The following is a 60,948-nucleotide window of genomic DNA, read 5'->3' on the forward strand; positions in this document are numbered from 1 at the left end:
TCTGTTTTTGGAGCTGATTTGTTTGATTCATAAGCCAAGTTGTTATGATTCCATACAAAAAAAAAAAATTAATAGGGTGTTTGTATTAAATAATGATTTTCTTACCAAAATTTATTTCAAACAGCCAGTTTTGGACATCAATGTTAATGATCTTAAATATTTGTTTCTTTGTTGTTGTTTTTTTATAGAGAATAAATGGGCAAATGTTTGGTGAGAGCTTGATACATTGAATGAAGTTAAATGCCTAGAGCCTACTAGAGGCTAGATCTAGACCTACTAGATAGATCAAGATTTATATAGATCTATAGAAAGAATATAGAGGATTCAGCTATTTATTATTTAGGCAAGAATGGCCATCCTAGCCTGAACTATACTACAAAAGATCATCTGTATTAGAAATGTATTGAATGAATAAACATTCAACACACATCTAATCATGCAAACATAAAATAAGTCTAAAAGTCAGTGTTAGTGTAGAAGTCAATCCCAGTGACCTAATTTGGGTAGAATAAGTGTGTTCAAATTTTTATTTTTTGTGTTCGTATGTATGCATAATTTGAAAACATCTTAATGATTTCATGTGAGGGGCTGGGGATCTTAAAGTATAGTTAATAATAATATCAATATATAGAATTAAAATTCAAGTTTATTGATGCAAAAATATAGAGACTGTTTGAAATAAATTTTGGTGTTTGTAATCAAATTAGGTATGACAAAATTTGTTTGAATTAAATGAAAACACATGGCCTCTTTGACCTTAAATATAATAACAAATATAGGTTAGGGGTACAAATATAAGTAGTCATCCATATTCTCCTTTAACTTATGAAGATTTTGATGATACGTCATTTTCTTTTCTATGTCGAACCATTGTAAAATAATGCGCTGTCAAAGTCAAACTTTCAAATTTTGGCCTTTTTTTAATAGAGTAGTAATAGTATAGTGCCTACTAGTACTAGATCTAAGTACTATAGACACTGTGACTATAACTATAGTCTATAGGAGTATAGTTTCTATAGAGTCTATAATAGACAGTAATGAGTATACACTATAGTATACTGTATAGATTACTAACTATAGTTTACTAGATCTATAGAATAGATTATATAGTAGTTTATTTATTTCAGACATTACATGAATTCGGACATTCGCTGTTTTACTGGTCGTTAAATTATTATTTTAATATTTATTATAAAACTAGCGCGCTGCATAATGTGCTTTTCCATTTTCCAATGATTCTGACCGAATTTCCTTCCATTTAGCTGTCTTTTTATGTAATAAAAACGAATTTCAAATTTGTAAGTCAGTTTGTTGTTTTTTCCTATGTTACCCGAATGACTTTACCTCTTCCTAGGGTTAAGACTATATTTTTTGATTGGCTTAGTCTATACTAATGAGCCTGGCAATATTTATTCTGTTTTAAAGCTAATTTATTTGATTTATAAGCCAAGTTGTCTGATTCCATAAAAATAAAAAATTAATAGGGTGTCCGAATTAAATTACGATTTTCTTACCAAAATTTATTTCGGACAGCCAGTTTTGGATATATCAATAAAAAATGATCTTATATTATATTTGTTCGTTTGTTGTTGTTTTTTTAATAAAGAATAAATGGGTAAATGTTTGGAGTCAGCTTGGTACATTGAATGAAGATAAATGCTTAGATCTAGACCTACTAGATATATCTAGATTTATATAGAGAGAATATAGAGGATTCAGTTAGGCAAGAATGGCTATCCTAACATCCTATCCCAGTGACCTAATTTTGGTAGAATAAGTGTGTTCATATTTTTACTTTTTGTGTTCATATTTATGCATAATTCCAAAACATCTTAATGATTTAATGTGAGGCGTTATGCCTGGGGATCTTAAAATTTAGTTAATGTTAGTAAAGATTTAAAATCCGAGTTTATTGAGGCCTAAATATAGAGACTGTCCGAAATAAATAATATGGTGTCCGGAATCAAATAATGTGGGTCAAATTTGTCCGAATCAAATGAAAACACATGGCCTCTTTGACCTTAAATATAATAACAAATATAGGTTAGGGGTACAAATATAAGTAGTCATCCATTATATTCTCCTTTAACTTATGAAGATTTTGATACGTCATTTTCTTTTCTATGTCGAACCATTGTAAAATAATGCGCTGTCAAAGTCAAACTTTCAAATTTGGGCCTATAGCTAGGTGTCCGAATAGCATAAACTACTCTAGACCTAGAATCCTAGATCTATTCTAGATAGGTGTAGGTCCTATGTGATATGTGTTCGAAAAGCATTTAATTGTGATTTAAACTTGATAAACTACTCTAGATCTAAATGATCTCTGTGGCATTTTACGTCTCGAGAGATCTAGATAGTAAATTAATTCCACTTACTTCACCATTTGAAATATTTATGGCCAGATAGATATCTCCAAATGATCCACTGCCTATTTTGCGTACCAGACGATATTTTCCAGCGACGTTGAAGTCGCCCTTTGAAGCAGACGTGGTTGACATTTTATATCACTGAGAACCCTGTTCCACTCACACACACTCATACAAAGTATCGAGAAAAATCACGCTAACTACCCCCACCCATAACCTTTTTGTAGTTTGTATTTTTTATAAGATAAAATCCATATTCTTTAGATGTTTACGAGTTTTGTTTTGTTCTCTAAATAGCAGCCGAAGATGACACAATAACATGAAGCAGAGGATTTCGGGATATTGACAACCTACTACCTACACACAGGCACGAAAATGTTTAGGAAGGTCGGATTGTAAAAAGCTCTCGACTTAATCTTATAGTTTCTAGTCGATATTTCTCTAAAATAAAAATATATATAAATATTTAAGCGAGTAGTTTAAAATAAATTAGTTAGAATATGTTAATTTTTTGAATGTTTTTTAAATTTGTAAATTTATGAAAATTTTATTAAAATTAAAAACAATAGCTTCTCTCTCTTGTTTCCCAAGTGTGTGGATGGTAACTGCTGTTTGCTGTATAAAACATCCGCGCACTCTCAAAGAACTTGTCGGCAGAGGCCTAGATCTAGATCTACTGGGCGCGGCTAGAATCTAAATCTAGAATAGGCCTACATAGTTTAAATTTATTGGGAACGTTCGTATCTGCTCCCCTCCTTTATTGTTTTTCGTGTGTTAAGTAAGAAAAACAATGCCTAGATGTACACCAATGTCTAAACCTAAATTAACTTTTTATTTGAATTCAAATTGAAACAAATCAACCTAGATTCTAGATCTAGTTTACCTAGCCTAGCAAGAAAAATGTAACTATTTTTTGTAACTACTTAAACTAGGCCTAGATTTTCTGTAAGCTCTAGACTCACAGATCTATTAGTCTATTGAGAAAACTTAATTTTCAGTTGGAACAAATATAAAAATTGTGTAGCTACATTAACATGTTTGCCGTTGATCCTATTTTGTTTACTTTGATTTCACTCTCCAATCCCTCCCCCCCTCAAAATCTACCTACTTAACTAGATCTGGATCTAGACTTAGTTGAAGAACTACTCTGAATGAATGCCTACTAGACAGTCTAAGATTACTAAATTATATTTGCACAAATTGTAAGATAAATTTCCTCTTTGATATTAAAATCTAAACATTCTTATTGTTAGGCCTATTAGATCTGTATATGTTGATAAAAGGTTTTACATGTTTAGGATGTTCCTTAAGAGTTGAAGAGAGTTTACTTCCTAGTCCAAACCTCCCGCAAGACGACGGGGGATGGGAGCGGGCAGGGTTTGAACCCGGGACCATCGATAAATCTGAACGACAGTCCAGCACACAAACCGCACGACCAAGCAGCCATAGAAATTTTCTTCCCAATATTTTCTAAAAGGCTGGAAGATAAATCATTAAAGTCATGCTTTTCTTAACATAGGCCTGATATTGAAAGCATTGTTTCATCCTGATAATGATAGTTACATGGTTTTTACATAGAAGGGATTCGAGTGTTTTCTTGATATCGAAATATGAGCAGAACTACACAATTTGAAAACATCTTCCGTTAAGTTCATCAGAGTTTGGCACCTTATAGGAAGCCATTGACTTTTAAATTTGGCATTTACAATCTTTAACTTGGAAAATGTTCTGTATGTAACCATTCTAATTGGTCTAACACAGTGGCGTAGTTAGCAATGTGTGGGATGCACGGGGCATCAAGTGGTGGGGGGGCATCAAGAAAAAACAAATATGTGAACTGCAAATAAAGACTACATATCTATAGAACAAGTGAAGGCATATAAATATCTAGGCGTTATCATTAATAACAAGCTTTCATGGAACTCTGACAAAGAAAACAGTCCAGCGACTCTTTTCTATACAAACTCAATAGCTTTAAACTAAGAAGATCCTAAATACTTTTTACGGTGCGACTATACAAAATCTGCTAAAATACGTAATAACTTGGCAAGTCAATGCTTCATCTAAACTGTTGTGCCATCTAGAAACCATCATAAAAAGGGCATCAAAAATTACACTCACAACATTACCACATTTATAGGAATTTTTTGAACAAAAGTGCCTAAGAAAAATAAAAAAATATTGGAAGACAACAGCCACCCGCTCCATCAGAACTACGTCAGGTCGTCCCTAAGTGGGCGACTGCTGTCAATCAAAACAAGAACAGAGCGGTTCAAAAACTCGTTCGTACCTCACTCGGTCAGACTATATCAACGCCACTCGTTGATCCGGAAACATGAAAAGGACCAAGTTGCCTGTGTGTAGTGGCTGAATGATTTTTTTATGTTGTGTCTGTTGTATTTATGTGTATGTTTCTGTTGTGTTGTCTTTATATGAGAAAAGAGTCCCTGTAATCACAACAAATTTCCTTAATCAATAAAGTAGTCTTAGACAAACTTTCTCAGTAAAACTACACATTGTTATTACATAAATAAAAACAAACACATTTATTTGTTTTGGTAAAATGTTATGTCCAATATTATTTCTTAAATTAATTGTAAGCTGTAGACCAACTTGAATTAAATTTTAGCAGTTATTACACTTTAACATTTTTTTTTTGAAGCCTTAAATGATGTTACTTCATTGTTCAAAGCACTGGTTATGGACAAGTTTATAATGGTGTTTCTATTTTAAGTTACTAATTAGTAATGGTCCTATCTCTTTGTGGACCTGTGGGGGGATGGGTATCTGGGAGAAGGTTTTCCAACCGCTCAGCAAACAACCCTGCTAGAGTGGGAATTAGAACTCAAACCCTCTTGTAAGGTGGCCAAGCGATTTTAGCCTCTCAGCCACACATCACTTGCTTGGAAGGAACTTGAAGATTGTCTGTGACTAGGCAACAATAATGATAGCAAGGCTCAAGATTCAAATTTATTAATTTAATAGTCTTAATAATAATAATAATTTAATAGATTTTAATTTGCATTTAACGATTTTTGTCCTTTGGAAATAAAAAAAAAATCACATAGTTGGAAAAAGAATGCAAGTTTAGATAGCAAAATAAAAATGACAACCAGAAGTTATTAGGGTGATGAATTTTTTTAAAAAAATCTCTTAAATGTTTTGTTTAATTTTTTATTAGAGTTGTTTTTTTTTGTAATGTTTAGTGCAAAAGAGAAAAGCTAAGTATTTTTTAACTCAGAAACAACTGCAATGCTTAATGTAATGTGCCAAAACATTAAATCTGTTTATTATATTTGGATAAATTAGCACAAACTTTTAAGTGTTTAAGTATCTGACATATACATTGTCACATCAGAAATTCAAGATTGTCATCAAATTTTTACAGACTTCCTTGAATCTATCAAGAGCCATTATCTCAACTGTTAAATATCATTGTTAATCCTGAACAAAGATACACAAGTATCAGTTCTATATTTTATCTGTTATCAGGTTTTTAACATTTTTATGAATATAAAAAAAAAAAAAAAACTACTATGACATTCCAATGATGAGAGGTGCATATTATTTTGACAGCTCTAAAAAAAATTCTAATTGCGATGTAAAAGGGAAAAAAAAAAAAGTAAAAATCCTTGTTCCAAAATGTGTGACAAACCAAAGAAACTATTTACATTAAGATAGTAGTTTATTACTATAAAAGTAACACAGGATTAGAACTAAATTATGAAAGTTGTTAGAACATTTATTCAAACTGAAGTCATGTTTCTTGAAAAAATTCATTCCTTTTTTAACCATCTTATATATCAGCAATAGAAAATGGCCATTAAATGTTACTATTATAATTTTCCTTCCTAAAAATGAGCACCCTTTCCAGTGACTAGAAGACTGTTCAAGAGAAGGCAATATTTCTTATTAAACAAATTTGGAGGTGGGAAGGATATTTATAAAGGTATTCATTCAACTAAGTGCAGACCTGCCTACCAAAAAAAGTCCAAATGCGTAACGCTGATGGTCAAAATGCGTATTTTGGCACCAGAATGCGTAACACTTACGCGATCCACTATTTTGTCATATATATATATAAATATATATATATATTAGATCTAGATGTCATGATTAGATCTATAATCTAAATCAATACGACAATAGAGATGATATCTAGACTAGATCTATGTCTATATAATGAATATAATCTACTCTAGATCTGGGCTCAAGAGTGTTACCGATGCCGTTGATCCGCTACAAACGTAGGTCTACTCCAAACTTTCGTAGGCCTACCTTCATTCTTGATCTATCCTATACTAAGACTAAGAATCTAGTCTAGATCTAGACTAGATGGTAGTATAGTTATCGATCTAGATCTAGTCAATCTAAATCATACTACAACTAAATTGGATCTAGATTGTAGAGTAGAGTAATGTAGAGAATCATGACATAACGTAAGCACATGACTAGCTAGACTCTAGCTAGATCTATTCCTGTATAATATGTTAATAATGTTATCTACATTCTAGATCTAGACTAGATATCTACAATGTCACTCAATGACTCAATGTGTTTTGAATTGATAGCACTTCGATATTTGTTTTCTATAGAAATAAATACGGGAATCAGGGATTAAACATAATTAATTTCTACTAATGAACTTACAAAAAAAAAAGTCACGTTGGTGTATCAGCTAACTGACGGTACCAACCCGCCACTCCCTCACTCTCGCGTTCTTCATTTCTAGACTAAACCTAATTGCTTTTAAGAACCAATCAACGTATAGATCTGGACACAATGTGTTCCCCCACCTTTTTCTGTTCCCCCCCCCCCCCCAACAGGACGGCTTAGCGTGACCTCCGTGACCGCTCGTAAGCTAGTCAAGAGAGGGGAAAAAAAAAGGATACGAAATGCGTAACGTGACGGGTTCAATGCGTATTTGCGTACTGACGGTCATTTTTGGGAGATTTTGCGTAACGAATACGCATTTTGCGTAACGGTAGGCAGGTCTGTAAGTGTTTAACCATGAAACCATTTCATTTGTTTATTTGTTGGAATGAAAATAAATTAGAAATGAAGAATATACACACTCCTTTGCATATGTATAATCATATAGAAGGCCAAACAATGCATGTAGACAAAATTCATGTATCTAAATTTGGTATATGCTTTTAATCACAAAATAAAAATATGATTACTAAACAAAGAAAAATAAATTATTAAAAAAAAAACAAATCACAAAAAGTTGAATTAAAGGCAAGTTAATGAAATATACAGGAAAAAAAATACAATTTATAATTGAACAATGTCAAGAGCGCAACAAGAATGCAACATTGAAATGTTTGTTAAAATATTTTCCTACAAGTCATTTAATAAATAATTCTCTCTCTAAAAAAATAGCGATGAAAATCTATATTTCAACTAAACACAGTTCTGAACAAAACAATGGAATCCAGATGCGTGACCAAAGTTTTTCTTTAAAAATTTAGAAAAGATCCAACACTATTTTATATATATATATATATCACTAACTTGACCGCTCACAATGAATGCTTAATGATTAAAAAATATTAACAAACAGTGATCTAGATAAGAATGTGATAAACTCTATGTCTATGGTTGACTTCTCCTGTATCCTCCAGCTATGGCAGGCCCCATGGGAGGCAGCACTGGTCCTGATGACTGACTAGAAGGCAAGTTGTTAAAGTCTGGAGCCACATAGGGTGATTTTCTCATTCCAATGGAACCTGAAAGGGGTGGTCCTTGAGAAATAAACATGGGTGGTGGGGCTCCAACTGGGGGAGCCCCATATGACTGTGGGCTCTGGAAGCTAACAGCTGCTTGTGGTATGTTTGAAGAGCTCTGATAGGAGGCAGTGTTTGTCTGATAAGCAGCAGCAGAAGATATTGTGCCCATTCCAGAAGAAGGTGGTGGTAACTGTCGAGGCAGAGATGCCTCTTTTGAGATTTTCTTATTGTCTGTGCCTGGCATAACAGGCCTGATACCAAGGGGAGAATAGATTTCACTTAATAGAAGTAGAGCAGTGTCCTCTGACTCCCTGTGAATTAAAAAGCAAAATGTTAATTAATAGGAATGTTTAGGTTTAAAATGTTTTAATTATACCAAAAGTTATTATTGCTGAACAATAAGAATAGGGAATTGGAAAGGAGGGTGAATATGATTTCTTTCAAGAGGTTAAGACCGAATTCAGATCCTGAAATGCAGACAGCTTTAAAAAACAAAACAGAAAACATATTGGCCAATACTTAACTTTTATAACTAACTCCTATGCCACAGTACTAAAGTGTCAACCTACCAATAACAAGAATGTGAAGCAAGTGCAAACAAGTAATCATTAAAGCTCTCTAGAGGTCCTTCCTGTAGAATATAATCCACTCTATGCCCTTCATTTAACTGTCCCATGTGAATTTCCTCCTCAGCCATTGAGGAAACAGCTAATAATGGATAACACAAAATACAACTTGAGTCAAATGGAAATTAGAGAACAAACTGTAAGCAATTTTAAATCTTGGACAAGTCTGCCAACTTAGATTTGGAGTGAATTTATGAATTTTAAAGATGAATGAAATAAAAATGATAATTTAATTTAAATATGGTTGTTTATGATACTACGAAAAATCAAGATTGATAATTTCAATAAGCATCTATAGTAATTTTTTTTGTTTTTATATAAAAGATTTAAGATATATATTATTATTTTAAAATATTTTTTTGTGAATTGAGTCTGTTTTATTTAGCAAAAGAAATTGATTACTATTTAAAGGCTGCCAAACTTTTGTCAAGTGTTAAAGCTTTACGTGGATGACTTACATCCCCTGTCATCTTCTGCTTGTTGCTGGGCAATGTGGGACATCATCTGATTAATCTCAGACTGAACCTCAGTTTCCATTGTGCTACTTTTGGAGGCATCTGAGCGATGAGCCCGGGCAAAGTCATTGAGCGTGTTCCACGTGCTCTTGACTGAATCAATAATTTTTTGTTTGATGTCAGTGCCATATCTTGTTACAGCTTCTTTGAATTCTGAATGTGCAGACACAAAAATTGTTGAAGTAAAAGCTATAAAACAATCCAAATGTTTGAAACATCAAAATGTTAAAAACAAAGAATGACTCTCAAAGGAAGTACACATGGTAAGCAAGGGATAACAATGTTGACTTGAAAATCTAAGATAATGTTGACTATAAACTTAAAAATGTATCTAACCTCAGCCCTGGGGAGGAAAGATTGGCCAGAGAAATTTGTTAACAGAAAAAAAGAACTAAGCAGCCCAAAAACTACACACGCAAAAGAAATTATTTAAATTTGTTAAAATCAATCAGAACATTATGGTACTGATTTGTTAGATTGGCCTAATAAAATTATATATACCAAACAAAATATGCATTTATGTAATGCGAGTTAAAAAAAATATATTTTGTCATTGAATCAATAGGTGTCTAAATCAATGGAATCATACAGTTCAACAGTTGCATAAAGTATTTTGAAATTTACCTAAGTGCAAGCGTTTTCTTCCTTTGTAGTGGGGTATCAAGACTGGTTTTAAAGCTGCAGTATTAGATCTTATAAGAGGTTCCATCCTATAGGCCTGAAAGAAATGTTTGGGAGACATTCTATACAATTTTATACATGTTAAGTATCTCTTACAGTAAAAGTACACACATAATGTAATATGTTTGAAAATATTTTGGATACTTACCATTGGGTCAAACTGGATACATGTGGAAAGAAAACAAAAATACTTAAGGTTAAAACAAGCACATTTATATTTTGTCAAAGCTACCTAATTTTAAATAGATATTGTGCTAAGTTCAATGTGCTAAGTCCAACTCACAGGATGAAAGATATTATAAACCCTTGAACACGTAGGCAGCTGAAAAAACTCTCCAAGATCCTGGACCCCTCGAAGAGTTAAATATACTCCTATGGGTGAGCCAAGGGCAAATAAGGCACTGGGAGTGAAGTCTAGCTGAGGGTAGGATACTTTCAGTTGTCCAGCTCCTAGAGCACCACGCAGGTAGTGGGCACTGACATTCTTTTGGCTACATAAAAAATGCAAAGGATCACTGTTCAATCAATCAGTTAAATTTTTCTAGAGATAAAAATGGAACTAATGAAGTGATGTTAAAAAAGAAATTAAATAGAGAATTAAGTTTTTACCTTTGATCTGATTTTTCATAGGCAATTTGTTCTGCTGCTTGACGTTGTCTTTCAGCCTTTTCATTTTCCTCCTTTTTTTTCTGCTCCATTTTTTCTTTAATTGAGGCATCCTAGCAAAATACATATTTAAAAATATAAAAAAAATAGGCCTTGGAAAAACTATGTTTTCATGTATCATTAATAAACTCATAATGGCGAGAATGACCCCCCAAAAAAAGAAGATGCAAAGCTGATTCCTAGTTAGAAGCTAAACAATGTAAAAAAAAAATAGGGGTGACTGATTCACACTGGGAAATAATGTTAGTTTACATCTTGGAAATATACAATTAAAGTCTTATAAACTATTTAACAAATATAAAAGTAAAGTTCCCCTTTCAGACCTTGCGATTTATAGGGCAGATGATGTTACGGTCATCTGTTTCATTGACCAATAGTTAATGAGCAGGGTGTCACGTGGCGAGCACAACGACCACCGCTTTTACTTTTCCCAACTAAAGTCAGTTACCCATTGGGTAGACTCAGGGACACCCTTAAAATCCTGAATTTCAAAATCCCAGTCTTCACTGAGATATGACCCCAGGTTTAGAAGCCAAGTGCTTAACCACTTAGCTACCGCAACACCATTTGACAAATGTGTTCTTATATAACTAAGAATAAAAACTGTCATTTTATTTTGATTTTTCACGACTCCATTACTTGACTTCAAATAAGTATCTCCAACATAAAGGTTATTTAATTTGTTTAAAAAACACACACATTCACTAGAAAAGCTAAGTGCTAAAAGTTACAATTTTGTGAAATTAAAACTAATCACATTATCTAGAGTGAAAATATGTATTACACTTAATATCTACACCTATATAAAAATGTGTTTACTTATTCTTTAAATAAGTTTTGCAACTACAATACAATCTGAACACTTGGACTATATAGGTTCTTCCTCCGTCTAATGTATTAATTTCATGTGTGAGTGTCAACAAAATGAAAATTTCATTCCAAATATCAGGGAAAAAAATAAAAACCAAAGAGAATCATCAAAGATCAAATTCAAACATTTTTAAATGTAACAAAAATTTTAGTTTGCTTACAATCCTATACAATGGAATAAAGTGAAAAATCTATCAGAAAAAAAGAAAAGAATGCTTACAGTGAGTACAATGAGATTCAAGGTTGAAACTAAAAAAACAAACTAGCCTAATTGATGTCTTTAATAATGTCTAAAGAAGTCTATTAGTAGCTGGACATATGGTACAAACCTTCTTATCTTGTTCCTCTTTCAAATGTCCTAACAGTTTTTTCCTTGGACCTAAAGGCAATCCAATGTCTTTAAGATCCTGTTCTGTACACATTATCTTAAAAATAAAAAAAAAATTACTTCATTTAAAAAAAACTATAAAAGCCATCACTAAGCATTCATGCAACACTTATTTATCAAAAATCATACCAATGGACTTTAATTTGAGCAGCTTATAATATTATGGTCAACTGCTGCAAGCTTTTTTCAAGCGAGCAGCTTAAACTGCAGCTCATAACCTTTTAGAACCAAAAAGGACACTGTAGCTGTGGTCCTCACAACAGAGGGTGAAAACCACTAGGTTACCATTTATGCTCTCTTTCCTAATAATGTAACAGTGTCTTATAGAAAGAAAATTAAAGCTGTGCACTGTTTATGAGAAGTGCATTTTTACCAAAAATTTTAAGAATTAATTAATCTTAAATGAATAATAATAAAAAATAAATGAATCAATGAAAAGGGCTTACTAAAGACTCTACATCCATTTGCTCATTTTGAAACAAGCTTAATTTGTCTTGTAGACCAACTTTTGAGAGTAAAGTTTCCAGAGTCAATGCCTCAGAGTTTTCACTTTCAGTTTCTGACAGACCATGAACAGCCTCAAATGTATCTTCCAATGCAGCTGACGTTGATGACTGAAAGCAGCAGTATACATTTGGATGACAACTTAAAGGTACAAGTGAACAAGTTGAAACTAAAATACTTTTTCTATCTCGTAGGTGTTCATTACTAAATTTTTATGCTGTCAGCTATGCTCCAATATGTCCACCCAGGTTGTAGATAGTAGAATAATACAAAAGATATTACTGAGTACAAATAAGTGATAATATTGGATGTGGGTCAAAGTTAAGTTTCTATCAAATGTAGAAACAGAAATTGACATAAAGTTCAAAACTTTGCTAAATTATACTAGCTGAAACTCAAGCTAGTTGAACTAGTTGATAACTAGTTGATGGATGCATTTATGTATATTTTGACTGGAACACTTTTTTTTGTTCATCATTCAATCATGTGTGTTTAAGAGGAGCTGTTTTATTAGAGGATGCAGAAAATGTGTTTCAGAGTGAAGGGAGATGTGGAGTATGGTTAAACTAAGCAGAAGTGTTTCATTTTTATGGGCTCTTAGAATTCACAAGTCATTAGTTAATGCAGGACCTCTGCAGATGTAACTTCTCAAAGAGTAGTGTGATAGAAGCGGTTGTTATAATGTTGCTGTAAAAAAAAAAGGAATATGTTACTGTGGGGCAGGGAGCTTTATAACGCAGTGTTTCACATTGATAAATGCAAGCTTAGTGAAGTACTGGTGTCACACTTCAACATGTAAGAGAAAGAGTAGGCTAGTCACGCCTCAGTGCGCAAGTGGAAGAAGAGGGCTGACCAGTAGTACTTTAACAGTCAATACTATTCGTTCACATTGAGTATGCATGGGAAAATAATGCAGACCCTTCAGATAACCTTGATTTTCATAAACATGATGTATGGTCAAGGTAGGAGCTTGTAGAATCAACAATCAGTGATGTAATGGGTCTATACTATTTGATTGGGGATATTTAAGCAGCATAGGTTAACTATCGGGGTCGCTAGTCATTGCTCATGTTGGTTGGTCATTAGATTGTTCATAGTCGTTGTTTCAAGTAACCATTTTTACAAGTATTCTGTATTGGATTATTATATTTCTATAATGGATTATTGATTAGCTGTATCTTTACTGTTTTATATCAACTATTCTATTCAAGTCTTAAACTTTGGATTATTTTGTTGATCTGAGTTTGAAGGCATTAAAGAAAATTATATTCAGTGCTAAGTTACTTCATTGTACCCTAGTTGTGCACTGAACAGATTTAAAGGCACCTCAGAATCTGCATATCACATGATCTTGGATACAATACAACAACTATCTACACATTACATTAAAACTTTTACAAATATTTCAAGTTTTATAACTACCTAGTTGGTAAGCATAGTTCTATTGATAAAATCCAAATAAAAATGTGATCAAACCTCATTTAAAGAATTGTCTAACACATTTGATGCTGGTACAATATCCCCTGGTAACCTCTGATTCAATAGAATGTCGAATAAAATAACAGAACCTAAGCAGAAACAAGCATTTAAATAATTAATTTTTTTTAAATTACACTCCAACAGAAAATTTAATGTTCAAATTTTTTTTCTATCATACTCCTATTTGTGAGATTAATTTAATTAACTTTTTATTTTCAGGTACATATTTTTAATGTACAATGAAAAACTTAGAAATATTATTTTGAAATAATAATTAAATTTTTAAGGCTTAAAAAATCAAAACAATATTACGTCAAAAGTATTATTAAATAGTTTTGACTTTTTTTATGGATCTACCCATCCGACCAACACAGTACTCAAAAAAGCAATTACACATGACTAAATGTCACTAATTTAGTGAGTTCCTTGAGATAAATTTTTCTTATAAATATAAATTTTAGTAAAAATTGTGTAATTATGTTGTAGTATACAAATATACTAGTAGAATAGTGATGGGAAGACATCAAAGAATTGAAAAGTTTATCATTTTAAGAGATTCTGTTCAAAGTAAAAGACGGAGATGAATGGAGAAAGACCATTGATAGGTTATGTGTTGTGCCCCAACGGTCCAATAGACTAAGGGATAGGCGATGATGGTGATTTAAAACTGTCTACTTGCTGCTTGGCGAATTAAATTAGAGAAAAGATCGTGTTGAAATGTTTATATAATTTCTGTTTGTACATTTTTAATCATTTCAGCAAATTCTTTTATTAACTAATTAAGAAATATTAACAGATAGAAGGACACCATTGAGATGAAGCTGTAGATTAGTTCATAAGAAAAGTGACCTTGATCTAATCTAAACATTTTATTAAAATATATTTGGTCACTCCTATTTAATAGATAAACTATTAGACTTTTCAGAGTGGTTTCTTGTATAACAAACTTTAAAAACCAACCTAGACTGTGTCCTGCAACAGATACATCTCCACTAAAAGATTGATTCTTCTCTAAGAAAACATGGAACATTCTATTCATCTCTCTACCAACTGTTTCACAAATTTTCTGTTGAACAGGATGAAAACAATACTTAGTATTGAAATAAGAAATAAAGATCATCATAAAAAATAAACATACATAATGTTACATTACTTCATTCTAATTTCCTTAATGAATTTACCTGGCAATATAAAGGACTGGTATAGAACAGAGTGTCTATTAAATTGTTGTTTATAAAATGTCGCAGTTTTGAGGTGCTTGGTAAAGTAACACTAGTCACCTGTCTAGAGAGTAACAAGCACATCATACTCTTGAAATCAAAATAATTAGACAATAACATACTCTAAGCAAATTCAAAATACTTTGAAAAAAGAATTTCGTTAATACACTTTTAAAAGTAAAAGTTCATTTCTAAAAACAGGTAATTAAAATTATCACCTACTTTGCCCCCTTAACATGGTTTAACTATTTGTAGACCAAAAAATACAATTACTCTTTTAGCCCAGACACTCCATCTTCTAGAGCCTCTGACCAAATGATCGGCAGAAATTCAACCCTGTTTACAGACTTTGACTGATAAGCATTCGTAAAATGAGACTGGAGAAGACTTAAAGCATTGCTGCGGAAATTATCCACTGAAAAACAAAAGAAAGCATAATATTCAAGTCAAGATATCTTTGTTAACATTGAATTATAAAGAATTTTTTTTACATAACCTTTAACAATTTAAGTCTATAGAACTGGTAACAGCTTCTTCAATTTTATGACCAACAGCTTGAGAGCATTATGTAGCCAGCACAATGCTTAAACCCTATACTTAATCAACAGGTGTTGAGTAGTAAAGATGTTACTTATAACCATTACAACAAAACTTTTGTGAGTAATACAATTAAGATAAGAGCTAACTATATAGGTATTTCATACAGCTGTCACTGAAATGACTTATTCATTATGCTTTAGAGACAATGAAAAATAAAATGGACCTACCTAAAGCTTCCACTGATTTTCCATTCTTATTTGTCATATCCTCAATGCCAGGCACAAAAAATACTAGGTGATCAACTTCTTCTCTCTCACCTGAACAAGAAAAATAAGTCTAGAGTCATTATCTAGTTTGAGTCAATGAACTTGTTTTTAATGAGAAACTAGAGTCATTTTTAAAACAATTTATTGTTGTTGTTTTTTTTGGTTATGAAATATTTACCATATTCTATAGTTGCAAAATCCTCCACGCCTCTCTTGACAACTCTGGGTCTCATTTGATCTCCCTGGAAAACAAAAATAAGACTCATTATTTTTAAGATATCATATTTATATGGCTAGAGGAAAACAAATGTTATGGATGCGACATTGTTTTATTTTCTCTTGTCAAATGTATTACTTTATTAAGAAAAAAAAGTTTCTGCAATTATTTTTAATTTATCTTCACCAGTACCCAATCAATGACTGCAAAATAAAAGTAAACTTTAAAAAAAAAAAAAGACACCTAATTGATGAATAATTGTTACAAGCAGTTAAACAAAACAACTGGAGTTACACTTCATTCCATCTCTAGACTTAGTAGGAAAAAAAAAAAAAGAAAGAAAAAAAAGAAAACAGAACTTTGTTTAAAAAAAGAAAAGAAGCTAAAAACTAATTTTTACAATATAAGATAACAATAATATGAATAGTATAAATGTGAATAATAAAAATGCAAAAGTTAATTATCTAGACAGAAATCTACTTTTCTGTAAGTAATTTTTTTTTAAAACTCAAAATGTTAACATAAAGCACTATATTTTAATGGCAATGTATATTTTACTATTGGCTATCACTGGAGTGGATGGATACAATTTTAAATGTGAATGTTTTTTTATGACGTTTTTTCTAACCATGGCATATAAGGATCATGAAATGTGTATATTCAGCTGGAAGTATCCCCGTAGCAATTGTTTCTTTAATTAATTTTACTTTCTTATGAGTACCGGTACTGAATTTGAATGTCTTAGATGAATAAGAAAAATAAACAAATAAATGCTTATTGCTGAAGGTACAAAATAGTCCAAAATGCAAAAAAATTTTATTAAAATTAAACTGAGTATAAAAACCAACAACATGAATTATGTTTTTTAGTTTTTATGACTTAAATGTTAAAATAAAAAAAAAAGACAACTTTTGCTGAAGAATAAAGGGAAACAGCAGCAGCTCAATATATTTTTGTAATCGTTATGATCAAAAAGTCATGAAGCACATGCATAAATATACCAATAAGAGTAATAGATTGGTCATATCTTTGGTTCAAATGAAGAAATTTGAAATACAGACACATAGAAACAAAAACTGTGTTGATGCAATTAAAATGTTTCAACATGACAACTATTACTGTAAACATTCAAATATTGAAACAGTTAAAGCCTGATGTTAAGCAGACGTTAAAAAAAAAAAGAGAGACACTCACCCCTGTTAGTGTATAAAAATTCTAATGGATGGACATAAAGTAAACACAGTGAGCAGGAACCTAACATGCTTCTCAATGCCAGAAACTAACAAAATACACTGTATGAACATTCTATCAAGTTACATTTTTTATGACAATAGACTAAATGTTACGTTTTATCACTTCAAATGTTGAATAATTTTCTCTCATTTGTGAGAACTCTTAAATGGTCCAATTCCTTTTATTGACCAATTTGGAGGAGGGTGGGGAAGAGAGAGAGGGGCCTGGTACTTTTGGTTCTCAACAAATACAACCCAAGCTCCAGTCAGAATTGTAAAAATATTTCTTTTCTTTTTAAAATGTATGATGATATTTTATACATAAATTAAATTTTACAAGTAAATAAAAAAAAAAACAAGGTTACAAAGACAGCTTGTGTCAGTGTGGAAACACAAACTCAAAATCGGCCCTCGAAGTGGTCTACCAAGAGTCTTCACCAGGATTCGAACATCGGTTTTCAGAAGATTTTAATAATTTTCAGGAGATTTTCATGATTTTTTGTGTGTATATTTTACAATTTCAGGAGAATTCCAGAAACCCTTTAATAATAAGTTAAAATGGTTTATGTTAATAATTTACACCAAGACTTTGCACTGGGCCTATGAAAGTGCTGGGATTTATTATAAATATATCTAGATCTGGGGTCTATTTAGTCTTATTCAGACTATCAAGTGTAGCCCCCTATAATGAGGATATGTCAAAACTGTGCGCTATAAAAGTAGTTTGTTATTTTTTAAACTTATAACTAAAACAAAGTTCGTATCAAAATTCTTTTTTTAAACAACATTTGAATCAGTATTCTATTCAATCAGTTAGTTAATAAATGGAAAATATATGTTATAATGAACCATTGACACTTTTACCATTGTGACCTTTGATGCAATTTTTTTGTACCAATGCGCGAATCTATGAATGAAGCTTGAGTTATTAATGAAGAAGTCCATGACCTTTTAAAAAAAAGTTACCTCCCCTGAAGTTTTTCATTGAAAAGTGGTGTGATTGTTTTAAAAATCGCTGGCATGTATAATTTTTTAAAGTTCACTTTCGGAAAAGAAAAAAGTAGCTAATGCTTCAGAACTTTGAATGATCTAAAATATCATGATGTCCCATTTTTTTTTTCTCTTCTAGTTTCTGAGATATAAACGGGACGGACGGACTGACAGGCCACACAAAACTAATAGCGTCTTTTACCCTTTCGGGGGCCGCTAAAAATTAATAACTTAATTAATGCCCAATTATTTGTAGAAACATAAGATGCAAAAATATTTTCTACCAACAACTATATGGAGGCCAGTGTAAGAAGATTAATCTATCTATATTTAAACATCTTATGTAAAAAGTCTGCTACATTTAAATGAAAACATCAATGAAAATTAGAGGCATTTTATAAAATTAAGAATGACCTAGTATTTGGTCATTAAAAGTATTAGATTTAAAAGTACAGAATGTAACAGTTATTAGATAATGTGTGTACAATTGCTTTTCAGGCTATTTCAGTTCAATTTTAGGCACTTCTCAATGTTATCTAGGTTACAGAAATGATTATTAGCGAGTTTTAACCGTAGTAGTAAGATGTTAGTATGCAATACTTGTATACTTGTGCACTTTGGTTAGTAGTGTAAGCTAACCTTTTTAAAATAACTTAGAAAATTGTTTAAAAAATGTTTATAAGTACTGTAGGACACAGTATTCATCTCATCAGTCAAAAAAAAAAAAAAAAAAAAAGGGGGGGGGGGGGAAGTAAATTTGAATTTAAAAGCAAACTTTCATACAAATGTTATAAAATCCTAAATATTGATATTTAGTCATTAAAAAAATGCATTGTTCTTGAGATAAAGCAATTACATATAAAATTGTTTGCTTGACGCTGAGTTGCTTTTTTTTTAATATAATTATTCTTAATTATTTTTGTTATTATTATTATTATATGTTAGGAAGAGAAGATTTAAAAATTTGGTGATGTGCATATAACAATAATTCAAGAGTTTGTGGTAGGGAAATCCTTTCCCCCAAAAAATAAATCACATTTGATGAGCACCAGAGTACTGGGCTTCACCACAACAATAGAGACCAGAACCTAGCTAGTGTCAAAACCTTCAAATATCTTGGAACTTCTTCACAGATAAATGACTTTAGACCTTAACTGCTTATTATTATCTGAGTCTAGAACAGCAGAGAAAGAACATTTCAAGCATGTCAAGATGACATGTTTTCTGGGCATCACAAACAAAGAATACCATCTCAAAGTAGATAAGTCCAACAAGCCTCATCTCAAAGTAGATAAGTCAAACAAGCCTCACAAGATTGTCCTAAACAATGTATATATAAACAAAACTCTACCTAATACAGGTGATACAGTTATGCCACAAAATTGTTAGAACTTGAAAAAAAAAAAAGATGGCAGATCACTTCTGGTGTACCTCTGCTTCTAGGGAAGTAAGGACAATTTAAGAGCTACTATTTTTTTCCCTAAAAAAAAATCAGAAGGGGAGAAGGGAGGTTACTGATTTCTTTAATTATATACTATTATCACTTGTGTCCTGAGGTTTTTGCAATAGCTGTTACTTAAAAAAAAATTATTTTTTTTCAATAAATTTTAAGTTTATAAAATAAAATTCTGTCTACATTCTACAATACAGGAATTTATCATGTGATAGAAGAGAAGCACCAATGTTACTTTTGATCAAGCAAGAAGAGCGTATAGCCATTTTACCTGAACATTTCCCCATTCATCAAAAGTGGAAGAAGGTGGAAACTGAACAATAACATTAGCATTGTGCATGACAATGATCACATTGTCTGGGAACTCCAGCCTGCGGTGCCATCCATTAGTTTCCATTGCCTTTTTGTATTCATTCTAACGAGTTGTGCACAAACAAACAAAATAAATCATTAGTAAAATAATAGACTCCATTTCAACTCTTGTCTTTAAATGACAATAAAATATAGTTACACAATATATTAAATAGCTTAATTTCAAAGCAGTACATTTGTAGGTAATGACATTTAATCTTGAGAGCTCAAGTACCTACTTCAAGTTTGAGGGAAAGCTCTTCTTCATAGGGAATATATCTGTTGTCACCTTCTCTTTTGTAGAACCATGAGCACCGTCTGACTGGAACAGGAAAGTCCTGCCAGTACACAGGCTTTCTTATTCGCAAACCAACATTCACTTCATTGCGACCACCATTTGTGTTAACAGTGGTATGGTTAGGAGATTCTGCTAAACCTATTGACAAAGTTATAGTTAAATTAGACTGTGAATAAGAAAACAAAGCAAGAGAGAAACATTTTTCAAAACTATTTCTCACTGTAACAATGATCACATTTATCAAAAATAGGCAATTTTGTAGGACATGGTGTCACAGAATGTGTATTTAATATATTTTCATAATGCATAGGGTGTATTTTTATCTTAAATTTAAAAAAAAGTAAGCTTCCCCTATCAGACTTTGCAATATATAGGGCAGATGATGAAAAAGTTATCTATTTCTGTGGCCGACGGTTGATGACAATGTCATGTGGCCAGCACAATGACTAACTACCTGTACTTTTCCTAAACTAATGTGAGGTACCCATTAGAGCTGGGTCTCAGAGGTGCTGTAAGATCCCGAAATTAAAAATCCCAGTCTTAGGACCCTTTGGTTCGGAAGCCAATCACTTTACCACTCAGCCACAATGCATCCCTTTTCATTTTAAGCTAATGATGTTTTCTTTTACTAAACATTCAGTTTTAACATTTCCTTTTTATTATAATTTTAATTAATCTCATTTTATACTTAACAATAGTTTTACTGTGTTTTTCAAAACAATTTCTTGTTTCCATGGACATCTATGAATATATTTGAATAAACTCATTATATGTATCCCCTAAATACAAATTATGAGATGATGTAAAGTAATTAAATAATGAAAAACTAATGCTAATTTTCAGAGAAAAAAAAATAAATTTTATAACAAAATGTAATTAGCACTATGGAAATAAGACAATAGTTCAATAATATTTATTCTCACGTGTTTGAAAAGCAATCTCTAATTGTGTGCTGTCATGAACAGAAAATGGTCTCCAGATTTCTATCTCATTTTCATTCTGTTGATAACACCAATGGTATCTGACAGGCTGGTAATAAAGTCCACCTGTGTACTGTCCAGTGGGCTCTGCCCCTCCTACCTGACTAGCATGGTTCTGCAGAGGTCCAGGTGAAGGGCTATACTGAGCCTGTGAAATATTATTGGTTAGCTGATTTATGGGTTTTACTGGAGGTAAATTTACAATAGGTGGCTGCGAGACTGGTGAAGGCATCGAAGAAAATGATGATGGCATCTGTGCATATTGTGGTCGCCCTCCTTGATGTCTATATATGTTACCAGAACCTGCCAAATAAAAATTTATTTAAAAAAAAGAATTTTAAACACATTAAAAAAAAAAAAAATCAAGGTTCAGAAAATATTTTGTTTTAAAAATAAGAAAGCAAGCAATATATATATATATATATATATATATATATATATATATATGAAAAAAAAAAGTAGACCAAAAGTGATTCAACAGTACCAGCCCTAAAAAAAGTACTTTTTAGCACATTATGAAATAATAATTATGTGATATGTAAATAAAAAAAAATCTAGGACAATGAAAAAGGAGTGAGAAAAACAAACTGTTGAAAAGGCCATGAGTAATGTTTGACATGTCTGCTCTAACAGGAATAAGGCACTGTATCCATATCACAGTGCTGATGTATTAGTTTCTACATTGATACAATTAACAAACATTCCTAGTATCTCTTTCAGTATTAGAAAGTATAGTTAAGTTATAAATTATAGTTTAGACATTTTTGAGGGTACTGAAGAATCACCCAGTGTAATATTTACCAGAGGTATCCTTAGGTGGTGGGGCAGCTGATGGAGGTGAAGCAAAAGACATAGCAGGTGATGGGTGATGAGGAGGCGGAGCCATGCTCTCCCCAACAGTGTGAGCTATGGAAGCAGTTGTCATGGGTGCTGGAGGAGGATGGCCATGACCTATTTGAGCAAAAGGATCCTGGACAACATTTTGTGAAGACTGGAAATAGTGTGATGATGCTGGCTGTGTGACAGGTCTACCAGGAGAAAGACTAGGTGCTGATTGTCCTACAAAGCTGTCTGCTTCAGCTTCTTCATCTGTGTACAAATTAGTTTAAATATACATCAAAATTGATTTTTTTTTATCTTTGCAAAATAAGTTTATATTATCAACATGGCCTAAATAAAAATTGTTTGCTAGTTGTTTTTTTTTTATTTTGTTTTAATCACACTGTAATGTAAAGCCTATTAATATCAGTGTGTAAAATCTCACTTTAAAATTATATATATAATTCTCTTCATGGCTCAAGAGTTTGGACACTAAGTAATGAAAAGATCACTCTTTTATTTCTGCAGGTCAGACAGACTAGAGTTACCACAAGTAATTTTAGAGGCAAACATTTTACAAACACTAAATAGCAGGGCCGGACTTAACCATTGTGACCAAGAAGTCATGGAAAGAGAACAAGTAATCTACTATGTATTCACCCGAATAGCAGGGCCGGACGTAACCATTGTGGGGAACAATGCGAAACGGATTTCGCGGGGCCCAGCTTGGGTAGGGATATGGAAAATACGTGAAAATTAAGAGTTTGTATTAGAATATATATTCGTCTTTGCATTTCATTCATTCTTTACTAAGCACAGAATTACTACACAAGCCTTGCGTGTAGCGAAGTCATCTATATATATATAATTCTCTTCATGGCTCCAGAGTTTGGACACCAAGTAATGGAAAGATCACTCTTTTATTTCTGCAAGTCGGACGGACTAGAGTTACCCCATGTAATTCTAGAGGCGTAAAAAAAAAAGAGAAGGGGGGGGGGGGGGGAAGGAGAACAAGTAGTATTCACCTGTCACTAAATAGCAGGGCCGGACTTAACCATTGTGACCAAGAAGTCATGGAAAGAGAACAAGTAATCTACTCTGTATTCACCCGTCACTAAATAGCAGGGCCGGACATAACCATGTAATACCATTGTGGGCCCAGTTTGGGTAGGGATATGGATAATAAGTGAAAATTAAGAGTTTGTATTAGAAAATATATATGTCTTTGCATTTTATTCATTCTTTACTATGCACAGGATTACTACACAAGCCTTGCGTGTAGTGAAGTCATATGGTGTATATAATAGGAATTATGTTTCCTATATAGATCACGCTCAATAGCAAGAATTACCAAATCTTTCAATCTATCTACGAGAATTGTTGACCTCAAGTAATTCTTCATTAGTGTGAGGCCCGAGAAGCTTCTTTCACTAGATTCCACAATTGAAGGTATATAATGCCGGGGTTTTTTATCGCGGGTAGGATTGGCGTTTTCCATAATGAATGACACCCGACAATTTTTGTCTATATATTTCAGGAGATATGTATACATGTGTTTTCTAAAGATTTTAATAATTTCCGTATGACATGACTTTTTCGTATATTTTGCAATTTCAGGAGATTTCCATGAGCTCCTGGTAAATTGACAGGAGGCGACGGAAAATCTGTTATAAGTTATAAAATGGTTTATTTTAATAATTTATACACATAGAATTAGCGCGGGTCCTATGAAAGTGCGAGCCCGCTGCTGTCACATAGGTTGCAGTGGCCTGAGGCCGGCCCTGCAAAATAGCGGTGTATGCTACGCCACCAGTCGACTAGTATTACTATTTAAGCTATTAAACATAAACATAACTTTATTTTTAGTTTGAAATAAAAGAAAAATGATTTTTAAAAAGTTAAGAAATGTGAGAAAGAAAGTGGCTCATCAAGATTTAATAAATCAAAAACATTCCTTTTATTTTATTTGCAATCCATGGCAAAGCTACACTCTAAAAATAATCTCAGACTATATTAACTTTTAAAAGTAAAAAAAAAAATTCACTAGCAAATGGTACAAAAAAAAACAACCTTGCCAAGACAGATTGATAAAATAAAATATCAATAGACAGAATGTAATCATGTTCTCTCACTTTTATTGCTTTTCCCCCAAAACCATAGTATTATTATTATATGTTTGATAACAAAACTTAGTGTCTAAATGTTTTGTAAAATAATATATATTATATATTGTGTTTAATCAAGAAATTACTTTTCTTTATTCAATATAAATATATGTCTTAGGGGTTGGTTTGCGTTGGTTTGTTTTAATGGACTTAAATGAAATGGCAATGAGTTTGCTCTAGATCAGATTATACTATAGATATCTAATTATTATATATTGCCATTCTATACTATGGATTCAGTCAGTATATCTTCTTTCTATTTCTAGACAACATCTAGTCAATCTATGTCATAAATCTAGAATCTAGGCAAAATTTTCAACACAAAAATTCAAATTGTCATAACTTCTGTTTTCTGTTCTAGTTAACTTAGAAAGAATATAAATCATAAATTAATAATGTCAATGATTATAATGATAATGATTCATTTTATTCATTATCATACTCTTCATACTCATAAACTTATTTACACTATATTGTCACACTATCTATGTGACTACAGTACTACAGTGATTACAGACAGTCATACACTAATGACTAAGTTGACTAAGACTATGACTATATTTAAAATATAATTATTATAATAATATAATTTATTATTAATATACCAATTTATAGTTATACACTTTTGACTTTACTAGTTTAGTTTTATACAGTTACTGAGTTAGATCTATCAATGAGTATCATCCTCTAGTAAACAGTCACAGTGACTTGAAGACATGAGTGACAGTGAAACAGTATTAATAAAGTTGTTATTAATGTTAAAGTTGAAACAGTGGACGAGTCACCGTCGAGTGGAATAAAGTATTAGTTATTAGTATAATAAACTTAATAAAGTATAAAGACATAATTGTCATAAATATAATCATTTATAATGATCAGTCATAAGTATATTAAGTATGATTAGTCAGATTACTACTAATACTACTATAGTACTATAGTAACTATACTATAGTCTATAGTAAAAAATAGTATGATAATGATAAGTAAGACAAACTTGACAAAGTGTCAAGTCAAAGTGGCAATAGTTACAGTACTAATCCTGAACTAACCAGGATCTAAGATAGAAGGTGCAGACTGTATGACGGGCATAAAAATGTTTGGGTTATCGGGCGGTACTAAAGTTAATCCTCCTCCAGCTGGCATCAGAAGCAAAGGAGGAGGGGTACTTTCCTTTTTAGACCTGTCCGACATGTTTGAAAACACGTATAGAAGGAAATAGTAATAGCTTCCGGTGTGAAATAGAAAATCTACATTTAGGTTATTAACGAATAAATTATCGGACGTTATCAGGAAACAAGAAAAAACGGAAAACCGTCGTCGTCGACAAGGGTATTAGAACTTGAGACCATTGTGACAACACTTCGAGGCGCATACCACACATCCAGGAAGCTAATAGAAAGGCCAAAAACTTTTCATAACATAGATCTAAATCTAGAGCTTAAAGCAAATACACTCTACCACTAAAAAAATTGTCTAAAATAGATCATGGTAGTAGGTAGGTCATGGGTAGGCGCTATATCTAGACATAATCTAGTAGGCATGGGCGCCCGCAGGGGGGGGGGGTGCTGGATTCTGGGCAGCCAAATTCTAGCCCTTTTTTTGCACCATCAGATCAATCAAAAACTAATTAACAACTGAACAAGTAGTGCTTCCACTGGTGACTGAAGTACAGTTGTAGTAGACTAGCCTAGTTATCAGGAATTGATGGCTGACCATGTACCTGCACCCCTTTGAAATCTGAGTAACCAACTTTTAGCCAGTTTTTTACACCTTCAATTCAAATCAATTTACTTTTGCTAGGAAGCAACTTAACATGTAGAGCTTTCACTGAAATAAAGTTAATAAGGATTAGGTATTACTGTAATAAACTAGAATAGGCTAATCTGTAGTTCATGTGCGCTAGTCGTAACGATTTGTTTTCACTTGCACACTTGCACACTATTATAGTTGTCATTATATTTAGTAAAGGCCTAGAATATGGTAAAAGTTTGTTTTCTTTTGTCTTGGAGGACAAATCCTTGCCAGCTAACTTTCGATTTGATATATGGGTAAGTTTCTTTGAACAAGATTGAAGAGTGCAGTCACCTTGGTAGGCCCTACAAATGCCCTACATGTATTTACGTCTTGCGGAGTTGCAGTCAGTGTTAGCTCTCGATAAAATAACAGGTGAAACACGTCCACCAGTTTACGATAGAAGAGATAGGCCTATAAGAAAGTTCTTCCCGTGCCATCGTCTGAGTCAAAGCTTTGATTTGTATCGACGGAGAACTGGCAACAACATGGATTAACTGCTTTATCTTGGCGTTTTCGTCATGAAAATGCAGATATCTCTGGCACTGAATTAATGTGTTTGAGCGTTGGATTTGTTGATGGCGATTGCATTCGAGAAGAATTCATAGGTTTTGTCCCAGTTGATAAGAGAGACGCTCTGCCTGTATCTAATGTCATTGTCAGCGAATACATTACGTACAGTCTACACATCAACAAACTACTCGGCCAAGGCTACGATGGCTGTCCCCGTGATGGGTAGCATTCAGAACTGTATTCAGGCTACGATTAGTGAAAAATATCCAAAAGCAGACCTTGTCCGTTTCGCGTCCCACAGACTTAAACGTTATCATTGACCTGAATGACGTTTCAGGTATACGTAATACTGTTTTTGTCATCAAGAGGATTATCTATTTCTTCCGTAACAGTCCCAAGCGAGAGCGCTGGTGTAAAATTTACCTCTTTTGTCACACTTTTGTGCGACGCATGATGGATGAAAGCAGAAAATCTGCACATGTGTAATCAGAGCCTGCTTCTCTTGTGTTTCTGATTTGTCTTTTAGTTGCCGTCAAATATTCACCCGTTCTCGAACCAGTTTACGTGATGTTGCAGACTGTCCATCTCAGCACAAGCGGCCGCTCAACAGCACATCAGCAGTCACATTAATGACAAAATCAAAAACCAACTTGACCGTGCTGAGGAACACTTCAGGTATGGCATCTTGAGTAAGGTGACACTTCTGGCAGACAAAACTGGTAATAAGTCGACAGATACACCGAGAAAAAACCCACATGTTTTCATTTTGGGATTATTACAGAACACGACTTTACATTCCGTATCTTGATTAGTTAGTTTCTTCATTAACGTCTCGATTTTCAAGCAATAATAATGCTCAGTTCAACCTGTTTTGTCTTCATCCTAAAACGATTCAAGAATTGCAACTTAACAGAATAATTATCAGAACTGCCAGATAAGCGATCATCGCCGGCTTGTCCATCGCGACGAGAAGCAATTCAGTAGTAAATTTATTGACAGTTTTGGCAGCGTTTGCATTTTTTGTTTGACCCACCGTTGGGATGCACGGGCCGCACGGATAAACAGTAAATAGTTTTTTCACGATAGTTTTTTTTTTAATTGTTTTATTTCATTAAAACAAGTATTTAATTAGTTATGGGGGGGGGCGAGGGGGCACCAATTCTTTTCTTTAATATTCTCTGTAATTAAAAAAAGTTGAAGCTACGACTTTGAGCCATAGGTGGAAACACGTGCACCCCCCCCCCTTGCAAAAAATCCTTCGGAAAGTAAAGACGGTTGGTCGTTGCGCTGGCAACATTATTAGCGCCGGTACCCTGCTCGTTAATCGTGGCCAAAGAAACAGATGGCCTTAACATCATCTGCCTTATAGATGCCAAGATTTGAAAGGGAACTTTTAGGCTGTAAAATTAAATCTTAAATTCATCATTTATTTCGTAGACATAGTGACTTTTTACATCAATTTATCAATCACACACACACACACACATTGTCACATATAGTGACTTTTTACATAAATTTATCAATCACACACACACACATTGTCACACATACTCCATGGGACCTTGTCAGGCATTTTCCTCTAATATTACTTAACTTTTTACTGGGGAAATGTCATTTTATCTTCTTTTTTTTTAATATAATATCTCTATTCAAGTCACTCATATGGAGAGTGGGTGGACAGCTGATCTCAAAGATGACTCTAACGATTTTATTTATTTTCTAGAAATTTAACACTTGATGTATATCGCTGAGAACAGAATTGCTAGGTCGTTGGCCACACGGGGGAAAACTCTTAGTTTGGCCGTTATAATTTTTCAACGTAAAATATAAATTTGGCTAGAAATTATAGGCCTATAAATATAGGTCTAGATCCTACATGGTTTGAACATGGTTTGAGAGGACTATCGCGTTCTTGAAAGGACTATCGCTTTCGGAATTATCGAATGTAAGGCTTTGTTAGTATAGTTCCATGCTTTGTTGATTCAAGAATCAGGAAAATGTTGCGCATTGTCTTCTAAGTATAGATCTAAATGATAATCATTAGAATATTAAAAGGTGTACTAGATCTAGATCTATAAATTTGCTTAACCAGGATTTTGTCTCGAGGAGAAGGGGGAAGGTGTGGTGCGGGGTAAAAATATTTTTTTAAAATCTATCATTCATTAATTTTTAAGAGAAAAACAATCGCTCAATAAGTTGCATCAAGGAGATATTGTCTTTTTAAAAAAGTATTTTTAATGTTTTTCTTGTTTATTTAATTCCTAATGGAACTCAAAAGTCAATTCGATCAACCTATCAGCAAGAATTGAAACGAGAAAACTCTTGATTATAATTATTTGAAACTATACGCAAATTTTCTTATTCTAACATAACACATCAAGTGGATTATAAAGTTCAATTTCAAGACTAAGTGATTTATGTTGAATAAAGTGACTGCGTAAGAGTAAAAAAAAAAAAGTATATTAAAAAGTTACAAGCTCTTGTTGTTGTTATTGTTTGTTTTTTTCAATGGCAAAATCTGTGTAAATATTTCAGCCAAAAAATGAATTTTACTAAAGCCTTGTTTGACATGATAAGTTAATTTGTGTTTTATTTTTCACAACATAACGTTTTATCAGCTAATAAATCGTAGAATGTGTTGCTGAGGGGCAAACACCGCCTGGATACCTATGAAGGGGGCACGAGTTAGAATCCCGACTCCAGCAGAGTTGTGTTCGCTGAGCGCCTAAATAGGCAGCACGGAAACCTTCTTCCAAATACCCCTTCGCCCCACTGGACCATAAAAGGGGTTGGACCATATCGCAATGAGCAAAAGAGGTTGGTTCGTACCCCACTGAGAATGCTCTAAGCATGAAAGTTGAGCTATTTAAAAAAAAATGTGTGGAAACAAAAAAAATCAGAATCGGCCCCCGAAGTGGTCCACTCAGGCAGGTAAAAAAGGCAGGTTTCAATATTTTCAGCATGAATATCAATAGCTATGAGCTACAAACTATCAACAAACACTAAAAGAGAAGCCGCAAGGGCAGACTGGGTGTCAAAATCGGCCCGGGTATTTCTATACAATGCGGCTTATAAATTCTATGCGGCATATGATGGTCATCCAATCCTATATGTCCTCCAAAGCATTGTGTAAAGTTTAAGAATATATTGAATGTATTTATTTAATTTATTAGATAATTTTGAAACTACCTGACAAGCACTATTACTAAATGAATAAAGCATAACACTAGGAATGGTGAAATTCTTATTATGAAACAATTTCTGCTACCATATACATTATCATATATATGTCCTTGACATTCTAATTCAAGGCATTCAAAGCTGGTTCTGTCATATTGTTTGACACGAGTCGGTATCAAAATCATCGATAACAATGGTGCAAATGTTACAAGATTACGATAACCTTTAAGTGACAGATGATGATAAAATAGTAAAAATATATATATATTATTTATTGATAAAAAAAAAAAGAATAAAAAAAAAACTTAGTGGAAGAAAAATCAGTTACATAAAAAAGAACTCTGTACCTTTGGCATGAAAAGCCAACATTTTATGCAAGTCTGTGGCATTTTACGTCTCGAAAGATAATGTTTAACCTTTGCAACTTCTTGCGTGACTAAAGACGCCAATCCTTGATACACAGCTGCAGTCGCAGGTTTGACATATGTAATCACCAGGCGCCGTTGCATTTTCACCATCTGCAATCCGAGACCCTTCCTTTTTGCTCTCTCTCTCCATGTGGATCTATCCAGTGCTACTTTTTCCCAGCTGCTAGCGTCGATTTTGAATACCTGCATGTTGCGTTTGCTTACATCCGTATACCTTAAAAGTGGGCGACCAGCGGCTCTCCTGCCTTCTATTAGATCGCCATGCTTGTGGAAGTCGACCTACTGGCATTCTACGAACGTGGCCAAGCCAGCCAAGGCGTCTGCTGCTGATAACAGAGCAGATATCCTGGCAACCTGCTATTCGTAGCACATCCTTATTGGTTATTTTATCTTGCCACCTTATTTTAAAGATCCGCCTTGGGCATCGGAGGTGGTAGACATTCAGCTTTTTTTTCCTGCCCTGAGTAGGTCGACCATGTTTCACTTTCGTATAGAAAAGTGCTTGACAACACAGGTCCGGTAGACTAGGGCTTTAGTATTGTTAGTCAGCAATATGTTGTCCCACACTCTTTTCTACAACCGTGACATGGTGCCCGATTGTTAATGTCTTTATCCAGTAGAGCATTGTTGGATATGATGGAGCAAAGATAGCAAAAATTGTCAACAATTTCTAGTGGTTGGCCATCAGGGCCGGCCCTAGCAATTGCGAAGCCCAATGCTAAACAGATTGTGCGGTGCCCAGTCTGAATAGGGATAAGGATAATAAGTGAAAAGATTTTTGTATTAGTAAATAAATACGTCTTCACATCTAATTCATTCTTTACTAATTTAAAAATCACGATCAAATTGACTTTGCAAAATTTACTTGTAGCAAAGTCATACGGTATAGCATTAAAATTCCGTTCCTTAAATAGATCACTCTCAATAGCAAGACTTACCAAATTGTTCAATCTATCTTCGGGAATTGTTGACCTCAAGTAATTCTTCATTAGTTTGAGGCGCGAGAAGCTTCTTTCACCAGATGCCACAGTAACGGGTATTGTTAAAAATATGCAATATACAAAAAAGTAGTTTGGTGATTTAGTGTATGAACAGATAAGATAATATATCTACCGAGGTTTCTACCGGGGTTATGGCAGTATTTGGCAAAATATGCATTAAAGATAACAATTTTCTCTATTTGTGTGGAGATTTTTATGAGTTTTCAGTAGATTTTTTTCCTCATGAAAGCACTCAATGTACTTTGATAGTTTGGGAGGGCAACTTATTTTCCTTTACGGAAGTGCCACAGTACAATCAAAGTGAACGAGGTTATTTGTATGTGCTTTGAATTAAATTTCTCCCTGACAGATAAATGTACAATTTTTAATTTAGTATTTTTTGTAAATATTGCTTTAAAATATTGAATCTTAAATGAATTAAAACATTTTTTATGCTGTAAAAATTAAAGTAAAAAGAAAGAGTTCATTAAATTTTGACATTATATTTGACCTTAAAAATTCTAAATTTGTTAATACTTTAATAAATTAAAAATAGATGACATCCTTTCCAACAGTTATCTACCTTTGAAGGAATGACCTTTCGTATTTTTATTTATTTGCGCATACTCGACATAGAGAACTCTATAGGCCTTTTTTACAAGAAAAGTTTGAATTTTATTTGATAATAATAATTTTTTTTTACAGTAAATAGTTAAAATGACATATTACTAAAATAATTTTGTAATTTATCATTATAAAAATGTTACAAGATAAAAAATATTTTGTGCCTTTATTGTAATTAAAAAAAAGCTTATACCTTTAATATGCCATAATATAAAGTATACTCTTCATGTTAGCGTTCACATACCTTGGCAGCATCATAACAAATGATGGGGATGCCTGCCATGATGTAGCGTGCTGAAACTCTAACCCTAACAATTTTCCAAAGGCCGCAGCCTATTTGGACAATCCAAGCCATTGGACTCGAGACAAAAATAAACCTTCTCAACACAATTGTCACCCCAACAGCAACATATGCATGCGACACATGGAAGTCGTCTGTCAATATTGAGAAAAGACTAAATGTGGCTCAACAAAAATGGCTGAAACGTATTTTGGGAGTCAGTTACACAGATCGGGTCTCAAACAAGAAAATCCTTTGCCAAACTGTGAGTCGAACACTTAGTGAGGTTATGACAGAACGTCGCATGAGGTTTGCGGGACATGTTCTCCGACAAAATGAACTAGGCATACCAAGAGTTGCGATGGCTTGGTGGCCAATACGAGGAAAGCGCAAACAGGGACGTCCTCGTATAACATGGCGACACACCTTCATGGAGGACATCAGAATAGTGGACACCAGGTGGGAGGAGGCTTCAGACATTGCCAGTGACAGATCCTTTTGGAGACAGCCTGCCGCCCAATGCGCCAAACGGCGCGGGAGGACCCAAGTCTAATTCATGTTAGCAAGGCCTATCACATGACCTATTTTGAAACCAGTCATACTTCACTAGTTGGAGAGAGACGGTGACCAAGAAATGAAGAAAGCTACGGACAGCTCTCGAAGAAAAGCGTGCCACGCGGAAAATGGCCAGCTCCTCTACCACCAAAGCGAAAGCCACCTTGACCTGCAATATATATGGACGGGAGTGTCACTCCAAAATAGGGCTCCACAGCCATATAAAAAAGTGTTCGAGGTGAACCATAGTCGTTCTACGACCGAAAGGAGGCCAATAAATGCTTCTTTATATTTTGAATTTCGGGAAGTTTAGGGCGCCCCCGAGTCCACCCAACTCTAATGGGTACCTGACCTTAGTTGGGGTAAGTAAGGGCGGCCTATCGTCGTGCTGCTCGTTAACCATTGGCCGAAGAAACAGATGACCTTAACATCATCTGCATTACAGATCGCAAGGTCTGAAAGGGTAATTTTCCCTTACTCACAAGGTCAAATACTGCTTTCTCAATAACTTGGAAATCTAGTTTGACTGTCTGCATCTTAAAGCTGGCTACACACACAACAGAACATTGAGTCCACTTGTTTAACGGTAATTTAATATATTAAGTGTAGTAAAACTAATGCTGTCAAGATTATTCCATAATTTATCAAAGCCTCTATGTATTTCGACCTAAATCTATATCTTTGTCGTCATATGGCGTTGAGCCTGTTCATTCATAAATGCTGTCATTAGGCCTTATAATGTTGGTGAATCTCTATTGCTTGCGAGAAAACATTAATAATTTTAATTTTAAATTATTTTTTTTTTTGGCACAGGATTCTAGCAATAGTTGCTTTTTTATCTTACTTATTTTCTGCTCCTTCTTTTCAATTCTTTACATTATTATTAACTTTAAAGTGTATAAAAAATTTTTTATCACGACGTTCAAAGTGTTACATTTAAAAAGAATATTATAAAATCTTTAAAAATTTTACTGGCATTCATGCGGACCTTTCGGTGGCCCTACCGGCCCAATTGGGTACCGGCCCACCGGGCATTTGCCCGAATACCCATATAGCCAGTCCGCCCCTGGGTCACTCGTGCGTGTCGAATGTGTTGCCAGTTGCTGATATTGTTTTATTGTTAGGCCGACTGACGACAGGATGCCACAGGGCACAGTGATATATTAATTTTATTATTACAGTGTTAATATTTCTGTGTATTCAATGAACTGATTGTTACCGCCACTTCCTACTTTGCCCGGAGTCTTCAGACATTCTTTAGAACGCCGGATTTCTTTGCTGGTAACATATATTTCTGTAGCATCTTCTGTAGCATCTCAATTCCATTGCTAGGATCCTCCTCTCAAGCTCTGCATTCAACGTCCACGACTCACAAGCATATAAAAATGTGGCCATGACCAGAGAGCGCATCAGTCTAATTTTGGTGCCGAGGGCTAAGCCCTTATCTTTCCATATTATTTTAAGTTTTGAAAGGGCTGCTGTGGACTGTGCTATTCGGGCCAATAATTCGGGTTTTGTTCCCTCATCTGAGACAATAGCTCCGAGGTATTTGAAGCTGTTAACACTAGTTAGCTTTTCACCTCCAATACTGATGCCTCTTTTAAAGCCCTGATGGCTATTGGTCATAATTTGAGTTTTTTCGGCATTTATTTGCATGCCATATGCTGCGGAAGTCTTGTCAATGCGCATCACCAGGTCAGCTAGTTCTTCTTCTGTCCCTGCTAGGCCGTCAATGTCATCTGCGAAGCGCAATTTAGTAATTCTTCTTCCTCCAATGCTAACAGTACCTTCATAGCCCTCGAGGGCATCTTCCATTATCCTTTCAAGGAAGATATTGAATAGTGTTGGTGACAGTAGGCAGCCTTGTCTTACTCCAACTGTGGTTTTGAACCAGTCCCCAATATTATTGTTGAAGTACACCGCACTGGTGGCCTCCTTGTAGAGGTTCTGGATAACTTTGATTATGTTTTTATTAATGTTGTACTTTTCCATTGTCGCCCAGAAGGATCCTAGGCATCACATTCAAAGACCGCATCACAAACCAAGAAATCAGAGACAGGGTTACTGTAGCGATCGGAGCTCATGACGACCTGCTTACTATTGTGAAAAAACGAAAGCTTAAAACCTTTGGCCACATTACGAGATCTACGGGGCTCGCAAAGACCTTTCTTCAGGGAACAGTGCCAGGGAAAGAAGAAGAGGCAGACAGAAAAAGCGATGGGAGGACAACATTAAAGAATGGACAGGCCTGCCATTGAGAGAGGTTCTGAACAAGGCAAAAAAAAGGGAGGAATGGAGAAAGACGGTCGACAAATCTTGCCTGGTGCCCCAACGGTCCAACAGACTAAGGGATAGGTAAAGGTAAAAAAAAAACACATATATTTAGTGAAAAATCTAGGCCTACTGATCTGCATTCAACTTTCAAACTTATTTCCCTTTGCCTCTCCTCTTTTATACACAGCACATGCCGTCGATCCTTCTTAAAATATCACTCAATAGTAAGTTAATACTCACATACACATTGCCTAATGAATAAGTTAATACTCACATACACATTGCCTAATGAATAAGTTAATACTCACATACACATTGCGTAATGAATAAGCCTTTTCTTTTTTTGAATTTTTTCTTTAACTATGAATTTTTTAATAAAAAATTTACTCTGACAACAAACGATGCCCTCCTAACAACACAATCTCCCTCTACCCCAAAATGTCGGTAACTAATATAAAGAACTTTTTTTTTCCCATTCAAGTATGTTGCACTGAAGTGGTCAGAGTGTATATCTTACTTGTGTCTAATTGTGGACACTTGAGGATATTGAAATAAGGTGCGTGAGTATATTTATGGAAAGATAACTCACACCTCCACACGCAATCATATTGTTTTTGTTTTTTTGCTTGCAAATTATTTTTTTAGTTTCTAGTTGTAACTTCAGTATATAGGTTATGAACTAAATATTAACTTGGTCAATAAGTTTCTGTAATTTATTGTACCAAATTGTTAATAAAATAAATAACAGAGCAGAAATATGTTCTCACTTTCCTAGATACGTAGAGCAGCAGATATCTGAAACCCGACTATAGGATAACTCTAGATTCCACTATAATGTAATATTCTCATAATCTACAAACCATTGTCAAGCGGAGAAATTAACGCACTATGTACACAGAGTTCAACACAATTGTTTTCTTTAAAGGTATTACTTTTTACAAAGCTGATATTAACTCATTCCACCTGTCTGTCTGGTTAGAACCTTGTACACGTCATTTCTCCAACTTCCTATTCTCGGATCAAATTGAAACGTAGCCCAATTATTCCTTGTCGATGATAACACATGCATCAGTTTATTCAAATTATTAAATTAGTCGTAATTAATAATGTTTGAAATAGAAAGGGCACCAAACTAAAGGGAGAGGAACCTTGTGTAAAGAACTAGGTCATTTGTTACAATTTTTAAACTAACAATAGATGACAAAACCTTCTATTTTTATAAGTTCAAACTTTCCCCCAGATTTTTCAAACCTCCCTCCCCCCAGCCCACCCCCATTGGTCGCCAAAAGGTTGTAGGCCTACCCTAGCTCACTGAGCATTCTAGAAACTTGAAAGCTGAGCTAAACAAAAACAATTAATACTAATATTTCCAATCGCACAAATGTATTATTGTTCATCTATAATACATGTATTAGCAGATAATTCAAAAAGTGATTCAAAATAATTGAAAAAATTTCATTCAATACACTATAAGCTTTTTTTTATTTATTTATTTATTTTGCTTGTTAATTAATAAATTAAAAAAATAATGCTAACAAGATTCATACTAATAGCCCCATTATCAACCTCCCGACAGGAAACAATTAGCTAGAACTACTTTTGTATCTCCAGTGGCAAGCCCACTGGTCACATGATTAAGAATGCCTGAGAACAGTGCTCACTGCACCCCTTCTACTGAGGTAGTGTGTGTGCTCGTGTGTTTCTATTTTTACCCCAGCCGCGTACTTCTACTGGCCTACATCACAGCCTCAGACTAGCCGACACGATTACACCCACAAGCATAGGTAGGTGGAGAGTATATTTCATACTTTCTTTGGAGTCATTATTTTGAGTTTCTGTTTAAAGGTAAGGTTAGAGATTATAATCAAATCATTTTTTTTAATTTCTTTTTTAGAAAGTTTTAAAACTTTTGGCGCACCTGATTAACAAAGCAATAGAGTTGGTTTTTAATGAAAGACTTTTGTTTTACCGTCTTCTGGAACTCTGGGAAAGTAGGTTATGAAAAGTTCCAGAGGAAATCATGATGATGTGGCATCTGTTGAATCATAGTTGGCTGTGTAGTTAGGACGTGATGTTACCCAAGCCGTTGTGAATACTTGCACTTTATTTAAAAAAAACAGCTAGTTTGTATAATCAAATATAGCAGCTCTTTTGAGTTATATTCAGAAATTATTTGTATAACCTGATATAGTGATTATTAAGTCAAAAATTGAGTGCCTATTAGTGTCTAAGATATCTACAAAGTAAAGGCGTGGTTCTCGTCCGAGTGACGTAATATAAACTAATGCAGATTAAAATCGTAATGCTTCATGACATTTTTGCTGCATAAGCGAAAAAAAACAACATAGCCATTAAGAACATTGTAATCACTAATGTGCACAAATTTAAGTAGCCTATTGTATAGATTTAGGCTACATACACTAGGCCCTATATTATGTAATAATATCTTTAGTAGAATACACATAGATCTATAACAAAATCTTCTGATAAAACACGAGTTTACAAAATTGATTCTATCTCTTGTGGTAAAATTCTACAAATATGTTAAATACAAACAAAACGTATACATATAAAACATATTGCGTGTCAAACTAGTGTCAGGTATCCACTTCAGGGCCGGCTCCAGTAGGTCATATAGTCTGGGGCGTACATGCTAAGTGGGGACATGTGTACGCCAAGTAATGTAGTATCGGAACCCGGGCTTTGGACTGAATGTTGGGACCCTTTGATAATAGGCAATGAAAGTCCCATCATTACGAATAGAGAGGATCCCGTTAGGGTGTCGCCCTTGCAGCTAGAGAGTCTTGACACTGGAGGTGCATTCAGCCTCGAGGCCCTATATTATAGCAAACTTTCAAACTTAAGTCTGGGCCTGATATCTAGATCCTATTTGACAACTATAATGTTGGTCTAATGTAATTAATTAATTTTTAAAAATGTTTATAAGTTAGACACTGACCTGTTAGGAGTTTAAGTGCTTCGCGAACGGCCAACGCTCGATGTCTCAGAAGAGTAGGGCTTCGGGCACATTTCCTAGAGCCGGCACTGTCCAATACTACTAGGAAATGTGTCTTGACCAGCGTTATGAAATGGTTTTGACTGTAATTCAGTACATAACTCAGTGAGCGAGGCGTCAGGTTTCCCAAACATAAAAGTCATAAACATTTCTTAGTTATCTTTTTCTGCTAGAACATTCAGGATCTACATACCTACAATTGCCTCTATTAGAGTGTTCCTTTTTCCTACATGTTTAGATTATGACATACAGCTTTAGATACTATTGCTGTAGCCTATTAGATCTGCTTAACTTTTCTATCACTAGTCAATCAAGCTTTAATTTGTATCTATTTGTACAATTTGTAATGTAATACCAGCCAACCAAAGAGTGTCAACTGTCTAGAATAGCCGTGACTACAGCTGTGACTAACACAACACAAAAATGAATCTCTTTCTGCTGGCCCTGGCGGCCGTCGTTGTGGTGGCCACTGCTGACAAATGCAAAGAGAAATGTGCTCGCTGTCCAGTGCTTGAAAGGTCAGAATGTCTAGCTGGCACAGAAAAAGACCACGAGTGCGGCTGCTGTGAAGTTTGCGCGAGGTAATAATTTCTCTGTAAAAACACTATAAGCACACCCTATGTAGACCCGATATAGACTAGTATAGACACAGTAAAGACACACCCTATGTAGATCTGCTATAGACACACTAAAGAGACACCCTGTGTAGACCTGCTAAAGACACACCCTATGTAGACCTGCTATAGACACACTAAAGACACACCCTATATAGACCTGCTTTAGACATACTAAAGACACAACCTATGTAAACATGCTATAGACACAATAAAGACACATCCTATGTAGACACACTAACGACACTACTTTCTTACTTCCTGTTCAGATATGAAGGCCAGAAGTGTGATATGAAAAACTCTCCACACCAACATGGTCATTGTGGCGATGGTCTTGAATGTAGGGCAACACCAGGGGGAAACCTGTGCCAGTGTATATGGGAGGAGATTATCTGTGGCAGTGACGGCGTGACCTATACGTAAGAGAATTACTGAGAATGAAATAAAAGACACAGGCCTATATGCATAACAGTGCCTTATGTTGATGATACTATTTGTTAATGCTAAAAAATAAACCAATGCCGTCTCATCTAGTTATTTCTGCCATGCGCCAATATATATAGTCCATATAAAGTTGATAAAGGGAAACCTATATTTATAGTTTTTATAGCATTTAAGAATGAAAATATAGTCAGTTGTAGATCTATAAGACTAAATAACTACACATTTGTTGTACCACTAACATATCTTACCACTGATCCCCAAGATTCTTAGCAGATAATATGGATCGTATGTTGAAGGTTTCATTTAAGAGAAATCTCTCAATATAATGAGTCCTGTAGTTTGGACTCTTTCTTATGTACTGTATCTAGTTTGAAATTTTATGCCTAGTTCGATCTACTAATCAATGTATTAATGCAACTTTATGCAAGAAGATCTTTACCTCTCTATCTAATTAGCTATGCTGTCATTTTGGATCTCTCCTAATAAATTGTTATTTTCCATTAATTTCATTGAGTGTTGGTGGATTTAGACCTACTTTCGGTGGTAGGTCTACTTCTTTACTATGTCCTCCATCAGTTGTGACTGTTTCTCCGAGACCAATCATCATAGTAGGCCTGTACACAGACTTGTGACGTGGCAAACGGTAGCCAATGGAGACCGTTACCTCGTTATTATAAAGCTTCTATTAAATTACTTTCTGTCTGGGTGGAATCTTGTACACGTTAGTTCTCCCACTTCCCAATCTCGTATCAAGTTGAAACTTTGCATAATTATTCATTGTCGATGACAACACATGAATCAATCAAACATTAAACAATTAGATAGTTAATTAGTATTGACAATTCGTTTTGTTTTAAATAGAAAATGTACCAACCTAATGGAAAATAAGACTTGTATAAAGAATTAGGTCGTTCGCTAAAAATACAATAGAACAATACAATACAATACAATCGAAAGCTAGCAATCTATTTTTTAAGTACTTGAATAGCTCAGTAACAAACGTTTCGGCCTTCCATCGTATAGGCTTGATACCTCAAGTTTGAATTCCGACTCGAGCAGCTTTTTTTAAAAAAAATACTTTTGAAAAGGCAGCACGGAAACCTTCTATTAAATACCCCCTTCTCCCCCAAACTGGTCCACAAAAGTGATTGGACCATAGCATACAGAGCATGCTATAAGCATAAAAGTTGCGCTAAAATAAACAAACTCTTATTGCAAAAATGTCTAATCTCTTCAATGTATTATTGTTCGTCTCACTTTATAAAACATTAATTACTTGATTAATTCATAATAATTGATGCTAGTTCACTCTATGAAACATTAATTACTTGATTAATTCAAAATAATTGATGCTAGTTCACTCCATATAAGATTTGTTTTAAAAATAAACAGTTTGATGCTTAACTTGATTTGATTTGTTCTAGAAACCTGTGCCATTTAATAGCCGCTGCAGTAAGAGAAAACAAGCAAAGTTCATTGGAAGTTAAATCAGTTGGACCCTGTGACCCAGGTCAGTATGTCACGTGACTAAACACAAACAATGTAAACCAGCGATGTCCAAACCACGGCCCATGAGCCACCCCGGCCCATGGACACCCCTGCCCGCAGTACATAAATGGGCCGCAGTGGTTCGGTTCCAAGGACTAGGGTTAGGGTTAGGGTTAGATCAATCATGTCAGAGGTTCAATTTTATATATACTATGCTGCTGCTATGCTCTGCTTGTGTCTTGTTCTTGTTGACTAGGCTCGCTAGGGGTATGAATACTCAATTACACTTGTTAATACTTGCTTAACTCAAATACGAACACTTAATATACATCAACTCTAACTCCTTATATTCATGAATATCAACAATACTTTAATACTTGATAACGCACACAATTATATCACTCTTATGAAATAGTAATACACAAAACACCAGTCCATCAACTTATAAATACATAAATACCAGTCCAGCAACTTATAAATACATAAATACCAGTCCAGGAAGTAAACGTCCAACCTTCCTGGACCGGGAGCAAGACCTTACTGACTAACACATTCTCTCGCACATTCAACGAAGACTTAATCACTCAGTTCACAACACGTGCAACACTTCGCATTCATAACAAGGGGATATAACAATCATACCAAAATATCAAACTAACATTCATTCTCGCCATACCTCTCCCTGACATATGTCACGTGACTAAACACAAACAATGTAAACCAGCGATGTCCAAACCACGGCCCATGAGCCACCCCGGCCCATGGACACCCCTGCCCGCAGTACATAAAAGGGCGCAGTGGTTCGGTTCCATGGACTCGAAGACTTTGTTGTAGGGATGCAGCCCTTGACATGCGTGTCGGAAATGTATATGACCCACCCGCGAAAAGGGAGCGCTTGGCTTCGAATCTCGGTGAAGACTGGGATTTTGAATTTCCGGATTTTTAGGACGCCCCTGAGTCCACCCAACTTTAATGGGTACCTGTCTTTAGTTGGGAAAAGCAGAAGGCGGTTGGTCGTTGTGTTGGCCACATGACACCCTGTTCGTTAACCGTTGGCCATAGAAAGAGATGACTTTGACATCATCTGCCCCATAGATCGCAAGGTCTGAAAAGGAAACTTGACTTATACAGACGTACAAGGTTTCACACCACTGGGTGTAAACACTGAGTTCTGAGTGTGCCAGCAGACTCGCTTCAAACCTGGCCACCATCTCATCTGTCCACTTTACCGTTTCCGTAAGAAACTTGTAACAAAACTGTTTGGGAAACTGAGTCAATTAGGGAATGTTCGGGTATTACGTGACGCCAAGAATCATCTTTTTTTTTAAATGCCGCCTCTTCCCCCCCCCCCCAAATCGTGTAACAAATAGTAACAAAACTCAGTAACCCCCTATAGAGTAACATTGCAAGAAAAAACAAAAGACTTCTTTATTAATTATCACTTTCCCAAACTACACTTTTCATCATGGTATCGATAGAAATGATGAAGCAAAAAATCGACTTATTTCGGCGCTTCGATCTCATTATGTACATTTTCAAGACAATCATCCCACATTTCATTCGCGTCTCTCCATTCCACCTTTTCGACATCAGAAACGAGGACTTCATTTCATCGCCCTGTAATCAGTCGTTTTGGTCTCAGCTTAGTATTTGTGTCGAGGCCACGCACATTTTGTTGTAGGTAGATACCTTATGCAAAATATGTGTTCCATCCTTTACTAATTTGTGATTCAATCTTTCCTCTCAAACTTGGGCCAGATTGGGGCAGCCGCCAGAAAACCCGTGGTGTTTAATTTATCCGAGAAATATTTTCTCCATTGATATTCTGTATTTCTATATACATCACGTATGCACTTCTAATTATATATTACTTGTGTACTTCTAATTATACATTACTTGTGTACATTGATTCAGGGGCTAAGATTGTCTCCAAGCCAGAATATATCCGCAATGCTACCAGCGACAATGTTGTCCTGTCATGCGAAGCTATTGGATTCCCAACTCCTACCATCCGATGGATTGTAACCAGAGCTAATGGAAAAACCTACGATGTTCCAGGTAAAATAGAATAGAAACAACATCCTTGTGTTCTATTTTATTTATATATTTTCAGAAACGTGCCTTTAACAAGCAAAATATAAATATTCTTTAAAAAAATAAAGCTTATCTAAGGAGAAGAACCACACAATCACTGCCATATCTCTCAATGCTGCAAGGTTGAATTCCTCCCTTTTTCTATAAAAACACAATTTACTAGCAATAATTGATTAATTAATAGGTTAATTTTTTATTGATTCATGTACTATCATCAACTATGAAAAATTATGCGAAATTTCAATTTGATCCGAGAATGGGGAGTGGGAGAAAAAAAGCGTGTAAACGTAGTTAATATGTTGCTGTATTTAGATGTTTTCTCAACTTTTGTATTTGGCTACCAGGAGATGATAACCACATTGTGATTGCTACCAGAGGTGGACCTGGAAAGTACCAAGTGACAGGCTGGATGCAGATTGAGATGTTACTTAAACGCCACGAAGGGGATTACACGTGTATTGCCACAAATGAACACAATGAAGATAGAGCGAAGGCTAGGATTAAAGTTGTCAATTAGAGTATGGTAAGTCAAGTCAGAAATGTTTTGTTTTGAAATGTCAAGTTTTGCCACACAAGAATAACTGCATAAAAAAATACTTACGACATAGATATAGTTATTCCTTGCTGAACCAAAGTAAAAAAAAAAAAACAATGTATAGGGCACAAAGCAATAAGCATACACCAGCTACAAGACCAACAAACCAATAAAGGCTCATAGTTAACTTATCTGTGCAATGTAATTGTTGACTATTGTGACAGAAAAAAAAAAGAGCATATTCTGTTGTTCAGCTGGGACTACTAAACAAATAGATCTGACCTACTGGTTCTAAAGATAGAAAAGAGCTGTACCTTATTATAGTTTCTAAATCTTAATATCATATGGATAGATACACTGCTTATACCTAGGGTATATTGGCCATACATAGTGTATGGTTGGGCCAAAACTCACAAAAAGTCAGTCGGCGTTGATTAATTAATAATTTCAAACAGATATCTGTAGTCCTGGCGGGATGGCAATGAAAGTGAAGAATCGAAAACACGTTGAATAGTCTGCATATTGTTAAAAAGGTTAGAATTTGAAATGACTTGATTCATAAAAGACACCAGAATATAATGGCTTGATGCATAAAGGACATCAGAATATAATGGCTTGGTGCATAAAGGACATCAGAATATGTATTCTCTATCTCCATCATATCTGAAAAAAAAATAATGCCAGTACTACTTAGAGACCTGGAGAACTACGGTCACCATGAAGAAAAAAATCCAAGTGTAATCAACACTTTCCTCATTAAGATTCTTATAGTACGCTGGTCAAACAAGAACAACCATGAGTAACTGTGGCAAAGAACAAAGCAGCAGCCCATTGAGAAGATATCCCTCAAAGACGCTAGCGATGGATAGGCTACAACCTCCTAGCAAGCCTGCATCCAACATCACAACCTCCCGTGGAATCGCCAAGGAAAGAGGAAGAGGGGATGGCCCAGAAATTTGTGGCGCCAAGATTCGACGGAGATGTCAAGCAGATGGGCCAGACGTGAAGACAGTTGGATAGACATGACCAGACCCCTACAGGAAGCTGGTTGGTGACCTATGCCCTAGACGGGACCACAGGCAAATAGAAGATGATGAACACAATTATAGTTCAATGAAAGTACCTGTTAAGTAGACTTAATTTTATTTAAACTTTGCCCAAGTTGTCAGTACAAAAACTATGAATGAATGCCTCAATGTCTTGTAATAAAATGTTGCTGGAAGACACCTCTATTCCTTTGTGCGAGTTTCTGTTGTGAGGTTGTGACTACCGACATGCGCTGTAAGAATGTAAGTCTCGCAAGGACGTAAATGACATTTTAAACCCTGGAGAATGTACCAGAAGTTGGAAGGACTAGGATGTAGATCTAGTGAAGGAAAGATTTGTTTATATGTTGTTGTTTTTAGTTCTCTTAATTTTCTAAATTAGTGTAGATAATTGGGGTGGGGATCGGCCATTTGATCTTCTGATTGTTAGCATAGAAGAAACTCATATGGACTCAGTATATACAAAGACCTAAACCATATTTTTCGTGAGACATAAATCTTATTCAGTAGTATCCTACCCTTCTAAAGTAATCATTTTACTAGTCATAATAGTCATACTGATCTGTGTTTCTTAACGCCTCCACCCCTTCCACAAGAAAAAAAAAAGATGCATTCACGCTGAAAGAATTTTCTCAGTGGAGCCATGACACCAAGTTATTTCTTGCTTTTTGAACTCAATCTGTCTTCTCGTGGCGTCAACAATGCGCATTTTGTGATAGTAAAAAAAAATGCAGATTACTTGACCGATGCAGAAATAAGAGACACATTCTAGGCACATGTAGCAGTTGAACATCTGCAATGGGCATAATGTGTAGCACTTGAACATCTGCAATGGGCTTGATGATGCCATGATTGCAGTAAAATCAACGTCTTCTACTTGGACTATTTTTGTCACGAATAAGACGTCATCAAAACGAGGGTACAGCCATCTTGTGCAGTATTCGACGATTCTGACTTATGGAAAAGTATCTCGATGCAAGAGTCGTGTTGAAATAAGAGATGCGAGAGAACACCGGAAGTCAACATTGCTGCAGACGAGTTTCACGAAAAAAAGAATTAAGCCTAAACGGTCTTTCTGTAAAGTGAAAGGATATCTTCTGATTGAATAATTAGTTAAATAATATTGGCAATAAAGTCGATTTACTTACAACTGAAATCCGGATCTATCTTTGTCTCACTGTTGCACGTATTGGTTGAGTAACTCTGATTTAGTCCTTAGTTTTTACAAAATGTTATCTATAATAGTACGCATTTAATTTTTATCTTCTCTTTTTTATTTATTTCAGAAACAAATATTCCTGATTTCGACAAGAATCACTTTGTAGATTATTTCAAACATTTTAGAAATCATTTTTTTTATTTCAACTGGTGCTAATGTTAGTTATTTATATTCTGAAATTGATCATTTGTAATATTGCTCTATTTTGATAACGATTTGTTTTTTACATGTCTTTATTTGACATTACACTCTATCATTCACCAACGTATGTGTATGATCATAAGAACATATCTTACTTTACTACAGCCTGAACTGAGTTTTAACAAGAAACATTGTACTAAGGAAATAAGTCTCCGATTAACTGATGTAATAATTATCTGGAATGATCCACATTCTGCTGGAAAGTTATTCTCTCAAAGCAGCTTCATACTTGAGCACTGGGTAACGATCAGATGAATAAAGTAGTTATTGTTTAACATCATTTTTAATCCAAAACATTTTGATTGATATTAAGATATAAACTTTATGATTTATTTCACAAGATCAAGTTGTCTAGAAAAACTAATTAAATGAAAATCATTTAATCTGATTTGAATTAACTCTTGTACATTGAAAAGCTTATATCTAAATGTCGAGTAGGTAGATGGAATACACTTTGTGTAATATCCCTGTTGTTTATTCTGTACATACATTTTGTACTTCGCCTTCAAACCTGGCAGGTGAAAACAACGAAATTATGTCTTCCAATGAAATATATATGTTAGGATTATGAAGCATTCATTTCCTCACGCAAATTGGTTTGTATCACTTTATTGTATTTTCATGTCTGAACATTTTGGGAAAACTGTCTTGAAATATCTAATCACAATAAATGGCTTTTTACAAAGTTCGTTCAATATTTATCGTATTGTGTCTTAACTCTTTTTTGTTTTTAGAAGAGAGAGAGAGAGTTAGGTTGTTTGGGTTTATTAAGAATAGCTTTATCGACCACATCTTGTTGGAGGTGTCATTACGTTTGGTGTCATCAGGTGCCGTTAACCAATGATATAACAAAATACCCATTTCCAAAACAAAAATATGAATACACATGTTATCATATGCTAATTTTAAATGCGCGTAAGTTTATTCGAGTCTCTAGCAGTAGTCTTTGTATATCGTCTGCTTTAGGAAGGAGTAAGTGTGTGATAAGTTATATAATTCTGATATCAGGATAATCACAAACATCTCATTTAAATGTACACGTAGCTTGCAACAGTTTGTCTGTAGATCTTACTAAATAAATGAAATCACAATCCTAATTCTAACCCTAACCTTTCGGAAAATTTTCAAAAGATAAAGTCTAACCTTGCTCTCGTTCCCCCTCCCCCCCCCCCAACAATTTACAATTTGGATGGATCGATGCTCGTTTCTGTGTTGATTCAAATTAAAGTAAAAAAAAAAAAGCAAAGGATAAAATAATATAAATGATAATATATTAAATAAAATAATATAAATGATAATATATTAAATAAAATAATATAAATGATAATATATTAAATAAAATAATATAAATGATAATATATTAAATAGAATAATATAAATAATAATATATTAAATAAAATAATATAAATAATAATATATTAAATAAAATAATATAAATGATAATATATTAAATAAAATAATATAAATAATAATATATTAAATAAAATAATATAAATAATAATATATTAAATAAAATAATATAAATGATAATATATTAAATAAAATAATATAAATGATAATATATTAAATAAAATAATATAAATAATAATATATTAAATAAAATAATATAAATAATAATATATTAAATAAAATAATATAAATGATAATATATTAAATAAAATAATATAAATGATAATATATTAAATAAAATAATATAAATGATAATATATTAAATAAAATAATATAAATAATAATATATTAAATAAAATAATATAAATAATAATATATTAAATAAAATAATATAAATGATAATATATTAAATAAAATAATATAAATGATAATATATTAAATAAAATAATATAAATGATAATATATTAAATAAAATAAAATAAATGATAATATTGTTATAAACCTGGTGGTGGCACAGATGGGGGTAGAGGTGTGAGTGTAGTCAGTCGACGCAAATCGCCCCAGGCCAGCGCTAGACGAGCGGTCAACCGTGAAGAGTTACGACGGTCAGCCGAGACGAGTGTCAACACGACGGTTCGGGAAGGATCGACGTCATGAACAGAGCTCAGGAGCGTCACGAGGGATGTTGTCATGCGACGAAGCTAGAAACGTCGAGCGATGTTCCGTCCGGTTCTAGAAGGCCATGAGGGACCCTATATAAGAGCGGAGGTGTCGCAGTCAAGACGGTTGAGAAAAGGGGCTCAATACAGCACGGTTCACGACAGAAGGTTCACGACAGGGGCTCAGAACACGGTCAACTACATCACAGTTCAACGGTGTGGTTCTGTACGGAGCATTACGACGGTTCAGTGTGGAGTACTGTCAAGTACAGTTGAGACGACTGGCGTCTTGATCTTGGTCTGCGATCGAGTCCGACACAACGAGCCTAGTGTGTGAAGTCAGTCCTGAACTGTTGAACCCAGTTCAAGGCCGGAACGAGACGGAGAGGCCAGTGCAAGAGTCGATACGGCGGTACGGTGTTATCGGAGAGATATTTGTACAGTGTACGTTTTGCCAATTGTACAGTATTGGCTGTTATTTATTCAACTATTAAAGTGTTACGTTACTTTGGAGCCCTGAGTTGTCAAGTTCTTTAAGTTGGTGGTGTATGGTGCAGTTTGCAGAGAGCCTGGATAGTGAGATTCGTAACAATATATTAAATAAATAAAACAAATGAAAAATAATGAAATTAAAATTCATAAATAACAGTAAAGAAAAACAAAACACAAGGCTAATGAAAACTGTGAATAAAAGAACAACAAAAGGACGGATACATGATAAGAAGCCAGAACTTAATCAAGTAGGCTAACCACATGAACATTTCTACTTTAAGAGTGCATAGCTCTAGCACTACCAATTGATTTACAAACAAAAAAGATTCATATGGCGGAATATTTCTTATTTCTTTATGTCATCACTGTTCTGTCATAATATTGTTTTCATGTGCTTGTTTGTGTTTGAAGTTTAAAAGTGTTAAGGAAACACTGCCATCCTGGCAAGCGCTGAATTTTGATTAATGACACATTCACAGCCAACACGTAGGGGATGTGTCGTGCTCTCCCATTGGTCCGTGATCATTTCCTGACCTTGACTCCTTATCTTCATGCATCTTCCAGGAATTTTTCTCAACAAAATAACATGGATTTGTTGTTGTTGACAGAGGCCACCTGGTCTGCCAGGTTCTGAAATGAAATACAAAAGATGGAGTCTTTACACTTTCCTAAAAAATAAATCCCTAATCAAGAAAAATTAATATAGGCTACTAGTAATTACAGTTAGAGAGTTTTAGCCTATATAAATCTGTAAATATTTTTTGCTTCGCTCTTGCGATATGATAAGTTCTACCTAAGAGGACATGCATTGTATTGGGATGTGATGTCTATAATTGAGACCTTTTGTTTTTATTTAAATGGAAACAAGGTGGACAATCCGTATTTGATTATCTCCCGTATTACAAATATTCTTTTGTAAAGCGAGTCCTCTTCCTCTGTGATCTCTGGTATCATTGATCATTCGTGGACTCAGGCCGGCGAGGTGAATAGGGTGGCGCCAAATGAAATAGAAAAACAAAATTAAGGCAGAAAAATACGCAATGAATTATAAACTGTCCTTTATCTATATCAAAATCAACAAATAAGTTCATAAAGGCCGATAGCAAGCACGATTCGGGATCACCAGACTAGAAATGACGTTTCGACATTTCACCAAAGGGAAGAGACAATGGTCTTCTAACACAGGGGTCGGCAACCTGCGGCTCGCGAGCCACATGCGGCTCTTTGGATGTTAAGCTGCGGCTCTTTAGTTCCATACGCAAATAGGATTTATTTTAAACTTTTAAAAAATTAAATCGTTCTGAATCGATTAACGAGGATTAGGCACCGATTTTATCTCTCAGCCAATCGTACTCGCTTTTCAGCTCATCCCTCCCCCATGTCTTGAAATGTAACATATTTGCAGGTGAAAGATATTCAGTTGTTTTTTTCTGTCTTATCACTGGCTATAAATGAGTCACAAGTTGCCCTTTTTTTTTGTCAAATATATGTCTTCCCAAGGTCTAAAAGAAGAGCTTCTAGGATTGCTACCGCTCTCGTCACAAACTAGAGAGGAAAATAGAGTGAATGCCTTGCAAAAATACCTTGAAGACAATAAGATCGATTTAAATAAAATCTTTTCGTTAGCAACTGATGGAGCCAGAAGTATGACTGATAAAATATAAGTGCAACAACGATTCATCGAAGCAAAATAAATCTTGAAATTCTTACGTTTCAATGCAAAATGCACCAAGAAGCGCTTTGTGCCCAAACATTTCCGGCCAAAATAGTTGAGGTCATGAATTTGATGATCAAGATTAATCAACAGCATCTTGCCAAAAGCACTTTACCATCGACAGTTTAAAGAGTTCTTTAACGAAATGGAGACTCAGTATTCCGACCTTGTAATTTACAATAAAATGCGATGACTTTCCAAAGTAAGGTGTTGAAACGTTTTGCTTTGTGCTTGAATGAAATAAGTACATTTCTAAATGACAAAGGCATTAATCTCCCTGAATTAGAGAACGACAAATGGTAGCAAAAATTTTACTTTTTGGTTGATATAACAGAGAAGTTAAATGAGTTGAGTCTAAAACTGTAAGGAAAGGGAAACCCAGCCGATGTTTTGGATAAAATTAAAGATGAATTTGTTGACAGTTTGAACAATTCAAAAACGACGAAACCATTCACACATCAGAGTAAATCCTCTCAACACAAATAGTAACGAAGTCCACATTGATCCAGTTGTAATTGATACTGGATCTTTAAACATGCAATTGATTGATTTAAAAAGTAAAAGTTTGTGGAGTGGTTAAATTACAGAGTTGAAAGTTGGAAGAGTTAGAGCTCCAGAGATGTATGTGCGTAACGCAACAAAAAATGGACAGCTTTTAAATAAATGCCGCGAATTGAGGCACTTATATTCGAAGCATGGAACAGTCCTCCATATTGCAAAAGCGAGTTAAAGAAGTTTGCATTTGGAAAGCTGTCTATCATCAGATTGACATATTCGTGCGAGCAAGTGTTATCTTGCATTAATATAATTAAAAGTAAAGTAAGAAGCCAACTATAAAATGAAAATTTAGAGCCGTGTTTGAAACTAAAAACAAGTTATGAGCCAAATGTATCCAAACTTTCTAAAACATGCAACGCCATCGAGTACTATTTATGTTTTGAAGAAAAAAAAATGTGGCTCTTTAAAAACTTTGAAATTTGTAAATTGTAATTTTTGGCTCTTCCGACTCAAAGGGTTGCCGACCCCTGTTCTAACATATGTAGTCTAACAAGTAGATCTAAACAATAGTCTTCTAACATATGTAGTCTAACAAGTAGATCTAAACAAGGTCTTCTAACATATGTAGTCTAACAAGTAGATCTAAACAAGGTCTTCTAACATATGTAGTCTAACAAGTAGATCTAAACAATGGTCTTCTAACATATGTAGTCTAACAAGTAGATCTAAACAATGGTCTTCTAACATATGTAGTCTAACAAGTAGATCTAAACAATGGTCTTCTAACATATGTAGTCTAACAAGTAGATCTAAACAATGGTCTTGTAACATATGTAGTCTAACAAGTAGACCTAAACAATCTTATCTTATCTTATATAATAAAGACGTTACTTCAAAAAAGAAGATGATTACGTCCTACGCGTCATGCATTTAGTCATGCATATTAACCAATGACTTAAACTCTGCCAAGTCACTGGTTTTCCTGGCTAGCCCAGTCAACCCATTCCATGCTCTAATAGCACTAGGGAAGAAGGAGTATTTGTACAATTTTGTCCTAGTATATGGGACGAGGAATGTGCCTTTATCTTTGTGTCTTTCAGAGTATTTTATTAAATTTTGTTTTTGTATTTGAAGATTATGGTTCAGTGTTTTATGTATAATTGCTACTTTACTTTTGAGTCTTCTGTCCAGAAGGCTTTCTATATTTAGTGATTTTACTAAAGGTGTTACTCTAGTCAAATGTGAATATTCGTTTGTTATGAATCTCACTGCTCTATTTTGTGTCTGTTCCAGTTTCTTAATGTTTTCTTGAGTTGAGGGGTCCCAAACGGAGGATGCATATTCTATTATTGGCCTAACCAAGGTTAAATAACATTTTAGTTTTATGTTCTTATTTGATTTATAGAAATTTCTTTTAATAAATCCTAATGCTTTGTTTGATTTTTTTTTATAGTTTCAATATGTGGATTCCATGACAGTTTTTCATTTATTATAACACCTAGGTATTTTGCGTTTTTAGTCTGTGTTACTGGTTTGCCATGAATAAGAAAAGTGGAATTAATTTGTTTTAGTTTTTTTGTTACTCTTAACAACTGACATTTTTCTGGGTGGAAAGACATGCTCCAATTTGATTCCCATTTCTATAATTCATCTAATTCTCTTTGTAAAATATCTGTGTCTTGTGTTGTTTTTTATTGTTCTATATATTATGCAATCATCTGCAAATAATCTGACTTTTGTTCCTGAAGTAATGCAATTTGGTAAATCATTTATGTAAATTAAAAATAGTAGTGGACCCAAGACTGTTCCTTGAGGTACACTTGAGTTTACTGTTATCGGTGTTAATTTAAAGCCATTTATTATTACAGTTTGTTCTCTCCCTATCAGAAAATCTTTAATCCACTGATGCAGTGGACCATTAATGCCGAAATATTTTAATTTTTAAGCAAACAATGGTCTTCTAACATATGTAATCGAACAAGTAGACCTAAACATTCTCGAATAAACCGTGAATCATTGTAGAGACTTAGAACTAGGCTAGTAGACATAGAGCCAAAGAGTTCTGCTAGGTTTCAGATTTGTTCCATGTTTCGCAATTTTTTCTCTGAAAAATTAATAATTTGAGTCCTGCGATAGGCCCCCTACCAATCGGAGCAGCTGCCTAGTTTTCCTATGCCTAAGGCCGGCCCTGTTGGACCTTTTATTTTAAGTCAGAACACCTCTGAAATCTTCATGAGAAACACAAATGTTCTCGATTTTTTTAAAGCTCTAATGTACAATATTTAAAAAATAAAATAAGAGAAAGCCATACGGAGTATTATGATAGCGTAAACAGCCTAAAGAAAAGCGTAAGAAAATAAAACGTGGAAGATTGTGGGAGATTTTCAAATGTATAAAATATCAATAATTAATTTAAAAACAAATAGTTTGTGCCACAAACTATAAAGTGCACTAAATACTATTATATACTTTAAAAAAATGTATAGCTTGTCATCTCTTCCTATATTCTGTGCACCAGAAATACCAAAATATTTAAAACTATCTATAGCTAATCGCCATAGATGCAAACCTCTAGTATGGAAAGATTGAACAAGTTTAGCATTAATCCAGTCCAGGCCAAGTTCAATTATTAGCAAATTCGTTTCTAATGTCGTGACGCTGATGCTGTAATGAAATTTGTTCAATAATATACTGCATTGCCGAAATGTATCGTGGGGGAGACAGGAGCAAAATACAGCCTCCAAACTCTTAATTCTAACGTCCGATTATAAACATCATAAACGCGTAACAGGTTAGACAGGGTGAATGAATATCCTTTTCACAACATATAAAATCTTTAAAAACAATTTTCACCCATTATATCAAAGTTGTTTCAGATCTGGACGAATGGGTCGGCTCCTTTAAAGGCCAGAACAAAAAGATTTGTTTAAACTCCTTTATTTCCCTGTCAGTCAGGATGTGTTATAAGGTCACTCGTCATTAGAGACGTAAATAGGAGCCCGACTCATCAGTCCAACTCATCAAACGCTGGTTGTGTGTCGTTTTTTTTTTCTGTTGTGTGCGTGTTCTTCATATTTACACTTATATTGCTGTTGTTATATAATATATATTTAGTAGTAATGCTGTGTGTGTGGGGGGGGGGGGGGAGAACTGTAGGCAAATTAAATTTCCATTTGTTTGGACCAATAAAATAATATTTAGATTATCTTACTTCCTCCACTGTGAGTAGACGCTTCAATGGGTAGGATAAGGCCCGAGGGTCGTGTTTTGGGCATCGCTGCTGTAAAGAGATTAGTCTGCTTGGAAATGAATGCATTATCAAAATGTTACTCCCAATTTTGCCCACACAGTTGAATAACTGATAAGAGAGCCTTTCAAATAGTTCGATAAAAAACGGAAAAGTCGAAAATACTCATTTTGTATATAGGACTATTTTCTAAGGCGTAGATCGTGTGTGTTGGGTGGGGGTGGGGGGAGGAAATAAGTGATATTGGTTATTGAATTTTCTGACCAAAAAAAACAGAGCCTATTTGCTGTGGGGAAGGGGAGGGAGAGAAGTGATACTCGAATTTACGAGCTGGTCCATTTCATCGTCATAGATAGGCCTACTAGAATTAACTGACCAAATGGATGTATGGAGGAGCATTTAACTTTATATCAATATATTGTTATAGGTGAGAGAAATATAAACAATATAAAGCCTGTGAACATATCAGCCGGCGGGCAATATTAGTAACCGATATGTGTACTATTATCCCCCCCCCCACTTCCTCCAAGATGCCAGGGGGCTGTGTACATTGCACTAAAGACCTCCTTCTGCTGTGTGACGTGTGTTCACGTGGGCTGCCATCACGTTTTCTAAACATTTTTTGAAAGCCTGCGGCTATTGATTTATTGAATATGTCTGGCGAAGATAGGACCAGAGTCTACCCACCTTGTCCTTCAGGAATGTTGAGGCAGCCGTAATGGTAGAGAGGGTTATTGCTGGTACCACGGTCACACACTTTCTCTGTCAGGTATCGAGGGAAATAGTTGCTGTCCAGTACCGTGGTCTTCACGCACGTGGTACACAGACTCAGATAGTTCGTCTGATTGATCAGGCTGCCCTGTCTCTGACATACTTCCTCTGTAAAAGCGAAACCTGCAGAAAAGAATAAAAAGTCAAAGATAAACAAGCAAAATATTTTTTTTAAGTTATCTACTGGAAAGAAAATGAAAAATTGTGCCAAGTTTCAACTTGATCCGAGAATGGGTGCAAGAGAAATAACTCATACAAACTTTTTTACCAGAGTGAGATGATATATGAATTGTAAACAAAAATCATCGAATCATTTCAGAATCTTTTTATTTAATAAGTAGAGCAGAACTCTTATACGAATAAAACTAAAGGCACACTCTTCCAGCCTCTTGAACTTAAGGTTTTTGTTTCCTAGCCTTTTCGGCCTGAGAGATATAAATTTCCGATACATGTATTAAATGGAATAGATCCTGTGCGGCTTCATTAAGCACCGTAAGCTGCAGTTTCATGGGCTCGGATAGCACCAAGACGCAAGCCGGATATGACCCACGGGCCGTCGTTTGGTGCGCAGAGTAGTGTGAATGTGGAATAATGCGAATGAAAGTGGATCTTATAAAATATAAACGTTACTTTCAAAAAAAGAAGATGATTACGTCCTACGCGTGTTCACTATGTCAATCTAGTCATGCATGTTAGCCAATGACTTAAAGTCTGCCAAGTCAATGGTTTTCCTGGCTGACTCAGGTAACCCATTCCATGTTCTAATAGCACTAGGAAAGAAGAAAGCAATGTACTTAAAGAAACATTATGAACATTTTGTGTGTTCTGGAAATAGGCCTACGGTTAAAATAGGCTATATATTTAGAAGTACAAATTCAAAGTTGTGTATTGTTACAAATCTTATATCAACTCTGGTAAAAAGTTTGCACACGTTATTTCTTCCCACAATCACTATCGAATCAAATTTTGTACAATTATTTCTTGTAGGCCTACCTGACAAAACAAGAAATTAGAAACCCCTTCCCCTCCCCCCGACTCCTCCCATTTCCCAACTGGTCCAGACAAGTGATAGGATCATAGCGCATTGAGAAAGCTAAAAGTATAAAATTTCGCTAAACAAAACAATTGGTAAAAATATTTGTAATCGCACAGATTTATTAGCGGCCCCCGAAAGGGGAAAAGACGCTATTAGTTTTGTGTGAAATGTCTGTCCGTCTGTCCGTCCGTCCCGTTTAGATCTTGTAAACTAGAAAAGATATTGAAAATCCGACTTCACAATATTTTAGACCATTCAAAGTTCTGATGCAACGGCTACTTTTATTTTCCTGAAAGCGAAAATTCTAATTTTTTAAATCAATTATGCAAGCAGTTTTTCAAAGAGAAAAAGCTAATTAGTATGCATTATAAATTAGACCTAATTTAAAACGAATAGTAATCTTATAAACTTTATTTTCGTAAACTTTTTTTTATATGGCGAAATTTTTTTTTTTTTTTTTTGAGGGATCGAATATGTGATTGAGCCTTTTCAAAACAATTACTTTATTTATTCCGAACGAGGGTCCCGGGTTCGAATCCTAGTGAAGACTGGGATTTTGAACTTCTGAGTCTACCCAGCTCTAATGAGTACCTGACATTAGTTGGGGAAAAGTAAAGGCGGTTGGTCGTTGTGCTGGCTACATGACACCCTCGTTAGCCGTAGGCCACAAAAACAGATGAACTTTACATCATCTGCCCTATAGACCACAAGGTCTGAAAGGGAAACTAGTTAGGCCAGGTTCACATCTAACTTTACATTCACTTTCACCTATCCTTTGATCTGCGGGACCGTTGGGGCACTACACAAGATCTGTTAACCTTCTTTCTCCATTCTTATCTCTCATTTGTCTTTGATTTAATTTCATTCGGATGTTCTTTCTGAAAATATTGAAACCTACCTGGGTGGACCACTGGTCGTGCGGTTTGAGCGCTGGACTGTCGTTCGGATTTATCGACGGTCGAAGGTTCAAACCCTTCCTGCTCCCATCCCCCGTCGTCCTGCGGGAGGTTTGGACTAGGAAGTAAAGTATCTTCAACTCTGAAGGATTATCCGAATTATGTAAAACATTTTACTTCGGGGGCCGATTTTGAGTTTGTGTTTCCACACAAACTGTCTTTTGTAACCTTGTTATTGTTAGTCTAGATCTATTACAAATTTAATAACATGATTGATCCAAACTAATTAATACATTTACACTTAATATAAGCTTTTTTTTTTTTAAAGTTTTTTTTTTTTTCAATAATTAGAGTCTCATTCGTGAGTCCTCCCTCAAAAAGAACAGGTCATGAAGCTCTGCCCGATGAGAGAAGAAGGGACATGAAGGGACACGTTATTTGGAGAAACACACAAGCGCACAAAGAGAGTTGGCCAAATTGAGTTCTTAGACACAAAATATGTTTTACATATGTAATATATTTTTAAAAATTAGGTCTATGTACTCCACTATTTCAATCTTTAACCAACACTTTATTATAACATGAAATGTCTGTGTACTTTTTATATCCATTGTTTCAAGGGGCTTTAAAATTTTCTAATGAAATCAGATTTCTTACGTCTAAACTTGTTTGTATAATTCAAAAAAAAAAAGTTTAGTTTAGTTTTAAACGTAAGCACCGAAAATTTTTTAAAAAAATGGGGCTCTACAAACCTGTAATACTTCGTTTCACTCTTAGGTTTAAAGAATTCCAGGCAGCCCAAGTATCGATCAATGGACTAGGTTCTGGCAATGTCACATTGGCCTCCGACATTAAGTTGGCTAAATATGTTACATTAGACTTCAGGTCCTTTAAAAGTTCCACAACTGATGAAATGTTCGTAAAAGACTCTGCAAGTATCGGGGCATTTTCATTAATGGAACTATTTGAAATCATGGTCAAGTTTCCTACTAGAGTCTTACTGTCTGCTTCTTCGCTGGTACTTTGAACAGAATTGTTGAATAAAGATAATTTCATTAATTTCTTAAATAGATCAGACTCTAAAGTTCTAAGCGCTTGCTGAAAGCTAAAGGTAGCGTTGAGCAGACGGCTGTGTAAAAACACAAGATGTTTGGTATCTTCCTGCAAGTCTTTTAACTTCTGCAAAAGCTCGTTTATTTTCTGATGTTTGGTGGCGTTTAGCGTAGCGCTTAAGTGACTGTTGTTATCGTCATTTAGTCCACGGCTGACACTGACCTCGATCTGGACGCTTGGAACGTTATCAGAGTCTTGTGTTAAGACCCCCAACAGGTCTTCGTGAATAGATTTCAGATTATCGACTTCTGACACCAGAATGACACAAGAAGAAAACTTTTCATTGTCTGAGCTGATTTCACCGAGTTCTGAAACACTTACGGTACAGATATTTAGAACGAATACTTGTTCCAAAGACTTGATCAAAGAGTGAGCCAACAAGAGCATGTTGGAGAAGTCACCTTTGGAAAGATAAAATTGAATGTTTTGTTTAGTGTGGGCCTGATGCTGCTTTTGAATGTGAAGCATCTCTTGTAATTTTAGAAGGATATCTGTTGCGTTTTGATTCAACTGCAACAAGAAAAACAAGAGCATGTTTTTTTAAATGAAGAAACAATATCTAATATTTTATAATGAAAACACTGAAGCTATGAATAAAGTGTGAACGAAAAAAAAAGTTGTGATTTTAAAAGACAAGACATCTCATTAAGTAGCAAATCATCCATGCAATTTTTTTTTGTAGGTAGGGTCCAGTGGTTACCTTTTTTTTAACCAAAGTCAGAGACGGATGGGAATGCGTTTGAATTTTCTGAATAAATAAGCATAAACTAAACTACATTGTTTAGATCTCAACTTGGATTAAGCAACCGATAGGTGCGAGTTTGAATTCTAATTGTTATTATTTGTAAATTCAAGATTCAACACAATTCTCATGCGCCTAAATCAGTACGAAAAGCTCTCACAAATATTCCTTTGCTAGGAATGTCTTCAAAAGGGATTCGAACAGAATACATCAAGCCGAAGTGTGGCAGTAAATTCTTTATACAAATTTTAGAGCGATTATTTTGCTCTTAATAACTGATGAATGTTAATTTTAAAAAAAAAAAGTTTTTTTACCCCGCCCTCTTCCTCCTTAATTCCCCGAGAAAAAAATCTTGGTTAAGCGAAATAAACATCTAGGCCTACAAGACTTTATAATATTCTAATGAAAGGTCTTTATATCTAGGCTAGGCTTCGGTGCGCAAAATGTTCCTAACACAGTGGTATTTGGTTCCTAAACATAAATTTATTTAATTATCGGAAATACCCGAAGACACAATATGTTCAAGATAAAGATTTTCTAGTCCTCGCCAAATTTAAATTATTTTTTTATACTTAGAAAAAAATATAACGGTCAAACTAGAGTTTTCCAAGTGTAGCCAACGAGCTAATCATTCTTTTCCCAAAAATATATATTAACTGTCAAGTTTCTAGGAGAATCGTATTTTTTAAATATATATTTCTTGTTTATAAAACAAATTTTGCACAAATTATATAAAAAAATTTTGCATGTACACATTTGTTTATAAAATGGTTTACCCAAGAAGACTTATTCAAAGTTTGTAAATCCAAGTTTCTAAGATGTGCTGGTGGCTCAAAGGATATTAGATCCCCCATGAATCCTCCGCCTTCGTTTCTCAGTAGCTGTGCCAGAGTCTGTCCTGTAAGGTTGCCTTTTGGCAAACCTTTTTCCTCACAAGGCAAATTTTTTTGGATAACAAGTGGACCTTCGTCGTAACACATCACACCGGCTGTGAAATCAAAGGAAAGTCATGCGGATTATTTTTAATGGTCATTTCGTGGATAAGTAACATGCTTTAGTATATAGTCACAAGTCGAGATTAGATAGATAGATAGATAGATAGATAGATAGATAGATAGATAGATAGATAGATAGATAGATAGATAGATAGATAGATAGATAGATAGATAGATAGATAGATAGATAGATAGATAGATAGATAGATAGATAGATAGATAGTTGTGTGGCTGGATGAATCCTAATCAATAAGTGGATGGATGGACATTATAAACTTACACAGCACAGGGGCAGTCTTCTGCGTACTGCCATCACTCGAGTCCGTCGTTTGTGTCCCTGTCGGGGTCCTGTGTGAGTGATCCAGGTCATAGGCTGGAGTGGAAGATCCGGACAGGATGTTGATTAATGTCGGCAAGGTCAGTTTACCATAGGCATTGCCGTTAGCATTACTGTTGGGAATGTGTCCTGACAACGCAGCTAGCACTACGATATCCTGCTGAGCCTTGTGACTGGAATCCTGAGCGAGGAGAGCATTTTGAGATGCACTGTGCAGAGTAGATGTTTCAGGGGCGTGGACATAAGGCTCCACCCTGTTGCCTGCAGAGACAGGTATATGAGAACGCTCTTGAGCTAAAACGGACCCTTCGTTGTTGTGACCTTCAGATAAAATAAATCAAGAAGAATTCATTGAAACTGCTTTAAACACTTGCATGGAATTAATACAAGCCTAATCCAAAAATATTCAAAGTTCCTAACACCTTTTAAATACATCAAGCTTTTTAGAATAAAAAACAATTTGTCAAAAGAAATTATGAGGGCGGACTTTCTAAAGAAAAATAGCGGAACTTCATGCATCAGAGACTGTCGCTTGATGCACATCCGTCCATTGTGTGATATGTTAATTTATAATTGGCTCTGTAACATTACGTTTCATAATGTTTCAAATATTTGTAAATATGATCGTTAACAAGTTGTAGGCCTAAGCTTAAGTAGGAGTATCTTACAAACATAGTACAAATATAGATACTAAAAGGAATAACTAACATCAACATGCGGCAGTTATGTATTGATACAATTGTATAATTTAATCCATGGAATTCAAAACTCACCCACTGTCAGTCCAAGCCTGATAAAGCAGAACGCCAGTACAAAAAATAGCTCTGATAGAATGATATACATTGTTGAGTCTAGAGTAATCTTTCTTTTAAAATATTGAACTAATAATAAAATCTTTAATTCTGCAAAGTTGAGACTCTGGCACGTTCTGTTGGAAGCAAGACTTGAGTAACCGTCTTCCAGAGATCACTGTATATATGTCATCTTCGTGCCCGAACTAAGACCTTCTTCTTTCCAAACAAAGGAGGACGATAGAAAACTGTATGGATGAGCGGGCGTGATTAATTACTGCTATCATTGATGATATTCTATTTCTAATTAACCACATTGTATACCGGTTAAATCACGGCCCACACTCTGCAATTAATTACTTTAAACCGCATAAATAATTAGACATATTTTTTTAAATTTATATATTTTCTTAAATGTTTGTTAAGGTGTTGTTTTTTTTTTAAATTATTAAAAAAAAAAAAAGAAAAGTTCCCCTTTCAGATCTTGCCATCTATAGGTCAGATGGTCCACAGTTAAAGAGGGTTTCATGTGGCCAGCACAACCAACCACCTTTACTTTTCCCCATTTCGGAAGCCAAGCGCTCAGCCCCCCCCCCCCCCCCCCCCCAAGAAAATGTTACGAACA

General features: G+C 34.6%; 4 protein-coding genes and 1 long non-coding RNA gene across 11 annotated transcripts in view; 1 reads left to right on the forward strand and 4 right to left on the reverse strand.

Moving 5' to 3' along the window:
* The window catches only part of LOC106058030 (casein kinase I), a 20,166-nt gene extending 17,427 nt beyond the window's left edge, over nucleotides 1–2,739 (reverse strand). For 2 of the 4 annotated variants that reach the window (XR_008773692.1, XM_056004248.1), the window contains exon 1: nucleotides 2,379–2,739. Coding sequence is in view for 3 of the 4 variants with exons in the window: in XM_056004248.1 (XP_055860223.1) it covers nucleotides 2,379–2,501 (123 nt within the window). In the remaining variant the exon portion in view is untranslated. The remainder of the gene's footprint in view (nucleotides 1–2,378) is intronic. The other 2 variants (XM_013215405.2, XM_013215407.2) reach the window with 2 other exon arrangements.
* Nucleotides 2,740–5,552: 2,813 nt separating this feature from the next.
* On the reverse strand, nucleotides 5,553–25,590 carry LOC106058993 (phospholipase DDHD2-like). 3 transcript variants are annotated; one of them, XM_056004223.1, is made up of 22 exons: nucleotides 25,411–25,590; nucleotides 22,179–22,466; nucleotides 21,321–21,680; nucleotides 20,339–20,535; nucleotides 20,020–20,163; nucleotides 17,268–17,288; nucleotides 16,035–16,098; nucleotides 15,818–15,907; nucleotides 15,324–15,465; nucleotides 15,012–15,114; nucleotides 14,791–14,896; nucleotides 13,828–13,919; nucleotides 12,294–12,461; nucleotides 11,789–11,884; nucleotides 11,621–11,650; nucleotides 10,533–10,642; nucleotides 10,207–10,414; nucleotides 10,072–10,083; nucleotides 9,867–9,960; nucleotides 9,186–9,395; nucleotides 8,671–8,809; nucleotides 5,553–8,412 (listed from the first exon to the last, which is right to left on the reverse strand). In XM_056004223.1, exons 1-22 carry the CDS (start codon nucleotides 25,550–25,552, stop codon nucleotides 7,968–7,970), a joined length of 3,261 nt encoding a protein of 1,086 aa, XP_055860198.1. In that variant the 5' UTR covers nucleotides 25,553–25,590; the 3' UTR covers nucleotides 5,553–7,967. The 3 variants fall into 3 exon arrangements, with proteins under 3 accessions (XP_055860198.1, XP_055860207.1, XP_055860213.1); XM_056004232.1 differs by lacking the exon at nucleotides 17,268–17,288; XM_056004238.1 differs by lacking the exon at nucleotides 11,621–11,650 and having other exon boundaries at nucleotides 25,411–25,589.
* An 11,097-nt stretch (nucleotides 25,591–36,687) lies between these two features.
* Nucleotides 36,688–46,340, forward strand: LOC106062313 (insulin-like growth factor-binding protein-related protein 1). Of its 2 annotated transcripts, XM_056019500.1 has the most exons (7): nucleotides 36,688–36,831; nucleotides 38,361–38,583; nucleotides 38,886–39,035; nucleotides 40,485–40,570; nucleotides 42,463–42,606; nucleotides 42,987–43,165; nucleotides 45,510–46,340. In XM_056019500.1, exons 2-6 carry the CDS (start codon nucleotides 38,426–38,428, stop codon nucleotides 43,157–43,159), a joined length of 711 nt encoding a protein of 236 aa, XP_055875475.1. In that variant the 5' UTR covers nucleotides 36,688–36,831; nucleotides 38,361–38,425; the 3' UTR covers nucleotides 43,160–43,165; nucleotides 45,510–46,340.
* LOC129921714 (uncharacterized) lies at nucleotides 40,893–41,336 on the reverse strand. The gene is made up of 2 exons (XR_008773699.1): nucleotides 41,021–41,336; nucleotides 40,893–40,989 (listed from the first exon to the last, which is right to left on the reverse strand). It is a non-coding gene; the product is annotated as an uncharacterized LOC129921714 (long non-coding RNA).
* A 2,060-nt stretch (nucleotides 46,341–48,400) lies between the features above and the next one.
* On the reverse strand, nucleotides 48,401–60,555 carry LOC106059034 (uncharacterized). The gene is made up of 6 exons (XM_056004275.1): nucleotides 60,306–60,555; nucleotides 59,476–59,853; nucleotides 58,977–59,188; nucleotides 57,098–57,968; nucleotides 54,330–54,536; nucleotides 48,401–48,813 (listed from the first exon to the last, which is right to left on the reverse strand). The coding sequence occupies exons 1-6, from the start codon at nucleotides 60,373–60,375 to the stop codon at nucleotides 48,605–48,607; spliced, it is 1,947 nt and encodes a 648-aa protein (XP_055860250.1). The 5' UTR covers nucleotides 60,376–60,555; the 3' UTR covers nucleotides 48,401–48,604.
* Nucleotides 60,556–60,948: the final 393 nt, after the last annotated feature.

The sequence above is a fragment of the Biomphalaria glabrata genome, chromosome 1, assembly GCF_947242115.1.
Source record: "Biomphalaria glabrata chromosome 1, xgBioGlab47.1, whole genome shotgun sequence".
Lineage (NCBI taxonomy): Eukaryota > Metazoa > Mollusca > Gastropoda > Planorbidae > Biomphalaria > Biomphalaria glabrata.

Excerpts from the sequence above, each read along its gene's own strand:
- LOC106058993 (XM_056004223.1), bottom strand. The coding sequence starts at position 25,552 with ATGTCGGACAGGTCTAAAAAGGAAAGTACCCCTCCTCCTTTGCTTCTG. Across the intron at positions 21,681-22,178 it reads ACCACCTAAGGATACCTCTG|GTTCTGGTAACATATATAGA; the intron begins GTAAATATTACA and ends TTTATTTGGCAG. Across the intron at positions 8,413-8,670 it reads GCTTCACATTCTTGTTATTG|GGAGTCAGAGGACACTGCTC; the intron begins GTAGGTTGACAC and ends TTTAATTCACAG.
- LOC106062313 (XM_056019500.1), top strand. The coding sequence starts at position 38,426 with ATGAATCTCTTTCTGCTGGCCCTGGCGGCCGTCGTTGTGGTGGCCACT. Across the intron at positions 38,584-38,885 it reads TGCTGTGAAGTTTGCGCGAG|ATATGAAGGCCAGAAGTGTG; the intron begins GTAATAATTTCT and ends CTTCCTGTTCAG. Across the intron at positions 40,571-42,462 it reads AGTTGGACCCTGTGACCCAG|GGGCTAAGATTGTCTCCAAG; the intron begins GTCAGTATGTCA and ends ACATTGATTCAG.
- LOC106059034 (XM_056004275.1), bottom strand. The coding sequence starts at position 60,375 with ATGTATATCATTCTATCAGAGCTATTTTTTGTACTGGCGTTCTGCTTT. Across the intron at positions 59,854-60,305 it reads CAGGCTTGGACTGACAGTGG|GTCACAACAACGAAGGGTCC; the intron begins GTGAGTTTTGAA and ends TTTTATCTGAAG. Across the intron at positions 59,189-59,475 it reads GAAGACTGCCCCTGTGCTGT|CCGGTGTGATGTGTTACGAC; the intron begins GTAAGTTTATAA and ends TTGATTTCACAG.